This window comes from Hibiscus syriacus, unplaced genomic scaffold, assembly GCF_006381635.1.
Source record: "Hibiscus syriacus cultivar Baekdansim isolate YM2019G1 unplaced genomic scaffold, ASM638163v2 tig00001478_pilon, whole genome shotgun sequence".
NCBI lineage: Eukaryota > Viridiplantae > Streptophyta > Magnoliopsida > Malvales > Malvaceae > Hibiscus > Hibiscus syriacus.
This window is the reverse complement of record NW_024061874.1, coordinates 4,747,933-4,820,021: the sequence shown is the minus strand read 5'-3', so window position 1 is coordinate 4,820,021 and position 72,089 is coordinate 4,747,933. Positions and strand designations below refer to the sequence as shown.

Genomic DNA, 72,089 nt, shown 5'->3' with positions numbered 1-72,089 from the left:
TTGTTCTACAAAAGGCAAAGTTTCTGATCTTGTTTCTATGTCATCTCTACTTCCATCCCCGATGTCTATCAAGTCTCTAGGGGTGTTACGAAGTACAATATCCCAGAAGGAAAGGACGACCAAGGCGGAAGTGGGATGACTGCTTGAGATCTGATTTGATGGATTTAGGCCTTACCGAAGACATGACCTATGATAGGAAATTATGGAGGCTTAAGACTAGGGTAGTCGAGTAGTGTGGGTCCAATCTATAGGGTGTATCATCTTTGTCTTCTTTTAAAGGCATTTGTAGTAATTTCCATGACTTTTACTTTTTATACTTTTCTGTTATTGGTATTTATGAATGATTAGAACTGGGCTTGATATCGTTGTCTTTTGTGCATCATTCTCGTCATGTTTCCTCTGTATAAATTTAGTCGGGTCTTATGTTTCTGTCTATATACAGAGATTCTTTCACAGGGATTATTTTGCAGGGATTACTCCCCATTATAGAAGCACATATGGTATTAATGACTGCATATGAATACTGTTTAGCTATGTATTTATGTAATTATTTATACATGCATTGCATTTTATCTATATTTTTAATTTTTTGACTGCCGGAGGTCTTTCACGGAAGCTATTCTCAACCTGGCGTTGGGGGAAGCCTACTACCCTACCTCCCCCTTACCCCATACATATGGGAATTGGGTTTTGTTGTTGTTGTTGTTGTATCAATTGTTGTCCAATGTGAATTAATCGAGAAAAGTTCACCATTGTAAAACCTAATTGATCTCTTTTAATTCCTTGAGTACTATTTACATCATCCCAATCACACCGAAATAACACAACCTTTTGTTTTCCATAATAATCCAACTCAATGATATCCGTAAGGATTCCATAATTTTCTACATCTCCCTCTGCAGGATGGTTGTCTCTAGCACTAGCATAACTTGTAGTTGAAGAAGTAACAACTACTCCACAATTTTTTGTCCTTCTTAATCTTTCACGACATTTTTGTGTGGAACCTAAAGCCATTAGTGATTATGCCATTATATTTTTTAACAATTCTATTCAGACCTTGAGAAAACCATTTAACCTCTTCAATAACTTCTCTCCCACTCCAAACCTATTACACATGGCAATTAAATCAGTTAGCATTTATATCAATATATTAAAACAATAAGAGTTGTACATAATTTTTTGTGTCGTAGAAGGAGTTATATGCTTACCGTATGCCCTAACCATTCATGAAAAGTTTCTGTGAATAACTTTTGAATGTGTCACTGATGTATTCTTCTAGAGCGTGATTGAGATCTTAAGACTTCTTTAAACTCACTGAGGTTGAAGATGTGATTAAAGAAAGAGAAATATGAAAGGTCATGAGAAAGTACATTACGATTTTTATTGTAAAACTTACGTGCGTAAAGGATCTAATGAATCGTGATGGAAAAGAACATATCGGTGTGCTTGTACCCAAGACTTCTCATCTAACTGTGCAATTTCAACTTTACCGAGTGGTTCACCATAACTTCCAAAAAAAGAAGTCTCAGCTAAGTTATTCATATTGGACACTTCATTTCTATTTGGTCTATTCAATCTTGTTTCAGTATCTTCCAAATATCTAGAGCAAAAAGTCATACATTCCTCTGCCAAATACCCTTCAACAATTGATCCTTCTGGATAATGCTTATTACAGCAATAAGACTTCAATTTGCACAAAAACCTAGACACCAAACACAACTATATATTAATAGTTTTCATTAAAAGATATGTGCAATATATATTGAATACATATAACCTAACCAGTGCCTCTCTATAGGATACATCCCACCAATAGAAAACTGGTCCACCAATAGAAAACTGGTCTACCAAGTTTAGCTTCATGAGGGAGATGAAATAACAAATGCACCATAATTGTGAAGAACGAAGGTGGAAATATCTTCTCCAGATTGTATAAAGTCAAGGCGACTCGATCTTGCAGTTTATCAACTTCTTCAACCATGAGAACTTTCCCACAAATAGATTTCATTATATTGGAAAGTTCAATTATACAATACGTCACCTTATTCGACATGCAACCATGTAAAGCAACTGGCAATAAATCTTGCATCAATATATTATAATCATGTGACTTTAGAGAATAAAGTCTTCGATCTTTAACACTGACACATCGAGATATATTTGATGCATACCCATCTTGGACTTTATATCCTTTAACACAGTGTAGAAGATTTCTTTTTCTTTCTTCAACATTGCAAAAATAGAAGGTGGTATTCCATTAGGAAATAATTGAGGATGAAGATCACGCCGAATTCTCATGTCAACTAAGTCAAGTCGACTCTTTAGATTATCTTCAGATTTACTATCAACATTGAGAATGGTCCCGATAATATTCTCACAAACATTCTTCTCAATATGCATGACATCAAGATTGTCTTAAAATGAGATCCTTCCAATATGGCAACTCGAAGAAAATACTTCTCTTTTTCCACAAATCCACCTCATTTGGATCATCTTCTTCATCAAAATCATCATCACTTTGTTGTTCAACATCATAATGATAAACATGTTTTATCTTTTCCTTTGGTCGTGTATTTGGTGGTTGATTCATCTTTCTATAAGTGAACTTCATATATTTTAAGATGGACAAGATATCCGACCAGATTGTTTGTTCAATAGCTTTTCTAAACTCCTCAATACCATCAAATAAATTTTTTGATATCTGAATCTGTGATTTTCACCTAACCACTGACGATGTCCCATGTAAGAGAATTTTTTCCATTATACAACCACTTTGAACATGTTTGCGCACCACAAAAAGGACAAGCATAACGACATTTGGTACTCCAACCAGATAAATTTGCATAAGCAGGGAAATCATTAATAGTCCACAATAAAACTGCATGTAAATTAAAGTTCTCTTTCTTCAAGGTATCATATGTTTCGACACCCACCCATAATTGTTTCAACTCTTCAATAAGAGGCTACAAATAGATGTCAATATCATTGTCGAGACCTTTCTCACCAGGGATTATCATTGATAAGATAAATGATGATTGTTTCATGCAAATCCACGGAGGCAAATTGTAGGGAACAAACAGAACATGCCAAGTACTATAAGATGTACTCGTTATTTTAAAAGGATTAAACCCATCGGATGCAAGACCAAGCCTGACATTTCGGGGATCTCTTACAAAACTTGGAAAATTTTGGTCAAATGACTTCCAAGCTAAACAATATGCAGGATGCCTTAATAATCCATCATCGATTCGCCCATCATGATGCCACCTCATAGACTCTGCAGTCTTTGAAGACATAAAAAGTCTTTGAAGCCTATGTATTAGAGGAAAATATCGCAGAATCTTTAGCGGCTTTTTTCTTGATTGTGCTTCAACTTCTTCCGCACTCACATTTTCTACGTCCACATTCATCCACCGAGATTTTCCGCATACATGACACTACTCCTGATTTTGTTGATCACCCCAATACAACATACAATCATTCGGGCAACTATGAATTTTCTCATACCCAAGACCCAAATCCTTTATCATTCTCTTCATATCATTACATGATTGGGGGATTTTTGCAAAAGGAAACATGTCTCTTAATAACTCTAGTAACAGTGTAAAAGAGTTATCGGTCCACCCTCCCAAGCATTTTAAGTGGAAAATACGAATGCAAAAGGAGAGTTTTGAATATTTTGATCCCTCATAAAGTTGCTCATTCATTTCATTAAGGAACTTATAAAAATTTGTCGATTCTCCATTTGGCTCTTCATCACAACCATTTCTTTCAATCTCTGTGAAATTATTACAACCAAGATCACAATCATCTTCTCTAACAGTTTGGTGATGACTGTGCATACTAAATGCATCTCGCAACATACCCTCATATCATCTTCTCTAGCAGATCGATGATAAGAATTAGAAGGATAAGCAAAATAACTCACGGAATAAGATCTATGAGGTGTACACTCTCCATGGAATATCCATTTCTTATAGCCCCTAACAAAGCCAAAAACAATGAGATACTCATAGACAACTTCACGAATATGCCAATTAATGTTATCACACTTCTTACAAGGGCAAAGAATCATATTCTCTTGGCTTGAATTTTCAAAAGCTAAATTTAGAAAAGTTTCTACTCCATTTCGATAACCTTCAGTGGCCCTTGACAAACCATCCAACTCTTATCCATTTCGTATTTCTGAAAGATCCATTTCAAATGGTTAAAAATTTAGAAATTGTTAGTTTTTCTGTTAACACAACTACTGTTAGATTAACTTGAGTTTATTTTATTTTCAAACAAACAGAGTAATTTTAATAGTTAAAATTATTAATGTTATTCCCCACTAAATTATATATGTTGATGAAAAGTGAATTCCCTAATAAAACCCAATCTACTTACACACCAAGTCAAGCATATATAAGACAAGTATAGATCATACAAGATAAAAATTCTTGAAATTAAAACACAAGGATTCAACCGACTTCTGGTACATATTGCAATCACTCATGAATTTTCCAAATGTTTACTTCCTTTTCTGCTATACGTCCTTATGATTTTCTATATTCTAGTGTTAACTATTCTTTTCTTATTATCTTTTAAATTAATCAAGAGGGGTGATACCCTCATGGAAGCAACCAGCTCATTAAAAAAGAGCATTCACCTGCACTTCGCAAGCTATTGAATCAAAGTTTGTTCGTTCTTTGTGATTAACATGTTTAGTAGAAATTCTCAAGTATCCGTATGATTGCCAAATTAATAATGAAGGTTTGAGAGAGAGCAGAAATTCTCAAGTATCCGTATGATATGTAGCTAGAATGAGAGATCTTTTGTTGGTGAGTTAATGATTGAACCTTCAAGATGACCTTATAGTATGAATCAGAATCTATATATGAAGCTAAAGTTCAAGCATGTTCCTTACAAAAACGTCTAACTTCTTTGCCTCGCAATCTTAAAGTCTAAAAGCCCTTAAACAAATGGATGATAAACATGTCCTGGAAAGCTCATGAACTCAAAAATTCTGATCTAAAACTGGTCATAAACAATATAAAGACACTGGGTATCTGTTATCAGTCGATACAAGAACCATAAACCAAGAAAAAGATGGGAAAAAAAGGGTTAAAACTAGGTTCATTACCATATCATGCTGACAGCTTCAACCTCACAAGCCAACATATACCAGAGAAACAATAAAAAGCCGAAATGTAATGAATTTAACCAACTGTATGTACATATGACTTCAACAACTTTTACTTTGAAAAGCTTCGTAAATATCAAAAGAAGAAGAAGGATTATTGACTTAAAAAACCAACTGTTTGTTGTATTCATGATATTTATTGAAGGTGACATTTGAATCGGACAGTTTTAGATGATTCAACTTTTTTTTATTTAAGCGGAGAGTTGTGTTACAAAGAGTCAACTACGTTTGATTCTGAAAATATCAAGTGAAAAATAAGGTAAAAGATGAAATTGTTCTTCTTAAGTATTGGTTGAGAGAGATTTATAATAACTTTTATTATCTATGTCGAGCTTAGGATCATAATTTTCACTTGTATGCTAACAGATTAATATGATAACCCAAACAAATCACTTGAATCTGTCAAGAACACATTATCGAACTTCTGATGTGTAATGTTATAGAGTTGGAAAATATGCTAAAAATCATCTTTTACAAATAATTCAATGAGAATACGGAAAATATGGTGTAAAAATGAAGAAATCTAAATATGTTCCAACATTTTGTTTATATTTTTAAAAGAGTCGATGTACTTTTGGTATATATTTAAAATTATCCCATCATTATCAACAAAACAATTAAATTGTAAATATAAGTCAGTAAGTATACACAAAATTTAGATCTAAAAAGTCAGTGCATTGGTGAACTTTTGCATGAAACTCGATTGAATTTTTAAAATACTCTAAACAAGTACGCAAGTCGAGCTCGAAACATCAAGAGCAAGGCATTTATATGCTAGCTCATAAACTAAAACCGGATTCTTCTTTCTTTTTACAGTGCATCAGATGTAAAACTCTGTTTTTTTTTACTAAACAAATGAGCAATTCGTATGCTAAACCAAATGCAAAACAATGCTTTATAGCGCATCAAACACTGTAAAAATCCTAGTTTTCTTTTCTTACAGCAGCAATGTGCAAACTACCAAAAACCAACAGTAATTTTGATGATTATTCAGACGGTCTCAAAAGAGTAGCAATCTAAGAACGAACAACACAAAGCAGTGGCATCCCTTTACTCGTCGTCCTCGTCGGCCGGAGAAACAATAAAAGCCGAAATGTAATGAATAAAGAGGGGTGTTCCATTTTAATTACTTGTATATTAAATATTACTAATCATCCCTTAATCTATCGAGTTGATATTTTAGCTTTGTTCCTGCTTTATAGAAGCAAAGGCCACAGTGTTTATACTTATAGAAGCAAAGGAAATCTTATGGAGAGGACCAAACTCATGATACAAAGCTGATAAACAAATTAACGATGAAAAACAAAGCTAAGACTCATTAGCATAATTATACAACAACAAATTTTTATTTGGCGACGTCTTAGGGTTTTTATTAACATGGATTCCATGAGAAGAGATTAAAAGTGTACCTGGATTTTGAGTCTTGAGGAGTGAATGATAGTGTGACGGTGGTGACTGGCGGCGCGACAGTAGTGACTAGCGTGCCGATTTGATGAAGATGCTCGCTGAGGATGGAGGAAGAAAGGTTTAGGAAGAAACACATTACGAATTGGGGGGAGGAGATTTATGCATCCCAAGGCGGTGTTGTAATAACAAACGCCACTAACGTGCATCTCTACTGTGGCGTTTCAACAACAAACGCCACTAAGGTACAGATCTATTGCGGCGTTTTAATACCAAATGCCACTAAGGTATGGCTCTATAGCGGCGTTTTAGTCACAAACGCCACTAAGGTTTGCCTCTATTGCGGCGTTTTAGTAACAAACGCCACTAAGTTGCCTCTATTGTGGCATTTTAGTCACAAACGCCACTTAGGTTCTCCTCTATTGCGACGTTTTTATAGCAAACACCACTAAGGTATGGCTCTATAGCAGCGTTTTAGTCACAAACGCCACTAAGGTTCGCCTCTATTGCAGCATTTTAGTAACAAATGCCACTAAATTGCCTCTATTGCGGCGTTTTTATAACAAATGTCACTAAGATACTGATCTATAACGGCGTTTTATTGACAAATGTCGCGAATATTGACATTCAGTGGTGTTTTTTTTATAAAAACGCCGGTGTACGTGAAATCTTATTGGCGTTTGCACTATAAACGCCGCGAAAAATGCCGTTATAGAACCATTATGCTGTAGTGAAACAATCTTGAACTTTAATCCAACAACAGAATGACACAATGCTTAGTTTTAAGCAACTTTCTAAACAATCTCTCTCAAAATTTGAAGCAATCATAATCACCAATCACACCATATTGCTCATTGGATTTCTTTTTGTGGAGGTCCCCATGATTGTATATATATATTTCCATTATCTTATCGGTTTCTTGCCCTGGAAGTTACTACAAAATGAAAACTAAACTATTCCATATATGCTTAACTTAGAACTTGGACAGCTTAAGATTCTTCTAGTCATGTTCGTGCATGGCAGGATCTTTGACAATAATTGCAAACCATATTATAGTAATGCATTTGAGATGGTTGGGAATGCCTTTGTCACCATGATTTCTGGGCTTAAAATTACCTAGGGGAATGGCCTTGGATCATCTTGGTTAAATAGAATACTATCAATTTCAGTCCCCCCTCCATAATAAAAATTCAATTTATGTCTTGTAAAGTTCTATTTGCTTATTTGTTTTTCTTCAATGTTCTGATCTTTTTACATAATCACTTATATTTAATTAAACGAGAACAAAAAAGAAAAATCTAAGCAAAAGATAGAATCCAGTTAAAGGAAAGAAGTTATGGAAACATGATTTGAACATAACTGATTGTTAGAGGAAAGATTGACATAAAAAGCCACATACAAAGTCCTCAAACAATTCATATTTATAGTCATAGTTCATACATGAGAGTGTATGTGTATGTATATACATGCAAGAACTTTCTACAATAGTTTGATCTCAGTTAGGACCCCAGCAGCTCAAGAACATGACGATCCTGAGAGACTCCTCTGCCGCTCGTTCTTGGCGGCCGCCGCCTTGAAACCAACCGTATTAGAATTCGACAAACGCATCGCTTGCTTTGAAGAAGAAGAAGACGAGGATGAAGAAGATGATGATGAAGAAGCAGCAGAATCTTTGAGAGACCTTAGATTAGCTTCACACTTGGATGCATGATCTTTCATCAACTGCACCACCCTCATCCCTGACTCGCGTATCTCAAGCTCATAAACCAAGCAAAAATCTCTCTTCTTCTTCTTCTTCTTCTTCTTCTTCTTCTTCTTTGCTGAAGTATTTGGAGAATTAATGGTGGAACTTGGGGCTTGTTTATATAGAGGTTGAAGGACTGGGACGATTGTTTTGAAGAAAACAAGCGGCAAAAGGCAGGAAAACGAGGGGCTAAAGAGCATGTGTATGGCTTTTATTACAAGACTTGAAGATTCTGGATAAGGGGATAGGAACAAGACGATGGAAAATGTCATGGCCCATGCTGTACCCACGTTTGATTTGGATGTTAATAAGAGTTTGTCTGGTTTCGGATGGTTTAAGATTCTGGTTTTGGGGGTGGGTCAAGATATTTTCTGTGTTATTAATATTAGGGTGTTGGTTCACTAAATGTAAGTGGGAATAAAAGATTATCGGAGAATACGATTAATAAGAATATTGTATTTTGTGTTTGGTTGGTTTAGCAGGAATGTAAGATTATTGTGTTTAGTTAAAGGAATAAAAGATTATTGGAATGTATATTTGAATAAATTGTCCTTATTATATATTTGTATAATATTACAATTTGAAAAATATTTATATATTTTATTTAAAAAATTTAAATTCATAAAATTTATATAATTTTTTTATAAAATTAAAAATATAAAAAAAAAAGTTTAATGAAAGGGTAAATTTTTATTTTAACTCCTGAACTTCATATAAAATTTTAATTATAGATTTTTTTGTAAATCTAAAATAGTTTAAGGATAAATTTGTAATTTAACCTTCGTAGAATTTTTATTATTCAATGCCAGAAAAATGATATTTTTGAAAGAAAAAAAATTAAAGGCATTTTAGTCCAAAATGCCGGTAATGTTACAATACCTAAGGGAATAAAGATAATGACATTCCCGGTAATATACCCAAAAAATCCACTATTAATAATAAAACATTACTGAAAATGAAATTCCCGATCAAATTAAACGGGGAAATATGAATTCTATTTCCGGAAGAATCCAACATTCCCCGTCTAAATGCGCCCTTAATGACAATCGAGCTAATTTGGTTTATTGAAGGATAATTAAAGTAAAATAAAAATAAAAAAAAGGTATATGCGATCTTCGTGCTTTTAAAAAATTAATATAACCTTTGTAATTTTCCTATTTTGATGTGACATTTAAATTTAAAAACATATTTAATGTGATATTTTGACAACAATTTTTTGTAGTTAATCGTTTAGGTGCTGACGTGAGATTTTATGGTGTTGATATAATAATCCTCAGTAGCGGGTGATGTGATTAATGATGTAACATATAAACTAAATTGATATTTTTGATTAAGTTTAATGATCAAATTGATTTTTTTTAAAGTTTATAGGCTTATTTGATTTTTTAAAAAATGAAAATATTTCTAATTTATAAAAAAAATGTTCAAAAAAATAAATATAAAAATATAAGTTAAATTACTAAAAATTAAAAGTATATCGTTACTTTTACCTTGAATTTAACTTAAATTTTGTTTACATAAACTCGAACTCGTCTATTCTATATAGATTTTATTAAATATATTTATTTTTAATTATCTTAAAATCTAAATGTCTTTCTAATTTGATTTCATTAAATTTTTATAAAATAAAATTAAATAAATATTATAAAATCTTATAAAATTAAAATTTAAAAATTATAGAATTAAAATTGATGTGTAAATTATCATAAAATATATATAATAAAAAATAATTATACAATTAAGAGCATTTTAGTGAATATAATATAATGAGTACCTCACATGCCATTTTGTTATTTTTTTTATTTTTTCAATGAATAAAAAATTTGTCTCTATAAAATGGGGAAATAAAACTCACATTAAAATTCACATATACAAACATAACAATATTATTATACTGTTAAATAAAATTCACATTAAATTTTGTCTCTAAATTGAATGAATCGTTTAAGAATAACATTTCCAATCACTCTATTTAATATATATGTTTTAAAAGAAATTAGTAACTCAATTTGTATTTTTAATATTTATATATTTATTTTTTATATTTGTATAGTTTAAATTTAAATTTTAATATAATTTTTTCTAAAAAAATTATATGAGCCCATAAACTTTTGGAAAAAATCAATTTAACCTTCAAGCTCGACCAAAAAAAATAATTTAGCTCATCTACCACATCATCAACCACGTCACTCGCCACCATGGATTGTTACGTCAGGATCGTAAAGTGTCACATCAACACCTTAACAGTTAACAATGAAGTCTATTGGTCAAAGGATCACATTGAGTCTGATTTCTAAGTTTGGGTCATTGAGTGCAAAAAAATACAAAGAGCCAATTTAGTTTTTTTAGTTTGAGGGCCTCAAATATCATTTTGTCAAAAAAAAATAGTTTAATGAGACGAAATATTACATCTTTTAGATAAAAGTCGAGGATATAATAATGTTGTGAATGAAGTCGACTAAATTGAGAGGATCATTTCATAACAGATTATTATAATATTTGGTCCAAATTAATCAAATTTAAAAAAGGGTAAATTATGCAAATTGTCACTAATGTTTGGACAAGTGTTTGTTTTCACCATTGATGTTTGAAAAGTCACAAATCAGTCACTAACGTTATTGTTTGTTACAAAATGATCACTTAACTTTAACAGCTATTACTGTGGGTGACGAAAAACTGATATGACATTTTAACTGTTGATTTGACATTGTTTGGCCATTATTTTGACCTACCATTCTCTTCTCTCATCTTCATACTTTTTTTTAACTCAAAACTCATCAATTTTGGATGAATTAAGCTTTCATTCCAACCTCAAAAAAACTCGATACAAAGGTCGTCCTACCCAAATCAAAACAGCACAAACCAGCCCTGCACACCCAAACCAGGGGAAAGCAAAAAAAAGTCCCCTGCAACGAAATAAACAAAACTTAAACCACCCTATACAATCAAACTATCAATGGCTCAAACAACACAAAACATTTTGTTAACAGACCGCCATCACTTTTGTTGCTTTTGCGCTTCAACAATTCCTAAACATTTGTGATTTTTACTTGTGAGAATTCCGCATTGCTCGTATAGACCGGCAGAACATGATGAACCGGTCAGAGACAAATATATCGAAAGCACAAATCTATCAGGTGATGGAAAGTTTTTAACTGCATTTCATAAGCAACTAACAAGAAGACCATATTGGCTTGATGGAAAGATGAGTAAGGATCATGCTGAAGTCTCAGATGTAAAAGGGAAACAAAATACTCGAAATTTTCAATAACTAGAAGCAATTACGGAGAGATGGTTAAGCGGAAAATAAAGGGTCGACGAATTTACTACAATTTCTATGGCATATATCATTGTCTGTTTGACTCACCGGCTCTTGGCGAAGCTTGTTATTTTGTTGAATTGCTTTCTTTTTCTCTTCAGTCAGCTTTGTTATAAGAGCTTTTGCCTGCAATTATAGAAAGCATTATTGAGGATTATTATACCTTCAATATATCACCATCACATACTATAAAAGAGGTTCAGGCCCCAACCCGAAAGCGTTGGAAGCGATGCAAATATCCCACCAGAAAAATATGGACCTTACTAAATCCAGGAACTATGTTACTTTGACTCGGATGTGAGTTCCAGATACAGGTATTTTTACAACATAGATATCAGTTTTTTGAAGTCCTTTCATCCAAAACGAAAGGAACAATTTGTTGAAGATGTCAAAGAAGATGCAAAGCCAGCCAAAGATGGTTTAGTTAAAGAAGAAGAAGAATGGCCAGTCAAAATGGTCTAATATGTTCAAATGATGTCAAAAATTATATTAAAGTGTCACATCAACTTTCCGTCACCCACAGTAACAATTGTTAACGTCGAGTCACTATTTTATAACAAACGGTAATATTAGTGACCGATTTGTGACTTTTAAAACATCAGTGATAAAAACGAATACTTACCCAAATATTAATGACCATTTGCTTAGTTTACCCTTAGAAAGACGATAACAAATTATTTTTTTCTGCTACTCGTTATTATAAACTTAAACAAGAGGAATTTAGTTCCAGATTATATCGTTTGTTGGGACTTCTATTTCATTAATTGTTTGATTATGGGATTAATAATAGAGAGAAGCAAAAGCTTACCACAAATAATTAAAGCATAAAGTATGATAGAGATCGCTTAACTAAAGATATGTTTGTTGCTAATGAATTTATAAATGTTGTAAAACATTCATTAAACTTCTTCTACGATTACAATATGATCATTAAAACCTACCAAATAGTTAAAAAAAATTAAACTTATCAAATCATTATAAATGGTCTTTGAACTTATCAAAATTTATTGTTATTTAAAGTTATAGTGGACTGTTCTGAAAGTTTAATGATCATTTTATATTATTTAAAAGATCGTTGATCAATAAACTCATTTTTATATAATTGAATAACCTTTAGTATATTTTGTTTAAAAATAAAACTGGACTAAACTGGATTGAACCAATTAATTGAACTATCAAGGTAAAATGATAATTTAATGAATCATTATAAACTACTAAAAATTATAAAATCAAAATTAAAGGTTTGATCATTGAATCCGTTGAATCTAATTTTATAGATTTCATTTAGTTTTTTTAGTCTATTGATAATGTATATATACTATATAATTATCTAGACTTAAATATTTTAAAGATAATTTATTTTTATTATAACTCATTCAATATGTTCTTACCCGAAATTAGTCGGATTTCACGTTAAGTGAATTTCTTCTAAACTTAGGTCGGATCAAATAATGAACGAAGAAATATAATATTTAATTCAAATTTAAATGAGTAAAAAATATTTAATATTATAAAAGTTAAAATTTTTAGAGAATGCGATGGTTTCAAACACCTTTTTGATCTATCATTATTCATATAGTGACCTTTTCTTATTTTTATTTTTATTATTTATCTTGAGGATCACGTTCTCATTAAGAGAAATTCAATGAAAAAGACTTATTTCCATAGCTTTACAACCATGGTTTTCAGAACCGGATCGGTTAGCGAACCGGTCATGCTATCGGTTTATTGGTTCAATCGATCGAACCGGTCTGATTGGTCGGAAGAACCGGACGACATCATAATTATTTAAAAAATTAAATAAAATATCAAAAATATTTAATAAAAAATAATTTTTTATATCACAAGTCATGTTCAAAGCAAATCATAACATATATAAGTTAAAAACCATAAAATCAAGTGAAATAAAATGATTCAAATTAACTACAACATAATATTTAAGGTAAAACATATTAAATAATAAATATAATTATATAACTATAATTAAAAAATAAATTTGGGGCTAAAAAAATCAAAACAAAATGATATTGTTTGGTTTAATTTTTTTAAAAACCAATCTCATATGGCTAAGAAATATAAAAGAGCATCCCAAAAGTCTAAAGAGTACAAATATGAGAACAAAACAATCCCACATGGCTAAGAAACATAGAAGAGCGTCCCAACTAGCTTCTATAAATAATATAGGTAATTTGGCATTCAAAATCATGGAGCCTTTTGGTGAGTATTGAGTGAACTATTCTTTCACTTTAATCAAGCTCGAATTTTAGGCTTCAATCAAGCTTCTAAATTTTTTTTAGTTTAAGCCTTTTCGAGTTCAATTTTTAATATTATATTTTGAGTTCGAGTTGAACTTGATAATTTTTAGCTCGTGAGTTTGAGTCGAGTTGAGCTTACTTTTAAAGTTTTCAAGTTCGAGTCGAGCTTAGTAATACTCGAGTTCGACTTAGCTCGTTTAACAAACGACGTCGTTTGGTTTAATTTTTTTTAAAAAAAAATTGGTAGTTTTTTCCAGTTTTTAGCCGGTCCGGTGTGAACGATTCAGCGGTTCCGACCGGTTCACTAGTAGCGGTTCAACCGGTGTAAATTGAACCGGACTAGACAACGATTCCCGGTTGAACCGGTTGAACCGGCCGATCCGATCCGATTTTCAAAACTAAGAATTTATGGCCCACTCAAGGGCAGTAGGGGAGAAAATTAGACAAAAGGAAAAAATCATAATTAAGCTGACCCTAATATGATTGGAGCAAAAACTTTATTGTTATCCATACATATTGTATTTTTAATGTGCCCAAAACTCAACTTTTAATAGGACCAAGACCCTATGGTTTTGAAAATTTACAATTTAAAAGGGCTAAAATATAATTTCATTAACGCAGTAGATTATAATTTTATATTTTTGAAGGGCTTAAACCACTTCTACCATATTGGAGGTAGGGGGCAAAGGCCCTTCCCCTTTAGTATACCTTCAAAAATTCCAATTCATAACACTTAATTAACTATACTTTATAAAATATATTATACACATAATAAAAATATCATAAGAATCAAAAAAAATCTTTAAATTAATTCGTCGAATTTACATAATATTGATAATCAAACTAAAATTAAAATAAAATGTGAAAGAGGATCGGTTTGATAGTAAACATCTACAATACTGGATCTAGAACAACCAATTAATAAATTAATACTAATAATTAAATAAAAATTATATTAAAATTCAACCAAGAAAATCTAAAATCTTATCTTGAAATTCATTGGAGGAGAACTCTTTTGGAGGGTCTCTCTATGCATATAATAAATGTGCACACACATATATTTCGGCAAACAACCAAACTCCATTATTGTCGTCCTCAAATTCAATGCTTCCACAAGCATTTACTATTTAAATAATAAAAAAACAATTAATTAAGTAATAAAAAATACTTTAAAAGGAAAACGACTTGATTACCCTCATGTAGTGAGGAGAGAATTGGTCCAGCAAATCAGCTTTCATGGGCAAAACAGTCATTGTAATCAGATGATTCTTAGCTTTAACTTAAATCTAAGTCTTGTGAAGCCAAAATCTTTGTGAAAATTGCAAAAACAAAATAAAGAGGGTGGACACGTGGCTGTGTAGGTTGGTGACAACTAATGTGGTTCCAGAAAGTTAGGAGTGGGACACTCTCCCTACGCCAGGTAAAACAATGGAGCAAAAGATTAATTACAATGGATTATCTTCCCTAATTGAGATTTATTAAGGGAATGGTAATTAAAAATGGAAGATTTTTAGATTTTGTTTGACGAAATCTAATCCCAAAAGAAAGAGACAGACTTCACAGTTTCCTTGGTCAAATTCTGGCTTTGGTCCCTTCTCAAACTAAGTTTTGTTTATCCATACCAATGGTCAATGCATTTTTATAGGGCGCTTTCACTTTGATCACCAAATTTAAATTTACATCACAATCAATTCTAAGGTTCCGATGAATGGAACAATCAGTCTCAGTAGTGAGAAGGTTTTCGTTTGGACAAAAGATTAATATAGTTCAATTTCAAGTTGATCCTTCAGTTGATTGTGAATCGAAAAGTTTTAATTTTTTGTTTCAATTGTTATTTGAGGAGATTGAAAATTATTTTTTACTAGTTTGAACGGAAAGAAAAAAAGAGAAGAAGAATAATAGTTTGATGATCTTTTCAAACGAAGAGACCACTTAACGATAAAAGAAACAATAGTGAAAGAAGCTATGATTGTCAAGCTTTTTTAAACATTTTTTACCATGTCTTGTCAATGACCAAAATGGGAATTTTCTCAACAATAATGGCTTCATTAAAAGTTTTTTGATTTCGATGTGAAAGCTTCCTAAATATTCAATGACTATTTTTGTGGTTTACCCTTATGTTTACACCAAATTAAAATATAGGGACTAAATCCCAACTTTGAGTATAGAAAAAGGCCCAGTACCGAGATATCCCTTTTATGAGAAAGGAGGACACGTAGCCACAGTGATAAACAAAGGACGGTACCCAATATTTTTGACTTGGATTCCGGCTTCTTTCACCTCGCTTATTTATACAAGCAAGTCCCAATACGGACCCTACAACCCTTTGCTGCGCATCATTTCTCCTTCAATCATCTTTCCATCCAAATCTAATTTTGTTAAACTGTGTTAACACCATGGGAAGATCACCTTGCTGTGAGAAAACTGGGCTCAAAAAAGGGCCATGGACACCCGAAGAAGATCAGAAATTGATCGATTATATCCAAAAACACGGCTATGGCAATTGGAGAACATTGCCGAAGAATGCAGGTAGGCTTTTGTAATGTGTTATACTTGTGGTTAAAGGGACCTTTCTGATCAATTGCTAAAACTATAGGGCTTCAACGGTGTGGAAAGAGTTGCCGTCTTCGATGGACTAATTACTTGAGACCTGATATCAAGAGAGGGAGGTTTTCTTTGGAGGAGGAAGAAACGATTATTCAGCTCCACAGTGTACTGGGCAACAAGTGAGTTTTCTTACCATTTGACAGACATAACTGGTGTTTGGTATTTGTTTACTTTCTCTTTTTTTTCTGATGCTCTGTTGTCTGTATGTAGGTGGTCTGCCATAGCTGCTCGGTTGCCTGGAAGAACAGACAACGAAATAAAGAACTACTGGAACACACACATTCGGAAGAGGCTTCTCCGAATGGGGATCGATCCGGTGACACATAGTCCTCGGCTCGATCTTCTTGACCTTTCCTGGATCTTAAGTTCTTCTCTTTACAGCCAGTCTCAGATGAACATGTCGAGGTTACTCGGAGCTCAATCCTTAGTTAACCCTGAGATTCTAAGGCTAGCCAGTTCTCTCATGCCATCTCAACGTGAAAACCAAAACCAAAGCCCAGATTTTGTTTTTCAAGATATTGAAGAAAACCAAGTCCAAAACAAATATGATCCGCCATTGACGCAAGTCCAAGGAATCCCACCAGCTTGCACCTCGTTGAATACTCCTCCTTGTACTAGTATTCCATTTTCAAATAACGAAGCGCAGTTGATGATGAACCTTAACGTAGATCAGTTCCAATCAAAAGTTGCAGACTTCAGCGGCTGGCAGCAAGATTTGACTGACGATTACGTGCCGTTACCGGCAAACTACAACAACTATTACGTCTCCGATCCGAGCTTCAGCTTTGTGTCGGTTCTATCGACGCCTTCTTCGAGTCCGACGCCATTGAATTCGAACTCAATGTACTTCAACAGTAGCAGCACCGAAGACGAAAGAGAAAGCTATAGCAGTAATATTTACAAGTTTGATCAGATCCCGGATATTTTTGATCAGGTTCAATGTGGGGTTGTTGATATTATTTAATTTGTTGCAATTTTCTTTAAGATTTCTGTATTGGGAAGTAAAGATCCTTTCTCTCCCACATTTTCTTGTAAAATCCTTTTATTATATTGAAAAGTTTCTATTATTGATATGTCCATTATTTTATGTAATCATTATCTTATTTATATTAGTCGTCTTATTATTTATATTTATTCTAATTATGTATACATATTTATTTATTTATTAGAATGATTATAATATAATAATTACTACTAATCATCAAACAATTAACAATCAAATATCTTTATAAAAATTATTTTTAAAGTCAAACTTTTAAAAAACAACAATTATCCTTACAACTATTAAAGACACTCAATTCGTTTACCTTATATATTTATATAAATAATGACATAATAAACCATAATAATTGAACATTAGTAATATATCTGATAAAAATGAGAAAGCTTTTGGTTTCAAAGATAACGACAGGGGGATTCAAAGATCGGCGGGCTTTCAGGCCATGATGACGTCGGAGATCGTGAATATGACACGTGTACGTGCCACCTGTGAGGGGCTACTGTCTTTTCAGGTAGTGTGATTAGAGAAGTAAGTGATTTTGCATGGGGATTATGATAATGGCGGCGTTTGACCTAAAAAAATATATGAAAATAGAAGGGCACGTGTCGACCATTGGCGTGGGGGGCCACCAATTAAAAGGCATGGTGGGGCTCTTGTTGTGTCTTTTTATTATCTGTCGTAGGAGAGACCCTAATGTTTGATCACGTCAGCATTTGAGGGACACGTGGACTCAATCATGCATGGGGTTTTGACATTTTTGTGCCCTTTACAGTCTTAAGTCTTAACCGGGTAACTACAGTACCAGTCCTCTTTATCCAGATTTTGAGAACAAACCTAGCTTTGACTTTTCATATCATTAATATATAGTTACTTACTCTTTTGTCTTCGTGCAAAAAAAAAAAATCACTCATTCTTAATCAATAATTGTTTTTCCCGTTCGATAATATGATTTTTTTTAAAAGATTTAAATCACACATTTAAACCTACTTGTATGTCTCATTAAAAATCTTTCTAATCTTGTATGGAAAAAAAAATACACATAATTACACACAATCAAAAACATTACCAATAAAATCACTACATTATTAATCACTCGCTTAAGATTAAAGACATAGGATCTAATCAACAATAAAGAATCTCCTAAACACAGCTATCACTAAGCCATAGTCCTTGTACGATCAAGTTAATGGCAACCCTACATAATATTTTTAACATTGAACCCTTGCATGAGGAATAGAACACGACAACATGGGTATTTCTTTGGTGAGAATCAAATAGTGAAGCTACGACTTAAACAAAAGTCTTTTCATTAACCACAATGGGAAGTAACCAATTGTCAAATAGAGTATTAATCGAGCCAACAGAAGCCTCTTACGGACTCTCTGATATGATTTTGAAACATCATTAGATTTTCTAACGTATTCTCTAATCTGACAATAACTTTATTGAGGACAATGGCAGCTGAACCGAGTTCGCATATTCCCAAATTCATTGTTCACGAAACTAGTAAGATTAACATAACGCTTTGAACGTCTCATATAGAGAAACAACACCAGTGATTAAAAGAGAAACCATAACATGAAAAAGAAAACGCTGCTCCAAAATTGTTTCAACAATAACAAGTTTTAATTGACATTACATTGGGGGTTAAAACCCTAATATACGTGGTGAACAAGTTTACCTAGTACATGCTGTTCTTCGTCTTATGTACGACTATTGGGTAAGAGAGAAAACTAACACTTCTATTTGAGCATTTGTTTTTGCCACGTTGAACTCGTGCATGGATGGTCATCTTGAGTATTACAGGTTTATAATTACAAAAGGGTTTAATTATTATAGAGAACTATAATCAAATCACGATAAATATTATTTATTTATATTATATTTGAATATTATTATTACATTTACAATTTTTTTAAATAATTTAAAGTAATTAAGAGATAGTGACTATTTTAAAGACTTTCAACCATTTGATAATGAATATTTAGATACCATACAGTTACCGGTGTTCGAACTTAAGACTTTTAAATATAACAATCATCTATTTAACTTCTAAGATAACTTGATTCGTGTACATATGCAAAATCTATCGATCGGTTAAAAGATATGCTCATGATAGTTCGACGATTTGTAAAGGTATTCGTTATAGCATTTAATACTGAACAGATAGCCAAGTTTTGATATTTATAAAAAGAAAAGGTAAAAGTAAACAGATGCATGGGAAAACTGTGAACAGTTTTCAACCGTGCACGTAAACAAGAAATTAATCGAACCACCAAAGAAGAAAAAATGTTCATGAAAAAATATATAATATAATCGCCATTAATAAGTAGACCAACTTCCCTATATCCGAAGCTTCTTTTCCCCTGTTACCAGTTCTCTATGTCAAACCCCATGTAAGCTTTAGGTATTTCATACGTCAACATTTGGTATTGTTTTATGGGTCAAATTCAATCATTAGTCCCTTTTTATGTATAAGTTGTGAATTGAGCTCATGTATTTTAGCTTGATAAGTTTTAGCGTTTGTAATATTCAAATTTTAAAATTCAATTATGGCTCAAGCAATATAGGAAGTTACGACGATCAAATCGGGGAATGTAAACCAAACAAATCTACAACTTATGCAATGACTGATAGTAGAAGGAGATAAAAAAATGACAAAATTTTAATATAGAGACTAATCTGAATCTTTCACATATTCTGGCGATTAGTAGAAGAATTTAACTCTTTTTTATCTCTTGTCTTCCTCACGTTGCATTCGTATAATGAATGAGATTATTAGGGCTTATCTTAAACGTGTCAACTAATGTAGAAAAACTCTGATTTTGTAAAGCTAAGGTTCCCTCTTTGACTATGAACCGACCAGTGCCCGAGAAAACGACACCCCTCTCCCATTCATCGGCCGTCCAAAGAAATTTTGTAAGTTCAAACATTTTGAAAAAGAAAAAAAAAAGAAAAAAAAGACATAACATTACACTCGAAAAGTGTGCTCCTGTCTTAATATACCTTTGGACTTTCCTTCATGTGTTGGTTTTCTAATAATCTTGTAAGTAAAATGTGGAGAAATTTGGGGTTAGAGAACGAAATACGAAATGAAAAAGTCCATATAAGAGAAAAGGTTTCGTAGGCTTCTATTACCGACGAGATAAAGTTATATATTTTATATATCGATAATCTTATAAATTTATATAAAATTAATAAAATTTAGGATCAAATCAGAATAAAAATGAGATTATAAACTTTGAATAACGATTTCTAGAATGTTTGTGGAGGTTAAAAGGTAACAACCTCAAGCTTTAGTAATTTGTTGACGTATGGTAATGAAGCTTTAGATTCTATTCTGTGCCATTCTCTATTTTTTTTCCTTCTCAATTACGTAAATATTTGTGTGTGAACGACCTATCCCTCTTTGGTATGTTATTAATAGTTGAAGACTATAGTATATATCTTATTCGATTGTTATTAATACATTAGGTTATAAATTGGACTAAGATTTTGATTTCACACACATATATTATAATGTACGCAGGATGGATTGAGGTGGGGACGAGGGGTAATAGACCTCCTAAAAATTTAAATTTATAGATATTTTTATATTTTTGATTGAAAATATATTTTTTTCACTCTAAAATTTTATACGTTTGTCTTCCCTTAAAATTTATAAATTCACTTATTAACAAAAAAAATCTTGTATTCGTTCTTATATGTACGTGTTTGTACTCGATTAATATTATACGTTGGGATATAGACGTGAGGATAAGAAGACGTTTGTCATGTGAATTGTGAGCAAAGACAGTAGACTTTTGTGTTGTATTTATGTGTGTAAATAATTAGTTTTGGGTGGTAGACTTTTGACTTGGAAAATGACCTCCAAATGATAAAGCATCATTTTTCTTCTTTGGTTTGATGAACCGTAAGAAGTTAAAATATTTTAATTATTTTAATTGAAAATAATTTTGATCCCAAAATGCACAAATCATAATACTAAATGAAGTCATATAAAATCAGTGTAAAATTGGGTTAGTTTAAAAAAGTTTAGAAGAATAATTGAAGTCAATAAAATAAAGTCCATCAAAGCCTTTTCCATCGTCAACGTGGTTTAGTCTGTTATTATGTTCTATGATTGAAGATAGGATGAAATAGAAAGAATATACATGTTTAAGGGTCATTATTTAAATTTAAAGATTCATTTGATATTTTATATAATTTGTATAAAGACTTCCGCTTTATATTATGCGTTCTGATAAAAGAAAATCGATCATAAAAATCTTTAACTTCAAGGCAATTACATGAATGAAGCCCATTAGAGTTAATCAAATTTGCCCATTATACCGTGTCGGTGTTTTCACCAATGTTAGGCCCATTAAGGCAGGCCGGTGATCTCTTTGCTCTTCTTTCTTCTTCTTCTTGTTCTTCCTCCCCCGCCACTAGGTGAGAATGAAGTTGGGCTCAAAAAACACATCGGAATTTTGATTTTAATCAGCAGAGAATCATCCATGAGAAAATGCATCCAACAACGTCGTCTCCAGCTGCTGCTTGTTTCAACTGCTTGCACTCGTTAGCCTCTTCAAAGCTCCTCTCTTTTGCACTCCCTCTCTCGGTATCGCCATGTCCAGGTTCCTCTTCTATGTCCTTTATTTAAATCTTTTTTTTCTGGGTTTAAGTTTATTGGGGTACTTGCTTCTCTTGGAGATTGTGTTTTAATGAATTGTTACATTTTGGATTAAACATTTTTAAGTGAATTGATATGTTGAGTTGAATGGAGCAAGTTAAGAAAGTAACCTTCTTGCTGTAATGTTGAGTGAAATTGAGAATTGGGTTCTTAATACTTTACCTTTTTGTGCAACATCAGAACTGATTCTAAGGTTTTGATAATTTGCATGTTAAGTGATGAATGAATTTTTGGAAATTGGAATGCAGACTTTTGACATTTGCAAATATTAGGAAATCTACAGAATCTGCTATTTCGAACCAGAGGTCGAACCAATCAGTATTTAGAAAGTATGCAACAGTGGTTACTGTTGTATCGCCTTTGCCGAAATATAGACTGTGCATACATTATAGGTTCAACGGTCGAGGAAATGTTCCACTCTCATTGCAGAATAGGAAGGAAGGGTTTGGTAGAGGCTATTTTGCCAGGAACCATTCCTTCCTTTCTGTAAGTAGTGCAGTAACTCATCTTACACAAGTTGCTTGGAAAAGGCTTGCACGGAAATGTTCTGCGAGTGGTCGAACTTTCCCACACATAAACAGGGCTGCTCAAGCCGTCAGCTTAGCTTTGTCCCGCTCACACCTGATAGTACCTGGTATTTTTGGATTGACATGTGGACGGTAAGCATTGGCGCAGAGGACTTTAATAGAGACAGATTGTTGATTTAATTCAATGTCACATTGTTGCCTTTTTAGATTGTTGATTTAATTCAATGTCACATTGTTGGTATTTGTTTAAATTTGTAGGGTTGACAAAGGAAACTTGATCCAGGATATAATGTAATGCACACACTACAGACATTGCTACTCAAAGCCGACTGGGCGAAATCTCTTTCCTACACTATCGATGGGCTGATGGCTCCATAGAACATTATCTGAAGTACGGTTAGCCGACCACATCCTCTAAGGGGTCTTTAGGATCATGTATTTCTGTTTCTAGAAAAACAATTTTGACAGAGCCAAGACCCTGGAATATACAGACCATGAAAAGCATCACGAGTGCCATTTTGAGCTAATGTGAAATTGCATCCTTATCTAATTATTTGTTACTTTCTCTGTTCATTGCTATCTTCAGCCCTCAAGTCTCATCGGCGACACAGGTGAAAACGGTGAAAGAGAAGGACAACACGAGAGAAATACAATGTCGAACTATTCTTTAAATTCCTTGCATAAAAATGTAAGGAGAAATAAAGTGATGAAAAGGGCTTCATGGCTGATCACTTAATTGTTTAAAGTGAATTGCATGGCTTTCATTGATATTTACATCACCTTTCATTAAAAAGAAATGGTTGCCAAAATGGAGCATCAGATATTGACAAATCGGCATGCTTCAATGGAGAAATCAACTGTGATTATATTCATTAACAAAGGTAAATAGTATGAATGATTTTCCATCCTAAATTTGGTATAGTTGCATGGTGGATCAATATTACACATTTACAAAGTCAATTGCAGTAAACTGGCCTGGATTAATATGATAATTCAACTTCCATGGACAATAGGGGTCAAAGGTAGAATAGACAATTGCATCAAAATCTCTGCATGCAACATGCTATTTGCCGGTAGCAATGCTTCAACAATGGAAAATCCATAGAGCAGAAGTTGCTAGCAACAACAGCCATAAACAGAGAATCACTCTGTATAAACATGTCATTGGTTCTTAAATCCTCAATTACTCACTGAGCTCACCACTGGACCTAACCTCAAGAATAAAACATTATGTTTATGAGCTGTAAATTTTAGTGAGAGTTGATGAAATATCATCATGCTTCGGCAGACAGAAGACTTAAAAATTCCAAAAGCAACTTACTCTGGACATGTAAGCTCGCGGATTTCTTTTATTGCTGCACCAATTCTATATAGGGCCATCTTCTCAACCTGATTACAGCAAAAAGAGAATTTTGTTCAATTTAATACAGAAAATGGACACTGTTAACTGGACTTGTATTTTAAATTTTACCTCGAACTTTTTTGCTTTGGCTTTTTGGTCGTCTGGAAGTGGACGGAGTTCATTGATCAACTGGATGCACTCGGTCACATTTTCCGGTGAAATGAAGTCCAAAACCACATTAACGCAAGACTACAGATTATCAGGGTAAAGAAAATTACCATTATAGCCTTATGAAATGGAGAGTAAAAGTCCCAACTGAAGAAGCATATGAAAATTTGCACATAACATCATTCAGTAAGTTCTGTAACAATTATGACTAACGTAGCAGTGATATACAATACCTTAATGTTCCTAATCTGGCATGGACGACCAGCTGGAATTATAATGGCTTCTCCAACATGTTGTTCAAAAGTCCAGGGTTCTATTTCTAGAAGCAGGTATCAGGTGGAAAAAAATTTCAGAATGCTTATCCTTAACTATTACGAGAGATGATAAAACTGAGTAAACTAACCATACTCCTCCTTCAGCCTTCTTTTATGACTTGTGTCAAGAAAGAAATTCTGATCCAGGATTGGATTAACCACCTGCAGTAGGAGTGTTAAACAATCGGCGTTGTGTCTGTTCTGCTAGAACATTTACAAGTCTCGTGACTGGTCTTACATGCTTGTGAACACCACATGTGTAACCTAACTCATTTGAGTGCCTTTTAAGGTACCCCATAAGCTTCGGAACATCCTGCCTGCGGAAGACATCCCATTCTGCACCGCAAGACTTGGCCAAATCTGTTCTTTTCCCAAAGATTGTATGATCTTCTAATGCTTCTGAGCTGTGAATGTTCTTGCATGGTAGTACAGCTTCATAATTTGAATTACAGTCCGAATCAGAATCAGAATCAGAATCAGAATCAGAGCCATCTTCCTTATCATGTGCTTCATGCACAGCAAAAGTTGATCCAGAAACTTTTGGTACCGTATTATGAGAACACATTTCTTTACAAACAGTACCATTCAATCCTACTCCTTCCATGTTTTCACCATGTGATGGAGATTTTTCCTTCACTTCATTAGCCATCTTTTGATCAAGATTTTTCTTAGCAAGCTCCTTCTCCTTTTGGTCTTGAAAGTTTTTCTTTTTCAATAACTTTCTTATTTTATTAAGTTGCTTCATGGACACCGGAGCATCTGTAGCATGTGCTAAAACATTTACCTGTGATCGAAAGAGGGAGAAAAGGAGACAAATAAATGGAAAAGTTTACTTAACATTTCCATGATGTTCATAATAAGGATAATGAAAGTACGAATTAAAGGGTTTTCACAACAATATTACATTACATCTTCAAGTTTACACACGAGTGGATGTAACTTGAATAAATGTGCATCATGCCCAGTTATCAATGAGATAAATTGACCGAGATAAAAGTGAAGGATAGAGATAGGCATACCATATCACATAAACTGTAACATAATTTTTTTCATTGAATTGGCCTGTACAAGTTCCTCACCACTGCAATATGAGATAGAGACACATGGCCCAGATCAGGCTTTGTGATTTCTTGCGGCAACCTAACAGCAATGTTCAAAACACCACTTCCAGGATCCATGTATTCCGGTAGTGGTAAAGATTGAATGAGTTTTGAATAATGATCTGGGAATTGTTCTTGAAACATATGAGAAGAAAGCCAGCCCTTCAGTTTCAGCTTCTCATCACAAATGCTAGATTGTGCCAGCCCCCTTAATGATCCCAAAAATAACTGCTTAATACCAATTTCAACCTGCCAGCATACATAAGGCAACATTGTTTATCACCTCCAAAAATTGCAATTTTATATAACAATGTAATTTAGAAAGCTAACCTCGAACCAGTCCAAGCAACCTGTATCTTTACTTGATTCTTCATTCTCCGCTCTGACAAGACTATTCTTAAGATACGAGCAAAACAAAAATACTGGATCCCAACTTAAAGCAGTAGTCCGAAGAACATTCCGAACTATTACAGGATGGCCTTTAACCCAATGCTTCTGGAAGTGTTCCAGGTTATCACCATGAATGTTCAAGCTAGTGGGGTAAAATAGGAAGTTAACATTTGAATTCTCTCTCCCGTAAGCCTCTTGCAATTGCTTCATGCCTTTGGCTTCATAATCCGTCGAAGAACATAGGGAGCAACATGAAAAAGTATCAAATGCTTCCGGCAATTCATAGCTGCCAACTATTTCTTCAGCACTTACTTCCAGCTCTTTGAACCAACATAGCGGCAAAATACATCTCAGATCAAGAAGGCCATCACCACAACCACCAAACTCTCTGGGTGGGCAATGATGTAGGAACACTGCCATCAGGAGCACCGCCATTGTCTCCAGTCGGATCGATTGCACCGGAGATGGTCCGGTATACCACCTTCTTCCTCCATTCCCTCTCTTTGTCTGATTTTCCGGAAAAAATAAATCCTTTCCCGGAAAATAATTGGATTCTCGAGAGAGAAAAAAATCAGGGAAAAGGATTTGGGTGTAGAATGTAAAGGGGAGAAAGCTGGTTTTTTTGGAAAGGGTTAGACGAGTCGGGGGAGTTAAGGGTTTATTGGGATTTGTAGAGTGAAAGGGAAAGTGACAGATACAGTAATTTTAAGGAAATATAAAGTCCTGTTTGGTCCCGGAAACTTTCCAAATGGTGCAATGAGAGCAAGCCGTAGACAATTAAGGAGTCACTCTCTTGGGTTTTTTCTCAAAAAACGCATTTTTTTTTTTAGGTTTCTTCACTAATCAGCATTTGACTATGCAACAGTTAATTATAGCAATGGCCAATTGCAGTAGCAGCTTTGAGTAAATGCTCACAGCATTAATGTCTGATATGAATCATTCACAGAAAAATGTTGCTGCGTATCTCTTGGTGTATTCGAGAGTGTCACATTGAGTCTCGATCGAAAATGGATAATCAAAGATCTTACTTATGAGACATCCAATTTCTTATCACTTGACCCTACATATATTAGTAAGGCTTATAATAAATATTGTATAGCACCATGCAATCAAACTCATTCTCTATCAAAATATGAAGCAGAAACCAGCCAGTCATTTGCAGTAGGACAGGAAATCCGATCGGCTTTGTGCTCTTTTGACAGTACCTTCTTTTGCTTAGCAAAATCTCATTAAAATCTGCATCACTATGATTCCAAATTTCCAATCCTATAGACTTGCTACTGTATCATGGTTTTATACCATGATGACATAAATCAATGGTGCTATGTGTATGCAAATTTCTGTGGAAAATTGGAAAAACTTATCCGTTTCTCGATATACTCGATAGACCAAATAGAAACGAGTCTTGGTAGGCATTGCAGGGCCCAGTTTTTTCTCTGGTTCCAATGTAACCCTGCTGCTTTGCTTTTTAACACGAATTATTGGTATTGGGTAGTAGTCATCATTGGAGACTAGTTGGCATCTGTTTTGATGATTTGGTTTGGATCAACTAGTTGACTGCAGCGTATTCATTATCGCTGCATACGACTATGTTTCGGATCAACTAGTACAATTGAAATATAGTTTGTTTATATGCTCAAGGATGCTGTTGAGATTTTTATTTTTAATGAATGCATCAATTAATACTCAGAACACAAAAAGATTCAGACTTGAAGTTGAAGAAGACTCCCTCAGCCATTGCAACTGAGTCCGAAAAGAAAGACATCGAGCGCAGTCGAAAATTGATTGGTTTGTGCAGTGAAAGTAGAAGGGTGAAGATAATCCATTTTGTTTAATGGGTTTTCTTTCTTTCTAAATGTAACCAAGGGAGCAGCTGCTGACATGAACGATAGAGCATGGCTTAAAATGCTTAAAATAGTGTTACTTGTTAGTTTTTACGTCAAGATTTAAACTCGAAACATTACATAAAGAATATAAAAGTTCTTTGTCACTTGATAATACATTAATACCAAGTATACACCAATTTACAATATCTTCAATATTCAACCAAATGAGTGTAGCAGCTAAAAATTTGAGATCGAAAAAGAGATTTAGTCGTGTCAAACATCATTGTAGGAATTACCCTGGTATATACATGAACAAACACCATCTGAGAGCTGGTTGCTGCTGAAAACAATGAACCAATGGCCTATTATTCTTTGAAGTTGTCCAATGAACCAAAGGATCCCTTGATGTTTGGCTTTTCTTCGATTTCGAACTGAGGATTTGAGCTAGATGAAGGAAAATTGTCGGTAGAAATTGAACCTAAGCTTTCCAAAATTGATGGTCTAGGAACATTGTGTGCTGGGAGATCAATTCTGAATGACCTATTTAGGTCTGTTTCAGCTTTGGATAGCTGGCAAGGTTCAACCTCCGGCAATAAATTCAGGTCGTACTTAAAACGTTTTCTTAAGTGAGCATGCCAATGGTTTTTAATCTCATTATCAGTTCTTCCGGTCAATTCTGATGCAATTGCTGACCATCTGCAAAATTTACCATATCCTTCATGATACAAAAGAAAATCCAACAATATTTTACAATCATACAATTTCACAGAGTTAAAATTTCCAGATCCCTATAACTCTAAACTACTAAGTATGAACAAGAAATTTGATTTCTTGGTTCATGTATTAATCCTATCTCTCAATTTCCTAAAATCCCAAACCTTTCTTTTAATTCTCAAAGGTATTAATACAAATTTCAGCTCAAAAAGACCATTCATCCAGTTGCAGAAACTTACCTGTTTCCAATCTTTTCATGTAAATCAATTATTGTTTGCTCTTCTTCCTTACTGAAATTCCCATGTTTAATTCCTGGCCTTAAGTAATTCACCCAACGAAGTCTGCAACTCTTCCCTGACCTTTGTAATCCTACAAAGTAAACAAAACACATAAAAAAACCAACAAAATTGTATCACTAAAACAAAAGGGTATTGCTCTTTGCTTAATCCACCTGCTGGTTTAGCCATCTCTGCCCAGTTCCAAATCCCATATCTCTTAATATAAGCAGTCAATTTCCGATCTTCTTCAGGACTCCATGCACCTTTTCTTAAAGCTACAGTCTTTTCAACTGACTTAGCCATCTCCGTGAACAAAAGTAAAACCTCAGATTTTGGCTGCTGGAGTTGTCTACATGACAGAGAAAAACAAGAGGGAAATCAGGCATACAGTACAAAATTATGGTCAGTAGCATAAAGTTTTGAGCTTTATCATTGCCTTTTTAAGAGCTTGGTAAATGAAATTGGTAATGGTGTGCTTATTGAGGAAAACTTTATTGAAAGCATGATTTGGTTTAAAAAGCAATATTATGTTAGGATAAATTACACGGAAAATGATCTAATTATTAGTAATATTACAAATGTCACCTAATGTTTTTAAAAAATATAAACGCACCATTAAATTGATTGTTACAAAATCGTCACTCTTATGTTAAACTTATAATGGATGTTAATCTTTAGTTATAACTGAGTCACTCTATTTATTGAATATAATAATTGTGCCATTTAATTTTTTATTTTTTATAATCAGATTACTCAATTATTATTAAAAATTAACGTTTACTACACACTTAAAATGATATTTTTGTAACAATCAATTAACTGAGTGATTTGTTTGTAATTTTTTAAATCTGGTGACTGATTTGTAATCTTACTAGAAATTAAGTAGTATGAGATATATTTTACCCTTTATTTTAAAGGGTTATGCCAAAAACACAGCCTGGTCCACCATTTTGCATGTCAAAGGGGGCTGACATAAGGGTTAGGTACGTGATGTTGATTGCATCACCAAATCACACTTGAAATGTAGCAAATTCAATGACTTTTTATTTGATTATATTATTTATGAATAGAGTTTATTGACTGTTATGTTGTCAGTTTCTGTGAACTGGAAACTATGCCATGGTGAAAAAGACAATGTATGAAACACGTGTGTTTTCCCAAATGAACAGGTCCCTCCAACTTGTTCTCTCATTACAAAGAACACATATTCCTTAAAATCAACACCAGACATGGTGTATAAGAATTTCCCAAATCATAGAGTTAACCTGGGGAAGATAACGACGAAATGTAAAGTTTTCCACAATTCACATGGAACCATTCCCTTCAAGCAATTTGGACTGAGAAAACGTAATCGTAGTTCGGCCATGAAGGCTTATTCTCCCTCTGGCTTTTGTTTCGAACATCGAAAGGAAAGTTAAAACTTTAGAGTAGGAAGTTCGAAATGGGTACACCTGATTGAGTGTATGACTATTTGACAAGAACTCAATGGGAACAATTTGATTTGAGCCTGCAAATATTTAAATTTGACTGAGAAAGTTTCGAACAATTTGATTGAGTTTATGTCTTAGCTGCAGGTCTCACGAGCCCTAAGCCACTACCACTTCCCAAATGCTTGAAATCAGTGGCTTCAAGATGACCCCCATGGCCAGCAAAGCCTGACCCTCCTTTTTCCAAGGTAACCAAATTCCTCTCTTTGCATGGCTTGTCACAGACCAAACAAGGTTTTTCGACAGCCACGAACCTGTCAGCACATTTCTTGCAAAAGACGTGCCCACAGGAGCTAAGGGCTACCAGTGATAATGTGTTAGTCAGGGTGACCTTGCAGCTCGGACAAATATAACTTTTATCAAGATCAGATTTCTTCTTTTCACTTTCATCTTCAGTTTGAGTTTTTCTTTGCCCTCCGGACAGATTGTACTGGTGTAAGGAGCATCGACTTTAGCAGGTGCTTCTGGAGTGGCGGAGGGAAGCCAAAAAGCTTTCATTGTACGGAGTGCTTCCTCTTCAAAAGAAGTGACCTTCACACTGTTTGCCCCATGGAACCCGTTCTTGTCTCTGCTGTGATTTTTGTCATTGTATTGTGGTAAGGCACCATGGTTTTGCTGATCAAATGCATCAAGCTCTCGTGCTTTCTCCAACAGTAACCTCTCCTCCTCCCCTTCCTTCTCTTGTTTTTACTGAGCAGCATAGGCAGCTAGTTTCCTGTCAGATGAAAGAAAACAGGCTTTCTGTTATTGACCCCATAAATGGCATCTTTTAGCTGATTTCGAGCACAGCAGTTTATACTTCAATTTTCCAAAGAAAATAAAGTACAAGAAATCCACTTAACTAGCACCAAATCTTATTACTTCAATATTTTTCTAATCATGTGAAAGGTTGTTTTCACATTCAACACTACCAACCAGGGTTTTAAAAAACGGTCCGCGACTGCGATTTCGGCCACGATATATTGGTTTCGCCGTCGTCCGAGTTACCCGCGACGGACGCAATCACGGTAAATCCGAAATAACCAAAAACGCGACCGCGATTTGAAACCCTGCTACCAACTTTTGTTGCCAAGCAGAAGAATCCACCCCGAACCCCCTGCCCCACCCCCCCCAAAAAAAAATTACTTAACATTAAAATTCAAAAAGAAGGCATATATAAACCGTACTCCGCTCCGATGAAAAGGGAGGAAAGAGTAGCAAAGATTCTCCACTAGCCCCTCGCAGCCTTTTCAACTCCTAACCTCCGGCCATTGGGTAATTACTAACAGAGAAGCTACTGATGTGATCAAATCGTTGAATCATGAAATGAAACAGATACAAGGGTGATCTACAACCCCGAAAGGCATTAATCTCAAGTACATGATTGCTGTCATTCTCAAAATCATCACCAGTAAGTTGGAAAATGGCTAGAGTAAATTAACGGCAACATACACAAGCACGCACTAACAGAAAGCATCCTTCAAATTTCTAAATATAAAACAAAAAAGTCAGTTAGAAGCTAAGAGTCTATAATCTCTACCATAACCAGCTTCTCTGCTTCCACATTCAGTTTTGTTTCTTCCAATTTCAATTCTATCAAAAGACAATTTCAGGCCACGGACCATCAACCACCACTATAAATGCAAGTCCAGCTTTATGATCCACTGAATACCCCCAAAAAATCACCTTCTAAAGATCTTAGACCTAAAGCATATTTTTTTTTTGGAGAAATAACCCTTCAACAAAGGAATATCAAAATTCTCCTACGTATCTCTTTTTACTAATTGAATTTGCAAACTATAAAATAGTTTTGAGCTGAATAAAGCCATTAACATGCATCCTAGACAATAAATTGAGCAGAATAACAAATCAATGATTCATTGAGACAAACACCTGATGGTTCTGGGATAAAAGCGGTACCTTTGGATGTCCATTTTCTGGGCTAAAAGGCATTCAAGAATGCATTCTTTGCAAAAGACATGACCTTTTTGGCAAGACATAGGATCGATGAAAGGCTTCAAGCAAAGGCAGCAAGCATCGAATGGCTTGATCGAGTCTTTTCCCAATCTCTCCTTTTGAGTCCCGTACCCTAGCTTCCTCTTCTCATCGTACGTGAAGAATGCTAAATCGTTGTTGTTCTTCGAGTGTCTGTGGCATTTTGGGTTAATCTGAATTGGATGGGGAAAACCCTAATCCTGATTCAATTCAATTGTTATTTGGAATAGAACAGACCTAGAAATTTACGAGAGTCGATAAATTCAGAAACCGGGTCGGATTTAAAGATGGGACTAAACCGAGACTTCGTTATATTAGTTTCTTGGGATAAACTACACGCTTATACTCACCAACCTATTATTTCTTTCCTATTTTGGTAGCTAAACGAATTTATTTCAGTAAAATCGTCATTAATTTATTTTTTTCTTATTTTGATAAAAAAAATTAATAATAATGCTTATCTAATATTTTCATTAATTTTATATGAACTCATGATTAAATGGGATTTCTTCATCTAATTATTGAATTACTTATTCCACTAAAATTAATATTATTATGAGACCTAGAGTTCAAATTTTAGAGAGAATATTATGAGGAAAAATAATTGAAATTTTTGGATGGTCGGGTGATTAGCACATATTCGGAAGGTTTTTAACCTATTGATAATTTATATATATATTTTGTAGACAGTATCTGTTTGAACTTAAAATCTTTATATTTTAAAATTTAAAGATGAATATAAAGGAGAAATTAAAGATAAAAAATAATAATAAAGAGGTTTTTTATTCCATCATTTCATCGATGACAAATAAGGTGGCAAATAATGCCCTAAAACAAGAACACGTACAATCTTTAATGCAAATGATGAAAAAACTCTACATTTCGCAAACTAAAGCTTCTTCCAACAATGTTCTGGAGCTATTCATCAAAGCAGGACTCAATCTAAACATCAAAGTACAAAATTCCATCTCATCCAACCCGCCATCTCCATTCAAATCCCCTTCCCTCACCATGCAAACCAGTTCATCATCGCTCATACCTTGCAACCCAAGCAACCCCAAGTTCCTCTTCAAGCTCTCGACGGTGATCACCCCTTTCTCCCCATCCATCAGCAACCGAAACCCATTGCACAGCTCCTTCATGAACCCTTCTGCGCCTAGCTTCTCCACCATTGCAGGGAAGAAATCCTCGAACACAATCGCATCTCGTGCTGCCATTTTTACAAAAAAACAAATGAAAGAAAAACCCTAGAAGATCCTTCAAATGGCATGCGCAGTGTGAGAATAGATATGGGGTATTTATAACTTTACAATAACTAAGGATGGATTGTGGAGGCAAAATCTCGTTGATAGTGCGTTGAATTTTTTTTTTCACGAAATAGTGGGATCGTCAGATTAATTGCTCAAGTGGTGTCCTCTACAGTACCGGGGGTAGGTCGCCATGCACGCCCGGCGACCTACCAGGTCGCCATGCACGCCCAGCGACCTGGTAGGTCGCCATGCATGCCCTGCGACCTACCAGCCAACGACCTCCATGCCCATGCACGCCCATCTCGCCAAAGGAGCACGCCCATGCACGCCCATCCATGCCCTGCTGCATGCTCGCCTGCTCGCGACCTTGCCGGGACTCCATGGCCCCGAGTGTCCCATGCATGAACCGTTCCCTGGTCGCCTCGAGTGCCCCATGCATGAACCGAGCCCCGAGTGCATGGCACGATCTCCCCATGCATGAATCCTTGGTCGCCCCGAGTGCATGGCGACCTCCTTGGTCGCCGGGCGTGCATGGCGACCTAGGAGGTCGCTGGGAGTGCATTAGTTGGCAAGGAACTCCATAACTTTGGTTTTAGTTTAAATTTATAATGGTGTATTATTTTTCAGATGCAAAAATATATATATAAATGGATTAAATTAGGTTATAGACGGAATGGGTAATATTTATTCGTAAACTAGATAAGAAATTAATAATGATAAAATTAGTCATATATTCGCAAATAGTTAAATTTTACATTACCGTTGTGAAATAATATTGTTAAATTAAATAAGATAATCTCATTATGAAACCTTAAATTTTTAAGACTAATCTTATATTAATCGAATCAAATATATTTTTACATTTGAATGAAGTTGCTCGGGAAACAAATGTTAAAAATTGGGCTAATGGGTTCGCCTCGGCTTGTTGTAACATATCGAATGAAGTTTGGGCCAAAATGACGCAACGTTTTGGCCAAAAATGGCCCATTAATGATCCCGGGTAAATTATTTAGTCCATTAGGCCACCCAAACTTTTAATTTGGGATTTACGACAATTGCAACAATCCTCATGGAACTCGTCACGCTGGCATGACGAGTTCCATGGGATATAATTTTTTTAATGGTCTGTGTCAGGTGGGCCCTACAACCTGGTTAAAAAAAATTCAAGAGGGACTCGTTACAAAATTATTATTTTTTTGTAATTTTTTTAAAAGAAAATTAAAAAAAATAATATTTTATGGATATGGAACTCGTCACGCCGGTGTGACGAGTTCCAACGGCTATTTTCAATTTCAAAAAAGTAGTCGTTGGGTAGAGTAGTATAAATAGAGGTTGGATAGATTTTTCACTTGTAATCAAACATTCTACTGAGAGCAAAACTTTTGTGTTGAAGATTTTTTGTTGAAATGACATCAAAAGATGAAATGTTAAGTCTTGATGAAGTTCATATTTCGTTGATGGAGTTGACAACTGTATTCGTCGATGGAGTTGACAACTGTAAGTTTAATTTGTTTTATTTCATTTTAGTTTTGATAAAATTATAATATTAATAATAATTATTTTATGTAATTGTATTAAATAATTTATTTTTAAATTGTAGCTTGAAAAACGAACCATTCGTCATCGAGGAATGACGAATGAAGAGCCAAATCAACGGATGGTGATATATCTTTCACAATCCGGATTATATGGATCAATGTTTCTTCACGGATTTATGGTGATGCCGACACTGATATCGGCGTTGATTGAGCGTTGGAGGCCCGAAATGCATACGTTTCATTTACCTTGTGGTGAAGTGACGATAACTTTGGAAGATGTCGCATATCAACTTGGTGTTCCGATTAATGGTATGCCATTGGTGCTTCGCAACACTTATAAGGTAAATGTTCTTATTTCAAATTTATTGGGAAAATAGGCTCCAATCGATGTCATTGATGGGTTGCGGGTACGAATGACGTGGTTGGAAAGAGAGTTTATAGTAGATGAACAATCAACGGAGTAAGAGGTGATATATGCAACTCGAACATATCTTTTGACGTTAATTGGAGGGATCTTGCTACCAGATAAATCAGGCAATTTGGTGCACACCCAATATCATCTGGTAATGGAGGATTTCACTGTATGTCACCAATATAGTTGGAGTTATGTAATTTTGACGTTTTTGTATCATGAACTATGTAAGGCGAGTGTAGTCGTGAGAGGAAAAAAGCGGATGTAGTGGGAGTTTAGTTTTGCTCCAATCATGGACGTGGTATCGTCTCCCGTTTATGACGCCTATTACATCAGCTCCTATGGAGTTTTCTCTTGCCGCAAGGTAAATTCATATATTTAAAGTTTTTCGACTTTTTATAATATTTATTTAAATATTTTGAAAATGACAATAAATAGCGTAATTTTTTTAGATGGTGACATCGAATAATCGATACAAAGTTGTCGGGTGCAACCAAATTAGATATTTGGATGAGAATTGATATCACCGGTAGACATGCGGTAAAATTTCCTATTTTTTGAATTAACTTTTAAATTGTAATATTAATTGTTTAATTATACTAACATAATACTTTTGATAGTTTAATTGGATATCTTATTATGATTCGGATATCCAACGGTGTCTACCGCCAATGTTCTTTGAAGGAGCGGGCATATGGTGTTCCATAACACCATTGCTTAATTTTGCAATTGTTGAGATCCATTTCGCCGATAGAGTTTTTCGACAATTTGGGTTTCACCAATCGATAGAAATGTCAATATATGACATTGACGATTTGCATAAAGTATATGCGTGTGGGAAGTATACCGAAGATTGGCCAAGGAAGCATGCTACATTTATATATCAATGGCAAAATAGACATTTACTATTGCCTAACCGTTCCAAGGTACAACCCGAAGATTTTGATTTCTGATACATGCATCACAAGACTCACATCAAAGGAATAAGTAATAACTCTTTTAATGGGATCCTGATCTTATTTGGTCAATATGTCTTCTAGAGATATGACTTTCTATCTCTTATCTTTCCAACAGTTCTTGAATCGCATCAATCCGATATCGAGAACTCAATATATGACCATTTTACTGAAGACGGTGCATGCAGGAAATCATATACGAGATTAATACGTGATTTTGTAAATATTACGAATTTTCAATAATTATATTGATTATTTGTAATATAATTTAATATAGGATGAAGAATTATCTTTTAGGATCAGATTTATTATTTTATTAGGAATTACGGTTGGGTTAAAACAATATTTTTAGTTATTATAATTTTATTAGGAATTAGAGTTAAGACATGTTTAGTTTATTATTATTTTATTCTTTAGTTATTTAGGACCTTTAGAACTCAGTCCCTATATAAAGGAGGGTTCATTCAACTTTGTAAATCAAGATTTCTTTGATTAATAATACAACGAGAGTTCGTTTTTGCAAGTGCCGATTGCCTTGTGCCTTCGAAGCTTCTTCTCCAAGAGTTCTTTCAAGTTCTTGTGAGGGAGATTAATATTCACACTCCAATTTGCCTTTTCATCACGACTAGGAGGGTTGGTTAGAGCCATGTTATCGTGTTTGCCTTTTCATTGCGACTAGGAGGGCTCGATAGGAAATTATCCATCGATTTTCCACATATCCATCCAGGCCATCAATCATCTTTACCATTCACTTTCATAAGGGATATCTTTTGATTTCTTAGTTATTTTACTTTATTTTCAAATTCCTTTATATTTTGTTTATCTTGTTTTAATCTTGTTTCTTGCCTTGTTTCCAGCACCTAAACGAAACCCTAAAGAACCCTAGCTATTACCGCCACCTTCCCTATTCTTTCTTTATTGTTCTTCATCGGGTCTAGAGCTTTCTAGGTTCGATTCTTCAACAAGAGCAACGTTCATTAACCCGCCACCGCTTCCCTATCAATTTCAATGTTTCTCCCTACCTCCAAACTTTTGAAGCAAATGGGAAACCATACTTGACAACGACGGAGGAGCGGTCCGAGTGGGAAATAATGAAGGGAAAATATGGGAAAAAATCATCATCTTCGTCAACATCTTAATCTTATGCTTCCGCCAATTATTATCCATCGCAAGAAAGTTATGGTGGATATGGTGCATATCAACCATCGATGGAGAGTCAAGCGGCGTGGGAAGGAAATGGGTGGGATCAGATGCATATCAACCCGTTGTCTTTCACCAACTTGTCCACATTTTCTATTCTAATGCGGTTTGCATTCAAAATGAATCTCGTACTCAAACTAAAAGTATTCATTCCTATCTTTTGGGCGAATACATTACAATTAATTCTGACTCTATTGCTTATGCCTTTGGTCTTGAAAGCATCGAGATAGATAATGAGCGAGATTTTGTCCCTTCTTCCTTAGAAATAGGAAAGAGAACTAGTATACTTGACTTTCACGAGTGTTTTCTTCACTTAATTATCTATTCGTGGTTTCGACCATCCGGAGGAAAATACTTCTCTTTCCGAAGTATCAACATTTGGTGGATACACTGTTTTCAAAACAATAAAAGAATTATTCTTGCTCAAATCATTTTCGCTGAGCTAGTGGACACCGTAAACCATATTCCCTCTAAGAGAGTCGAGTCTTTAGTGTATGGTTGTCTTCTTAGTAATTTATTTATCAAAGCCGGTTTTAGAGTCAACCTAGATGTTGCCATCCTTTAGGTACCCAAATTGATTTTACGTCTCTTCGCAAGTCCGGATGGACTCAAGTTAGTACAAATTGGGAACGATCAACTAAAAAGACACCCGGTGCTAGTTCTTCACAGGAAGCTCCGACTCCGGCTTCTCCTCATATCGATTATGTTTTACAAGATGTAGATAATCCTGTAAATCGCATCCCTGACGAGCCACCTAGCGATAGTAGTGCGATGCCTCCCTATTTTCAATCGCTGATGGAGACATTGGATCTGAGGTTTGCATCCATGGAGTCCCATTTTACTGCCTTGGGGACTCAACTGACCGAGCTACAACGCGACACCCATGCTCGATTCGACGCCGACAATGATAGGCTCGATACTCTTTCTCAAGAAGTTGCATCTTTCTGTGCACCTCGTTCGGATCCCGATCCACCATCAGATGCTTGATAATGCAATTGCTATGCTAGTTGTTCTTTTGTTGACGTTTCAAATATCATACGTTAAACCTTAAATTACTTAACATTCTGATATTTTGGATTTGGTTACAAAATTGGATTTTGGATGATTGAATTTATATTTATCATATTTCACATTTCTTAATTACCATGTTACCTTTTATTATGTTTATGACCATGCCCACTATATTTTGGATATTATTTATGTTGAAAATTTGAGTCCTATACTTGAAAAGTTTTTTAACTACTTTGAGTAGTAGTACCGATACTTTGAGTTATGATACCGATACTGTCAAAACAGAATGTTAAATTGGTATCGATACCATATATGATATCGGTACTACTTAGAGTTGTAGTACCGATACTTCTCAGGTAGTTCCGATACTGTCAAAACAGAATGCTAAAATGGTACCGATACCATATATAATATCGATGCTACATAGAGTAGTAGTATCGATACTGTCAAAACAGAATTGATAGAATGATACAGATACCATATATGATATCGATACTACTTAGATTAGTAGTACAGATACTGTGAGTAATGATACCGATACTACTCATTTAGTTTTTAGTCAATTAAATTTCCATTCAAATTTTTAAAAAACAAATTTGAAAATTTAAGCCGTTGAAACTCGTCACGTCGACGTGACGAGTTTCATATCTATAAAATATTATATTTTTTAATTTTTTTTAAAAAATTATAAAAAATATTTTTTTATTAGGACTCGTCATGCTGGTGTGACAAGTATCTCTTAATTTTTTTTAATAAGGCTGTGGGGCCCACTTGACACAGACCATTAAAAAATTATATCTCATGGACGGTTGCAATTGCCGTATATCATCGAGTTCTATGAGGACTGTTGCAATTGCTGGACTGTTGTAATTGCCGTATTTCCCAAATTAAAAATTTGGGTGCCCTAATAGGCTAAATAATTTATCTGGGATCGGTAATGGGCCAATTTGGCCCAACGTTTTTGTATTATCAATAGGACTGTGTAAATTGCAGAAGAAGGCAAATGATGAAACTAAAAAGCCCGTGTTCAACTGAAAATGGAGAAAAGTCTGATCAATGGCGAAGCCGATGGTATTATTTAATGCAGTATAATTTTATACATTGTGATGAATCATATGTGGGTGGCCTCATCTGCGGCGGCAGAAAGAAACAACAGGAGCAACTCTTTGTACCAACCAGATATTTAATCCTTATCTTATGTTGTTTTAAGTCTATCTTAAGTCCAACTTCCATCGCTTTTTTTGTTTCTTAATGATCATAATTAATGGACTTAAACAGAGTCTACTAATTTAGTTAATTTGTTATGACTAGAAACAGTTGATAAACTTAAATAAACAAATAAATAAATAAATAAATCCCATTACCTGTATCCTACTCAAACCCTGAACCTTACCATGCTTATTTTATTACAAAGTCTGTCGGACAATCATTCTATGCACGACCCTTGGGACCACAACTCCACTACCAAACAACGACTGACCGGTCCACATTATACGGCTCCATGCTACTCAATTGATTAATTGGTTAATATCTAACTAAACCTAACCCGAAATTTCCAAGAAGCTCAAGCTCTGAGCCATGTGTCCTCAGATTCCCTTCCAAGAAGCTCAAGCGCGAGGTCTGACCTGAGATGTTTACTGTTAGGTTAAAATCGAATTAACCGATCGAATCGAAATTTCGATCGATTAATCGATCGATTAATTTTGGGTCCGGTCGATTAACGGTAAATGGTTCTTTTTCAAATTTTGGTTTCGGTTAATTCAGTTTGAAATTGATTAATTAACCGAAATTATTAAATATTTGATATTATATATATATTATTTAGTTTTAGGGGTGTTTGAACTCGTTTTTTACATAATTAACTTACCGAATTAACCTAATAAACAAAAAAATATTAAATATATAATATATATTATTTATTTAAAATTTCGGTTAATTCAGTTAACCGATCAACTAATTGAACTTAGTTCAGTTCGGTTAGGTTAAATTTTTTTAGAAAAAATTTAGTTCGATTAACGGTTAATGGAAAAAAATTCGGTTAATGGAATTTAAGTAATTCGGTTGGTTAACCGAATTACCCATTTGAACACCCCTAAGTTTCACATGAAATATTTTTATAAAGTAAATTATACGTTTAGTACATAAATTATCAATTTTAATATGTTTTAATATTAAACTTCATTTTTTCAAAACATATCTAAAGTTTTATTTCATTTTAGTATATCTATTCAAAATTTAATGTTAAGTTTTGAAAAAAATTTAAAAGTTTAGGTACTAAAATATTCTAAAATTAATAGTTTAGGTATTAAATGTGTTAAATTTTTAACAATAAGTATTAAAATGAAATAAAGATTAAATATTAGGTATGATTTTAAAAAAAATTAAAAGTTTAGATATTAAAAGAAACAAAAATTAATAGTTTAAATATTAAATACATAATTTATCCTTTGTTATATTTATAATTTATGTACTAAATACCTAATTGATATTATGTGTACGATATATATATATATATATATACATGCTCATAATTTAATTTTTTGTGTTATACATATTTTAAATTATGTTCAAATTGATATTCAATAATAATAACTAAACAGATAAAAGAAATTTAATTAATACAATATTAATATTATAAACTTCAGTACATCATTTCAAACCTTACGGACAAGCACTAGATTTCGTGCTAGACAAAAGTCACGTGGTAGGATTTGAGCGTGTTTCATTGGATAAATTATAAATTTCATCACTTAATTTTGACAATATTTTTGTGATCTTTTAAATTTTTTTAACAGATTATTTTGATCATTAAAATTTTAAATTATTCTTCTTTTATTTTACTGTTAAATAATTAACAATGTTATAATTAAATATTTTATTTTAAAAAAAATAATTACGAAAATACCTAAAAAATTACTTATTTTTGTGTGTGAAAAACTATTGATTTTGGATTTGTTTTGATTTATCAATGAAGTATATATATATATATATATTCAAATTTCAACACTGAGGAGGCAGAGAAGAAAAAGAGATGTTATATATCATGATTCCGCATTGATTGAACGATAAAGATTTTAGACTAGAGTAATATTTCTCTAGATTTTGTATTAAATTTTGTGAATTTTAAAGAGAAATAAAAAATTAATATGATAGAGCGATAAAGTATGATCAGATAAATTTATTAATATTTTATGTGGTAGAAAAAGATGTTGAATAATGTTAGTTTCAAAATGGAAGGAAACAAAGATAAAAGCTTCATCTTTGTGGGAAAGTGAAAAGAAAAAATGATTGGCTCAATATGTGACTTTAACATTAGTAAAATACAGTTCATATCGGTATAAAACTGTCTATGTCATCTTGTTGTTCTGATTAATGTCTGATTGATAAAAATACAAAACAATTTGAAAGTTTAGTGATTAAACTACACATATATAAAAGTTAGTGATCTAATAGGAAATTAAATTAAAGTTGAGTGTTGATATTTGTAGTTTACCCGTGTTCGATTTTATTGACCGCTTACCTTATCGGACATATCTGATTCTTCGTTTACTGCTCTCTTTGGTCAAAGCTCAAAACTCTTAAAACCGAATAAATTCACGTGCGATCCAGAGTGAGCAGAATTTAATTTGTTATTTCGACGTTTCCTAGTTTCTGTATGTCTTAAAATCCAACTTGTCTTCCAAAACCCGTAAAAACAATGGCCACCCTTTGAATCTTCTCCTCTCAAACCCTTTACATATATCTATCATCTCAAAAACCTCTGCTTTTCTCAGGATATGGAAACTAATAGCAAAAGCCCAGTTTCTGTTTTTATTGTTTCATTCATCTTTCTTTCGTGTTCTTTTGTTCACTTTTGCTATGGGGTTGACACACTCAGACAGGGACAAACGGTACCCGATGGCGACACCTTGGTGTCCGACAACGAGACTTTTGAACTGGGTTTCTTCAGTCTTGAAAACTCAACACTCAGATTTGTCGGGATCTGGTACAAGGTTGATGCTAAAACAGTTTTCTGGGTTGCTAATAGAGACAGTCCAATATCTAACAAAAATGGTTTTTTGAGGATTGATGTTGATGGAAACCTTGTTGTTCTAAATGGAAACGATAGTTTGGTCTGGTCGTCTAATGTTTCAGGTTTATCAAACAACACCGCCGCAATTCTTCAGAACACAGGGAACCTTGTTCTATCAAACAATGAAAGCATCGGAGATGCCGGTAGAGCTCATTGGCAGAGCTTCGATGAGCCAACCGATACATTTCTGCCCGGTATGCGAGTTCCGGTGAATTCCGCGATCGGCGAGTTCCGTGTTTTCAGATCATGGAAATCGGCAAGTGATCCTTCACTAGGGAATTTCACCATGGGCGTTGATCCTAATGGAGGACCACAGATTATAATATGGGATCGTATGACGAGGCGGTGGCGAAGCGGGCAGTGGAATTCAGTGATTTTTACAGGCATTCCCAATATGAGTAACATCGCTAGTTTCTTATATGGGTTCAAGCTCTCTCAGCCTGATGAAAATAGGACTCAGTATTTCACATATGATCCTTCGGATCCTTCGGATTTGTTGCGGTTCCGGCTCGGCTGGGACGGGAGGGAACAGCAGTTGAGGTGGGATGATGATCGGAAAACATGGACCTTGCTGGAAACACAGCCTAACGCTGATAACATATGTGATCTTTATAATCATTGTGGGAATCATGCTGTATGTGACCACTTGAAAGCTCCGAAATGCAGTTGTTTAGAAGGGTTTAGGCCAAGGATTCTGGATCAGTGGAGTGGAGGGAATTGGTCCGGCGGTTGCGAACGGAGGGTCGAACTGCAGTGCCGGAGGACTAATGGTTCTAATACGACCGCAAGGCAAAATGGTGAACCGGATGGATTTAAGGGAACAAGGCGAGTGAAGTTACCCGATTCGTCAAAGTTGTTGTTGTCTGCAATGAACATAGATGCTTGCAAATCAAGTTGCTCGGGGAATTGTTCGTGTAGTGCCTATGCATTTGTTTCTGGAATCGGATGCATGATATGGGAAGGAGACTTGGTTGATCTTCAGCATCTGGACCAAGCTGGAAATTTACAGTTCTTCTACCGGATCCATAATTCCGAATTAGGTATGCTGGCATCGATAATTTCGATTTCTTGCTCCTTAGGCTTCTTGTGAACTGCATCATGTTAGTGTGCAAAATAGCTGAGATAACTCATTTGAGCATCAGCTCTGCTGCATCTCACTGCATAATTCTGAACCCAAGTTGAATCTTATATACAAGAATTCGATGTGTACTATTGACTGTTTAAGCAATAATTCGACATAAGACATCTTGTATGAACTTTTCCAATAGATTAACACTGTTTATTTTCACTTCAATCGTAGATGGCGGTGCGAAGATATCCAACACAGTGATAATTATAATCTCTGTGTTGGGGGCATGCCTCTTGATGGTATCTATATGGCTACTATGGAAATACAGGAAAAAAGTTATACGTTTGCCGGTAGTTTCATCGATGCATTGTTGCAAGGACGATGATGTAGCGGTATTTAACGACTCCAAGACCAAAGATTTTTCCGCAGATGTATCAGGACCAACCGACATACTTATCGATGGGAGTCAAGTTAATGGATCAGAGTTAACAATTGTTAACTTCAGCAGTGTAGCAGCTGCAACAAAAAACTTTTGTGAAGCAAACAGGCTGGGGCAGGGTGGTTTTGGTCCCGTATACAAGGTGAATTTCTTTAGCTAATTACAGAGTATTAGTGTGTAATGTTATAATTAGTGATTGGAGAGACGGTAACAATGCTGATCGTTTACATTTATTGCCAGGGAGAGCTGCCTGGAGGTCAAGAAATAGCTGTAAAGAGGCTTTCGGGGACGTCAGGCCAAGGGCTAGAAGAGTTTAAAAATGAGATTATCTTGATTGCTAAATTGCAACATAGGAATCTTGTTAGACTATTAGGCTGCTCCATTGAAGGGGAAGAAAAGATGCTGATATACGAGTACTTGCCTAATAAAAGCTTGGACTACTTTCTTTTCGGTATGTTCCTCCATTATGCTCGGATTTTCATAAGTTTTTGTACTGAAACACATTGTTTACTGATAAGCTTCAATGGCAGATGAATCCAAGCGAGCGCTGCTAGATTGGAGAACCCGATTCAGCATTATCGAAGGCATTGCAAGAGGACTACTTTACCTCCATCGAGATTCGAGACTTAGAATCATTCATAGAGATCTGAAAGCCAGTAATATTTTGTTGGATGCAGAGATGAATCCAAAGATTTCGGATTTTGGTATGGCAAGGATCTTTGGGGGTAACCAAAATGAAGCAAATACAGTTCGAGTAGTCGGCACATAGTAAGCAAAAACTACACTTGTTCATAGATGTCAAATTACAAACAATGTCGATAGCTTGAAAGAACTAATCATTTATGTTTCTGATCTTAAAAATGCAGTGGATATATGTCTCCTGAATATGCAATGGAAGGACTATTTTCGGTCAAGTCCGATGTTTACAGCTTTGGAGTATTGTTGTTAGAAATCATTAGTGGCCAGAGAAATACTAGCTTCCGATCAGCCAATTACACGAGTCTTATAGCATACGTAAGTACAAATGCATGCAACATTTATATCCAAGCAACTGGGTTTTGTTATTGAATTCTACAATGCTAAAATGGCCTTTTGATGGACTTGTTTTGTCAAGGCATGGAGTCTTTGGAACGAAGATAAAGCTATGGAGCTCGTCGATCCTTCGATTCAGGATTCATGCTCGACAAACGTAGTGTTGAAATGCATACACATAGGCATGCTGTGTGTGCAGGACTCGGCAATGAACAGACCAACAATGGCTGCTGTGGTGTTGATGCTGGAGAGCGAAGCCCCAACGCTGCCGATGCCGAAACAGCCAACTTATACGTCCATGAGAAGCTTGGTAGATGCAGACTATAGTATGGATATGCATGAAACTGCATCTGCATCTTCCAAAGATGTCACAATGACAATGGTAGATGGAAGATAGATTTTATATTTGTTTACTTCATCTGCATTGTTTTGATATGTTCATAAAATATACGTATTCTTTACAGTATTCAAAGGGTATACAGACTTCTATGAGATTGAATTGTAATTATGATTTTTTTTGTTTCAAAGATTTTGTAATAGGGAGTGGGTGACAAAATGAGTTTTAGTAGTGACTTGTACCTTTGTGTCATTTGTATTATTGAGTGATTAGGAGCATCTATCAATATAAGAGAACCAGTTTGAAATTTCATCATTTTTTATTTTCAATAAGGGTTACTCCCGTAGTCCAGAGTAGATGAAATAATGGGAACTTTAAGCCATCACCATTTTTGGAACCAGTTCTTGTTCTTCAGTTTCCTGGTTATCTTCTTCTTCCCCAATATTTCGATCTCGGTTGGCACCTTGAGTGTAACGCTGACCATCGAACATAACCAAATTATTGTTCCCAGGGTGATGTTTTCGAGCTTGGATTCTTCAGCCTGGAAAGTCCTGGTGCATGGTATGTTGGGATATGGCATAATAACATTCCGGACAGAACATACGTGTGGATTGCCAACAGAGACGATCCGATTTCGAGCTCTTCGGGTGTGTTCAAGGTCGAGGATCGAAACCTGGTTCTTCTCGACCAACGGAATAACCTTGTCTAGTCGTCCAATGTAACAACAGGTGATACTGACAGTGACGACCCTGTTTTAGCACAGTTGCTGGACACCGGGAATTTGGTTCTAAGAGAAGCAAACAATGGTGAGACCGAGTTGATGGAGCATAACTGGCGAAGCTTTGATTACCCTACAGATACTTTGTTACTGGTCATGAAGTTCGAATGGGATTTAAACACAGTTTTTGAACATGTGTGCTAATACATGCAGGGTAGTTTGGTTGAAGGTCAAGAAATAGCTGTAAAAAGGCTCTCAAAGAACAGTGTGCAAGGAACTGAAGAGTTCAAGAATGAGGTTAAATTGATTGCAATGCTTCAAAATAGGAACCTGGTTCGATTTCTCGGTTGCTGCATCGAAATGGACGAGAAGATGTTAGTCTATGAGTACATGGAAATTCGAAGCCTCGATTCAGTTTTATTCGGTAAGTCCTTCTTCACAACTCAAGAGATTCATTAAGGGTAACAATTGTACATTCATGGTTCTGATGGTAGTTGAAGTACTTGTTGAAGATAAAGCAAGAAGCTCCTTACTGAACTGGCAAAGCCGATTCGATATCATTTGCAGAATTGCTCAAGGACTATTGTATCTTCACCAGGATTCCAGGTTTAGAACCGTGAACCAAGTCACTGTCACAATGCTGGATGCTAGGTAGTGAAAGGTCCGAGCTGCACCATCATGCTTTGGCTGTTTGTATATCTCAAAGAAAGTTGCCATCGTATATTTGCAGTTTTAGGGTTTTTCCAATAATGTTTTTTTAAAGGAAGTATAATATTTATTAACCAGGTTACAATGCAAGATGAGAAACTATACATATAGAACAAATCGGGTTGAATAAGATGAGATTTGTCGATACTATAGAGGGATCCAATACAAACGAAAGGAAATCAACCGGAGCTGACGACCTTGATGATTACAATGCAAATGTTAACTAAGTTACATATACTACACTTTAAAAAAAAACACATAAAATTAGAGCAAATGAGAAATTATATAAACCATGAATCCTTAAACATTTCATCATAATTAGAGCAAATGAGAAATTATATATATATATATATATATATATATATATAACCATGAATCCTTAAACATTTCATCAATAACAAAAGAAAAACACAATGAAAGTGGTGGCATATGCATGGATGTTACTCTCTATGTACCTTTTGGGGCATCTTCTCATAATTTACGGAGAAGCCAATGAGGCTCAAGCCCATGGTAACTTTCTCAAATCCCACTTGTAAAAAAAAATCATCTCCGGTGCTGCATTTTCCGGCACGGCTCGATGTGAACACCGACTTGAACGACTACATCAAGCCTCAAGATGGATCCATGGAGATCGATAAAATCATTGCATTACCTGGACAACCAAGTGGTGTCGATTTCAACCATTATTCAGGATATGTCACTGTTGATTCCAAGGCTGGTAGAGCTCTTTCTACTATTTTGCCGAGTCCCCCGAGAACTCTTCTACAAATCCTTTGGTTTTATGGTTCAATGGAGGTATGATTCATTAATTATTCATCCCGTTTACACTAGATTAATCCGAGGGTTATCCAACCGGCTTGGTTGATCTGATTTCGGACAATTTCAGTACCGGCATGTTCTTCATTAATTGGCGCGATGAAGGAATTAGGCTCTTTCAGAGTAAACAAAGACAGCAAGACATTTTTCCGGAACAATTATGGACACATGCCTTGAATTCAGATGAAACCAATAAAGGAATACACACCCCTATTGTTATTATTTCAATGATAAAGATCCAGAACAATGTAAGAACTTCATCTACAAATCCAATGTTGAGCCTGGTAATATTGATGGGTACAACATTTATGCCCCACTTTGTCCACTCGATTCGTCTTCATTGATAAAAACCTCATCCAATTCGGTACGTCAATATATATATATATATATACACACACGTGTGTGTTATTAACCTCGAGAAATAGAAAAATTGAGATCAAAGAAATGAAAGGATTTAGAAGAGAAACAGAGAGATTACAAAAAGGAATTCTTCATTCATTCATTAGATAAGGTTTTTTCCTCCAGTACATGGTTTTATTTTCAATACAATGTATTATGACCACTATATTTTTGACAACTGGACAATGTAGTAACTAACTCTTAACATCTTCCTTTGCATATGATAGTTAAGGTGTTTTCTCCTGTGGGCTGATGGTTGGATTCACTTATGAGCACATGTCCTTTGTCCATGTAGGCTTCAATTCCTCCATATGTGTATCCATTTCCAGGTAATTGTCTTCTTCCTTAGCCTTAGGAATTGAAATCCCTAATTCCCAATTCCTCTTTTCACAATCCCTAATCCCTCTTTTATATCCCCTATTCTCTCGCCTCGATTCTGAACTCCTCGTCTTGATCTTCTCTTTTGTTCGTGACAATACCCCCTCCATGAGTAGATCATTGTCCCCAAGGATTGAAAGTAGGAAATTGAGCGCGCAGGACGATATAATCTTCCCAGGTATCGTGTTCAGAACTCAATTTCGTCCATCTTACGAGAAATTGAGTAACATCATAGTTATCTCTTTTAACAATTCTTTTGTTCAAAATATTCTCAGGAAACACTTTCATCTGCCCATCATCGATTACTTGAGGAGGATCGGAGAAAGCTACTGCCTTCTCGCCAATTTTTCACTTCAGAAGGCTTATATGGAAAACGGGGTGGATTCGAGCAGTATCTGGTAAGGCCAGTTTGTACGCAACCTCTCCATTTTTTTCCATAATTGTGTATGGACCATAAAAATGAGCTGCTAACTTCAAATTTTTTCTAAGAGCTAGGGAAGTCTGTCGATAAGGTTGCAATTTTAGGTACACCTCTTCTCTTACATTAAATTTCCACTCACTACGATTCTTGTCAACTTGCTATTTCATACGATTTTGCGCTTGCTGTAGTTGATCTCTAAAATTTTGTTTAAGTTGATACATGTCTTGTAATAATGTCTGAACAAGATGGTTTGTGTCTGTAGAGGGCCTCGAAAGGGGTGATATTTAGTGATGTGTGGTAATTTGTGTTATACCACCATTCAACATGGGGAAACCATCTTGCCCACTGTGTAGGTTTTAGAAAACACAAACCTCGCAAGTACTGTTCAAGACACTGGTTCACTCGCTCAATTTGACCATCTGTCTCAAGATGGTAGGCCGTGCTAAAGAGTGTGATGGTTCCTAATTGCTTCATCAGTTCTTTCCAAAAAAGACTAGTTGAAGTCTTGTCGCGATATGAAATGACAATCTTAGGCTGACCATGAAGTTTGTATACCTGATCTAAATATAATTTAGCTACCTCCATCACATTATAAGGATGAGAAAGTGCTAAAAAATGAGCATATTTAGTCAGTTTATCCACTATCACCAAAATGCAATTCTTACGCATAGAAACAAGTACACCTCCAATAAAATCCACATTTATTACCTTCCATGCTTGTTAAGGAATTGGAATATGTTGTAGCAAACCTGTTTAGCAATATGCTCCACTTTAGTACGTTGGCAGACTTCACATTGTTGGACATAAGTAGAGACCATAACTTTAAGTTTAAGCCAATAAAAATAAGCTTTCACATGCTGATAAGTAGTTTGAATGCCTGAATGCCCTTAATGTGGAGAGTAATGTAGTATTTGCAGAATCTTTGAACGTAGATCATCCATCTTTCCCACATAAACTCTATATTTGTAGCGCAAAATACCCTTTGAATACCTCTAATTTAAATCAATAGCAGTGTTAACAATTCATGCTCTAATATATTCTTTAGCTCTGGCATGTTGTTCATAGCTTTGCTCAATGTCTTTAACCCAAGCTGTAATGATAATCATAGCACTCATCTTCTTGTGTTCTCTCAAATTCACAAACTGTCTTGACAAAGTATCTACCACAACATTAGTACATCCTTTTCTGTATTGGATTATGTAATATAAACCCAATAGTTTGGTCAACCCTATCTTCTTAATTATTATTGTGAGCTTTTGTTCTAACAAATACTTCAAAGGTTCATGGTCTATTTTAATGATAAATGGACCACACTCTAGATAATGCCGCCATTTTGAGACTGCTAAGAGAATGACAAGATATTTCTTCTCGTAGATAGAAAGATCTATGTGTTTAAGACTTAGATCTTTGCTAAGGTAAGCCGAGGGACGACCTCCTTGAGACAAAACAACCCTTATACCTTCTAAGCTCATGTCTGTTTGCAAATAGAATTCTTTGGTGAAATCAGGAAGAGCCAAAACCGGAGCCTTACACATTACATCCTTCAATTGAGTAAAAGTTGCCAATGCTTCAAGAGTCCACTTAAAACCCTCTTTTCTCATCATCATTGTAAGTTAACAGCTAATCTCACAATAACCTTTGATGAACCGTCTATAATATCCCGTCAGCCCTAAGAAACCCCTGAGAGATTTTAAATTTTGAGGAAGTGGCCAATTTTTCATGGCAATAATTTTTGATGGATCAGTTGACACCTTGAGCATTAATAATGTGACCTAAATATTCCACTTGTGGCTGTCCAAAGTAACATTTACTTCTCTTGGCATAAAGCTGATTTTGTGTCAATATTTCCAAAACCAGCCTTAAGTGTGTCGTATGAGCAGTTAGTGTAGTGCTGTAAACTAATATATCATCAAAAAACACTAGAACAAACTTTCGCAAATAGAGAATGAACAAGTCATTTATAAGAGATTGGAATGTAGCAGGGGCATTTGTAAGGCCAAAGGGCATTACCTTAAACTCGAAATGTATGTGATGAATGCAAAATGCAGTTTTGTAGATGTCTTCAGGACGCATTAGAATTTGCCAATAGCCATACCTTAAGTTCAGTTTATAAAAGTAAGTTGCACCATGTAATTCATCTAATAAGTCTTTCACCATATGTATTGGGAATTTATTCTTCATTGTCTAACTATTTAACTGCCTATAATCCACGTAAAATTGCCAAGAACCATTTTTTTTCACAAGCAAGGTGAGGCAAAGGGGCTCTTGCTTGCTTGAATGATAGAAGCTATTAACATTTCAGAAATATGCCTTTCAACCTCTGCTTTTTGATGGTGTGGAAACCTATAAGGTCTCCAATTGACCAAGGTTGTACTAGGCTTAAGGCTAATTGTATGATCATGAATTCGTTTGGGAGGCATCCCTTTAGGTTCCTCGGAAACTCCTGAAAATTATGCTAATAGTGGTTGTAACTCTATAGGAACATATTGCTCACAATACTCCATACTCAACAAATAAATCTCTCCCAATAAATCTGGATCCTTAGCAGTGATCTTTTACATTTTGTCACTAGATACTATTTTTCAGAAGTAAGGGTGTTTGATGGCCCTGAATAGATAATTGTTGTCCATCATTCTCAAAGGTGATAGTCATGGCATTAAAATCCATAAGAATGAGGCTGTATTTATGCATCCAATCGTCCCCAAGGACCATATCACAACCTTCTAGATTTATTATACAAAAATCAAGAAAAAATCGGTGGCCTTGCATAATCCAGCACAACTGATTGCTTTTGGATAAACTATAAAGTTTCTCCCTGTTAGTTATTTTAATAGTTAGTGGTTGTGTTGTAACTACTCAATGTCTGCTTTAACCCATTTAGGAGTGATAAAGCTATGTGTGCTGTCACTGTCAATAAGGATATTAAGAGGTTTACCCCTGATCAATCATTATATTCTAATTGTTGTATAACGAATGCTACCAGGGAGAGCATTGACTGAAATTTCCAGATTCTCATCATTATCATTCGAATCCCCTAAATTTCTTCTGGTTTTATTGGTTCTTTAGGGCTATCAGATTCTAAAGTTCCGTCTCTGTCTTTTGCTTTCAAACTCAATTGAGATTCCATATAATTTAGCATGCCTGCAAGCTTCAGCTACTCCTTTAGGATTGAGAGCTTTTACCCTATCTTTCAACTCTTCCCTTAGCTCACTTATGAAAATGGACACGAAAAATTCCTCCCTAATGTTGGATTCTACATCAAAAATGAAAGGTTTCACCTCTTCGAACCTCACTTGATACTCTTCCATCGTTCTTTTTTGTGTTAACTTACTAAATTATTCTATGACATCTGAATATTGCATATCATTAAATCGATGACACAAATATGCTTTAAACTCATGCTAATGTACTCGATTGTTTTGCATAATATAACCATCAAACCAGGATTCATCATTTCCTTCTAAATTCATTATAGCTATCTCAACTCTTTGTTCCTCAGGAATCCCTGTTGAGTTAATCGATTGACGGAATTGGCCAAGAGGGGGTGATTTGGCAATTAAAAATTTGGTGGAAGCTTTTGCAGAAAATTGAAAGTAATTGCACAGCGATTTAGAGTGGTTTGACTTTCTCAATCAAAGTCTACGTCCATTACCTTAGCTATCCACACTAAGAATTTTCCAACAAATTCACTAATTTGTTCTTTCTTTTGATGCCAAAGAGATAACCTTACAACACTCTCAAGAATATACCCCAATTCTTGAGAACACTCTTTCCCAAAGAGAAGATTACAAATTTGCAAACTTACAAGGAAAACCTCACAAGGTAGGATGTTTGCACAATTCTAGAACAAGAAAAGAACACTCACAAATAATTACAAATGAGCACAAATGGTGTTCTTTGAAAGCAAGATGAATATTGAAAGGAAAATTGGCTTGATTTGCACAAACTTGGTGTTTGATGCTTTCTTTCTTGTTTCTCTATGATTTCTTGTTGATCAAGGGCTTCAGAACTTGTTTAAATACACCTTGAATCACTTATGAACGTTGGGGATGATTAGTGAAGATCATATAGCCGTTTTAGTGTGAAAACAATTAATAAAACAGCTTGGAGCGTGGGGGGAATCGGTTCCCCCCTCATAGGGAATCGGTTCCCTAAGTGTAAAATTCAAATATTTCGACCGTTGAACAAGGGGGAATCGGTACCCCCTATGGGGGAATCAGTTCCCTCCGAGCATTCTGGAAATCTCGGAGCCAAACAATTCAGGGGGAATCGGTACCCCCCTTGGGGGGGAATCGGTTCCCTCTGAGCAATCTGGAATTTTTGGCTTTGAAATGGTTCGAAATACTTTGAAAGATTATTTTGAAATTGTTTTAAGATTAAAACTTAATTTTACACTTAAGTAAGGATTAAAAATGATTTTTGAAATATTTGGAGTAATGTTTTGATATTCGAATAATTATATCGAATATACTTAGAAAATCATTTGGAAAATCTTAAAATTCATTTAACTTAATTTGTTATATCGAAATATCAAAATGTTTTCAACAATCTCCCCTTTTGATATACAAAACATTTTAGTAATTTTAAGATTTTGAAATCAAGTTTTGAAATTACTCCCCCTTACTTTATTTGTTAAATCAAAAAGATTCAAAGAAACGTGAAAATCATTTAGCCAATTGATTAGGTATATGTATGCATAAGCTGCTAAGATCACAATCAGAGAAACGTTAGCCATTAGTTCCATAATCAATATTCATAAACAATGTGATATGGCAAAATTGGTCATATGCTAATAATGATGTAAATGATGCAATAATGAATAAATCACACCAAACATATAAGTTCACACCATCCATAAATCCAAACAAATTCATAATCCACAAATTCAAACATTCCAAATATTCAAAATGTTAAAAATAATTTGGAGTTCAAAGCAAAATATAGAATCAAACATCGTAGGAGGATCGGGAGGAGGAAAATGAGCTCACATAGCGGCATATCGTGTGAGAGTGCATCAATACGTCATTCATTGAAGCGTTGTTTGTGCACATCTCTCGGAGAATCTCTAATTGTTGAGCTCCCATTGTGGATAATGGACTCTATAGAGTAAAGCGCGAATCCATGGTCGCATATCGAAAATCAAATGTCTCCATAAAGGATTGAAAATATGGAGGCATTTGAGTCGATTGTTGTGCGTTCTCCTCGGGTTGCTCAGGCTCATCTTCGGCTTCATCGATATCCCTCATCAATTGTTCAAACTCTGGATCTTCGTCAGCTTCGAGTGGAGCTTGTGAAGAACTAGCTCCCGGAGTAGTTGCAAGATCGAACCCATTCACCGGTTTCTTTATCTTTGACCATCCCGCTCTTGTTAAAGAAAGAAGATTGATTTGTTTCTTAAGAGGAAAGGAGGCATCTAGACCAACTCGAAGCTCGGCTTTAGAAAAGAGATTACTAAGGATACAACCGTAAACTAGTGAAGAACAGAGTTTCTTATTTGGCACTAGGTTAACGGTTTCAACAATCTCAGTAAAGATAATCTCAGAAAGGTTTATTTTTATATTGTGTTCAAAACAATGCAACCACCAAAGATCTAAAGCTCTAGAGTAGAATATCGACCCCGGATGGTCGAAACCACCAAGTGATCATGAGATGAAGAAAAACGCTCATGAAGATCTAGAACACTTGCACATTTCGTTTTATATCGAGAGCCTAAAACTTGTTTTCATTTGAAAACCTTCATTATCCAAGCCTAAGGCATTGGCTATATAAGCCGGATCAAGATGGAAATATTGACCTAGGAGGTAGGAACGTACTCCTATGGTTTTGGTTTTGTCACGATTTTTGATACAAACGGCATTACAATATAAGATACGAACAAGTTGATGATAGACAACGGGTTCAAGTTTGAAAAGTTTATCAAATTTCCATTCGTGCAAGATAGGGAGATATTTAAAGTTAATAGCAACCATAGCTTGAAGAGATGGGATACGTTCTTCCCTAATCTTATACGAGTCAAATATTGGTAAACCAAAAACGATAATCTTTAGGACCCGGTGGATTGAAACAAGAATTTTGGATAGTCAAGTTAGGATCAAGATTTGGAATAGGATTTTGAGGAATAGGAGGAGGATTTGGAGGTGAATTTGGTTGACGACTAGAACGACTAGATGAAGACCTAGCACGTTTAGGAATGGACATGGTAAAGGAAATCGGAATAGATTGGATAACCTGCAATTTTAAAAACAAATGTATGCAATTCAATTAATCCCAAAACTCAATTGAGTCCTCAATATTTCAAGGTTCGCTAAATCAATCCTATTGGGCAAAGTTTTTGAAAAACTTTTGACAAATATGGTTTTGAGAAACAATATATATATATAGTTTTCATAAAACATAATTTAATCAAAACACAATAATTTGAAAATTAACATTTTTTTAATTTCGAAAATTTAAAATTTTGTAAAATTCTTGTTTTTGATGAAATTAGTTGTAACATCTAGTTTCTAATCATTAAACATCAATGCCCGATCACTATTTCAACTAGAACTAATTAAAACTAATCCTATGTTCAAAATCAATGAAATAGAGAGTTTAGAAAAATTTACCTTGAAAGATGAAGATTGAGGGGATTTAGTTGTTGTTTGCACGATTTTAATGATTCCAATAGGTTTAGAAGATGATATTTGATTCGAATTTCTATTAATATCGTTGATTTGAGGCAAGAATGGAGATAGGGAAAGAGTTGAGAGGGAACGACAGCAAGAAGAAAAATAAGAGGGTTTTGGGGTTTTAGGGTGTTCTGCCCGATTTTAACAGAACCCCAGGGGGTATCGATTCCCCTGTGTGGGGAATCGGTTCCCCTTCAAAGGGGGAATCGGTTCCCTCATGGGGGGATCGATTCCCTCTGTACCAAAATGCTAAAATCCGATTTTTAAGCATACAAAATGCTAAATTAATCTTCTCTAGTGGTATAGGCAACTCATATATTGAAAAATAATTATGTTCAAACAATTAAATTAATCTTTAATCGATATTTGAATATAAAATTAATTTTTCATCAAGAATCATAAACTCCCTCTAACTAATAGCAATGAATGCAATCAAAAATGACTATTATGAGCATTTTTCAATATTTATTAAAAGTGCTGAATTATTTTAAACACTAAGTGAAGATAGGTCAGTTAAACCTAATTTTCTCCTAAGTGTCCAAAACCTTTCCTTATCTAAGGGTTTTGTAAAAATATCCGCTAATTGATGCAAAGTATCAACAAATTCTAGAACTACATCTTCCTTAGTGACATGGTCTCTAATGAAGTGATGTCTAATTTCAATGTGTTTAGTTCTAGAGTGTTGGATGGGATTTTTAGTGAGACCAAAACCTTTCCTATCTAAGGGTTTTGTAAAAATATCCGCTAATTGAGGCAAAGTATCAACAAATTCTAGAACTACATCTTCCTTAGTGACATGGTCTCTAATGAAGTGATGTCTAATTTCATGTGTTTAGTTCTAGAGTGTTGGATGGGATTTTTAGTGAGACAAATAGCACTAGTATGTCACACTTGATAGGAATAGTACCTACTTCAATTCCATAATCAAAAAGTTATTGTTTCATCTATAAAACTTGTGCACAACAACTACCGGCTGAAATATTCCGCTTCAGGTAGATAATACAACACAATTTTGTTTCTTTGAAAACCAAGAAATCATCATATTTCCAAGGAATTGGCAAGTACCGGAGGTGCTTTCCTATCTAATTTACATCCTCCATAATCCGCATCAGAGAAGGCATGCAAGCTAAAACTAGAGTCTCTAGGATACCAAGTCCTAACTAGGAGTGTCCTTAAGGTATCTAAAGATTCTCTTAACAGCTAGTAAATGTGATTCTTAGGACATGATTGAAATCTAGCACATAAGCAAACACTAAACATAATGTCAGGTCTACTTGCAGTTAGATAAAGCAAAGAGCCAATCATTGACCTATATAATTTAACATCTACACATTTACCTCATTCATCTAAGTCAAGCTTTGTTGAAGAGCTCATTGGAGTGTCATGAGGTTCCCATTTTCCAGTCCAAACTTTTTGAGCATATCTTTGACGTACTTAGCTTGATTAATGAGGATGCCATTTTCTTTGCTTGATTTGGAGTCCCAAGAAAAATGAGAGCTCCCCCATCATGCTCATCTCAAACTCACTTTGCTTAGCTTAGAAAATTCTTGGCAAAGAATATCATTAGTAGAACCAAATATTATATCATAACATAAATTTGAACTACTAAAATCTTTACCTTTATGCTTTAAAAACAATGTAGTGTCAACCTTTCCTTTTGAAAAACCTTTTTCAATTAAAAATTTGACAATCTTTCATACCAAGCTCTAGGAGCTTGTTTTAAACCATAAAGAGCTTTTGTCAATTTAAGAACATGATCTGGAAATTTGAATCTTCAAAACCTGGAGGTTGTTCCACATACACTTCTTCTTTTATAAAACCATTTAAAATGCACTTTTAACATCCATTTGATATAATTTAAATTCATGAAAACATGCAAATGCTAATACATTCTAATTGCTTCCATCTTAGCTACGGGAGCGTATGTTTCATCATAGTCTATGCCCTCTTCTTGAGTAACCCTTGAGCAACAAGTCTAGCCTTGTTTCTCACTATATTACCACTCTCATCAAGCTTATTCCTAAATACCCATCTAGTACCTACAGTAGATTTATTACTAGGCCTTTCAACTAATGTCCATACTTTACTTCTCTCAAATTGATTTAACTCTTCTTGCATAGCCATAATCCAATGTTCATCATTTAATGCTTCTTTAATATTCTTAGGCTCTATGCATGAGATAAATTCAACATAATTACAAATATTTCTAAGAGAAGATCGAGTTGTTACCCCTTTTGATGGATCACCTATAATTCACCATCCTTGACATAGTTGTACTCTCTTGGATAAGATACTTCCCTTTCTTCAATGGTTGGATTCTCAAGAGGATCTTGAGTTTCCTCATTTTTCGTTTCTTCCTTTGATGATGGCTCTCCAACTTCATGTCTAACATCATTTGTATTTATAACACCTACATCATCATTCACACAAGAATCCTTTCTTGGAAGGGGATTATCATCGAAAACAACATGTATAGATTCTTCTACAACTAAAGTTCTTTTATTAAATACTCGATAAGCTTTAGAATTTAAGGAGTAACCCAGAAAAATTCCTTCATCACTTTTAGCATCAAATTTGCCAAGGTTTTCTTTACCATTGTTTAAAACAAAACATTTACATCCAAAAGGATGAAAATAGCTAATGTTCGATTTGTGGCTTCCGCCCAAAAATATTTTGGCAAATTATTTTCACAAAGCATGGTTCTAGCCATTTCTTCTAAAGTTCGATTTTTCCTCTCAACAACTCCATTTTGTTGAGGGGTTCTAGGTGCTGAAAAATTATGACTAATACCATTAGAATTACAAATTCAATAAATCCAAGATTTCAAATTCAGTGCCATGATCACTCCTAACACTAGTTATAGAGTAACCCTTTTCATTTTGGATTATTTTTGAAAATGTGATGAACTATTCTAATGCTTCATCTTTAGTACTTAAAAATAGAACCCAAGTATATCTAGAATAGTCATCTACCAAGACAAATGCATATTGTTTTCCACCCAAGCTAGTAGTCCTAGTTGGCCCAAAAAGATCTACATGGATCAATTGTAATACTCTACTAGTTGATACGTCATTAATGGATTTAAAAGAAACACGCTTTTGTTTTCCTTTAGCACAAGCATCACAGATTTTATCATTATCAAATTTAAGCTTAGGCAACCCTCGAACTAAATCACCTTGAATTAGCCGTTGCAAAACACTCATACTAGCATGTCCTAGTCTCCTATGCCATAACCAACTATCATGTTCATCCTTAGCATCTAGGCACAAATTAGTCATATCAATAGAATCTAAATGAACCATGTATATGTTTCCTATTCTATGACCAACAAGCATAATCAAAGTAGATGCAATGTCAATCAATTTTGCAAACACTTAATTTAAAAATAAGACATTGTATCTTTTGTCAAATTCATCTAATCAGATTATGCTTTAATCCATTCACATACAAAACATTATGCAATGTTGATAATCGAGATTAAGAGCACATGCATAAAGTTTTTGAAAATGTTATGCATTAAAACTTTATAATATTTTAAAAAAAATATGCATAATCATTAAGAAAAATTTAAGGTCAAAATTTTGCAAAACCGAAGTTCTTGAAAAATCGATATCATTTGTTAAAGAGATACCAATTACATTTTAAAAACAATTTTGACCAAAAATTAATATGATGAACTAGAGTTTACAAAACATTACCAAAAATTATTATGTTCATCATACAATATTTTTCAACATACATGAGACAAAACATAATCATTTAGAATTATTTAACATTTAAAACCTCATGCATGCATAGAATAAACGAGCAACCAAATAAAATAAAAAAAATTAAGTTTAGAGGTTACCCATTACTTTTTTTTTATGTGTGGCTAGAGCATCTTGAATATCATCAACTTCATCACCATTTCTCCCACACACCTACAAGAGACATTTAAGTAGATTTTGGTATCCAAATTGCTTTGGATCCTTGAACATTAGTTTCAATGCCTCTTGTTCCTTTTGGAATTCATACTTGTCTAATTTTAAATCGTTTTCCTTTCTTTAAAGGACAATTATGTTCCTTATGACCATGATAATGACAATGTGAACATATTGTCATTATTGAACTAGATGAATTATTTAGAATGATCTCTTTTTCTTTTGTTAAACATTCAAGCTTATCTTTTAAATTGAAATTTTCTTTTTCAATACTTTCAAATTTCATTTTTGAGAGTTCTAAATCCTTCTTCAAGATTTCATTTTGATTTTCAAAATCCATTTTCATTTCTAGAAGAAGTTTGTTTAATTTGAAAATTTCTTTTTCAAAGTTTTCATATTTTATTTTTGAAAGCTCTAACTCATTTCTCAACATTTTATTTTGATTTTCCAAGTCTGTTTTAGCTTTCAAAAGAAGATCATTTTTAGCAATAAATTTAGAAATCAATTTATTGTATTTGGAGTTCATGGTCTCAAACTCCGAAAATAATTTATCATAAGCATCTTGTAACTCATTAAAAGATTTTGAATTTGATATATTTGAGTTAAAAGATACCTTTGGCTCTGTGAGAGCTAATAGAGACATCACTTTTATTGGTTCTTCTTCTTCCTTGTCTTTATAGATCTCCTCAAGCTTATCCCACATTTTCTTGGCACTTGAACAAGAAGAAACTCCTTTATATACATTAGGATCAATTGCACAACACAACATGTGCATAGCCTTTGAGTTTTGTTGAGCTTCATTCCGTTCTTGAATACTCCACTTCTTTGCATTCTTAGTAGGAGAGGAATATCCTTTCTTGATTATCATCCAATCTTCCATATCAAATGCTTTGATGAATATCATCATACACCTCTTTCAATGACGATAATTTGTTCCTTTGAAGTGTGGAGGCACGTCAATTAGTCTGGATTCTTCCATGGAGAATGAACCGGAAGTGGACGCCATCTTTATCGATTTAACTCTTCCCGGATCGACTCAAGAGGTGATTAAACCTTCAAATGAGTTAGGCTTTGATGCCAATTGTTGAGTTAATCGATTGACGGAATTGGCCAAGAGGGGGGTGAATTGGCAATTAAAAATTTGGTGGAAGCTTTTGCAGAAAATTGAAAGTAATTGCACAACGATTTAGAGTGGTTCGACTTTCTCAATCAAAGTCTACGTCCACTACCTTAGCTATCCACACTAAGGATTTTCCAACAAATTCACTAATTTGTTCTTTCTTTTGAGGCCAAAGAGATAACCTTTCAACACTCTCAAGAATATACCCCAATTCTTGAGAACACTCTTTCCCAAAGAGAAGATTACAAATTTGCAAACTTACAAGGAAAACCTCACAAGGTAAGATGTTTGCACAATTCTAGAACAAGAAAAGAACACTCACAAATAATTACAAATGAGCACAAATGGTGTTCTTTGAAAGCAAGATGAATATTGAAAGGAAAATTGCCTTGATTTGCACAAACTTGGTGTTTGATGCTTTCTCTCTTGTTTCTCTATGATTTCTTGTTGATCAAGGGCTTCAGAACTTGTTTAAATACACCTTGAATCACTTATGAACGTTGGGGATGATTAGTGAAAATCATATATCCGTTTTAGTGTGAAAACAATTAATAAAACAGCTTGAAGCGTGGGGGGAATCGGTTCCCCCTCATAGGGAATCGGTTCCCTAAGTGTAAAATTTAAATATTTCGACCGTTGAACAAGGGGGAATCGGTACCCCCTATGGGGGAATCGGTTCCCTCCGAGCATTCTGGAAATCTCGGAGCCAAACCATTCAGGGGGAATCGGTTCCCTCTGAGCAATCTGGAATGTTTGGCTTTGAAATGGTTCGAAATACTTTGAAAGATTATTTTGAAATTGTTTTAAGATTAAAACTTAATTTTACACTTAAGTAAGGATTAAAAATGATTTTTGAAATATTTGGAGTAATGTTTTGATATTCGAATAATTATATCGAATATACTTAGAAAATCATTTGGAAAATCTTAAAATTCATTTAACTTAATTTGTTATATCGAAATATCAAAATGTTTTCAACAATCCCGAAGAGATGAAAAAATTTACGACATTTTTGTACCCATCCCTTTGGATTCATTCCATCAAAAATTTTAAATTCTACTTTAGGCCTAGGAAGCATAAATCCAACATTTCCCACTGCCCCTCCTTGAACTATTTTGGCCCAACTGTTATCCCCTATTTGATTTTCCACCCTAACATTCGATTGATCCATCTAAGATTATAAGGTTTAGATTTGAGGATACATGGTTCATATATATTGTAAGAGAATCTGAACTTATCATTTATCACTATCACCAACAAAAGTTGATGGATCACCAGTTTCTCTCCATCAACTTTTGTTGGAGTGTGTGTAGTAACATTCTCCTTTTCTGAGCTTGCCATATCTTGCTCATCATTCCTCCCCATTAAGATTCGTAGGACTTGTTCTATATAAACTTGATTGGTTGTCATTTTTGATTCCAAGTTGTTTAGATGCTTGTTTTTCTCCTCACACCATTTTGGAGGCTCTGTTTCATCATTGGCTTGTTCCACTTTCTTTGACATATCTTTAATCTGTTGCTGAATGGAAGTAAGTTCAGTTGACTCTGCCATGGATTAAGTCTTTTTTTTTGTTTTCCTAGTTTGATGCAATGCTAGGAAATTAGGCTCTAATACCAATGTTTTGAACCTTGAGAAATAAAGAAGTTGAGATTGTAGAAATGAAAGGATTTAGAAGAGAAACAGAGAGATTACAGAAAATGAATTCTTCATTCATTCATCAGATAAGTTTTTTTGTAACACCCCAACCTGTACCCGACCCGAATACGAGTTCGAGATGTCACATTGACTTTTAAAACAATTTCCTTACAAAATAACTGAACATTTGAACTTATATTAAGAAAATACAATAAATACTATTAATTTATTCTTCATTATAAAAATTTGAAAAAATACATATTTGTGAACAGTACTATACGGTATGAACAATACTGTGAACAATACCATGAACAGTACCATAAACGGTGAAAAAGTTCGAATATAAATTGTGTATAGATGCACTACTACAGTACTTTCGTAAAAAATACGTATAATCTCATAAAAATCTAAGCTTTCATCCGCATAAAATTTATCAATTTCATATACGCATTTAAAACATTAAAAAACTCAATCGTATGACTTTTCAAAACCGATTAGAACATAATCCTTTATTTACATGCCAACCACTTTCCTTATTACAAAATACATACTATACATTTCTTTTCTGATCTGATCTTTGGAAAGGAGGAACTGACATGTTTTGCATAACTTTTATCAATCTTCCTCTTCTAGGAACCTATATGTGAAATAATCACAAGCTAAGTCGTTGACTTAGTGAGGCATGAAAACATATGATGTTACTCTACTCATATCAATGCATAAACAATTAATACTATCGTATCATATAAAAGCATATCTCCTATTGTATAACCAATGCACACATATACCTATATCATTAACATACTTATCAGTACTCATATTACTATCACTAATTCCTTTTTATTATGTAATCATATATTGTACCTTTTTATACTCACCATCGGACATCCATGTCATTTCACAACAGAGCACACATAGTATCATATCAAATTATTTATTATCTTTAAAGATTATGTATTAGCCCATGTACACTTCTGAGAACTTAAGGTATATGAGTACATTGAGGTTGTGCACTATTATGCTATCACCACAGCTCGTATACTTGTCCCGAAGGACCTATCCAGAGGTCATAAAGAACCTCGACAACTGTCTATAGGTCCCAAAGAACCTAGGTAAACTGTCCATATGTTCCTTAGAACATAGGTATACTGTCCATATATCTCAAAAGACATAGGTAATTCTGTCCATATGTCCCGAAAGACATAGGTAATTCTGTCCATATGTTCCATAGAACATAGGTAAATCCTCGACTCTTGGCATGCCAACTATACCTATAACTCTCGTATCATATACCATGGGCATTATTCTTGTGTTTCATATGTTCATGTACTCATGTCATTTCTCTTGTGATCACATATACCTTTTCTTCTGTCACATACCACATGTATGTGTAAACATCTATGTCATTTCATATAACATGTAATACATATTGCATATTCATGTAAGCATGTATATCATGTAACATTTTCATATAGTCACATAGCTTATCTCATTTCACATTGGCCATGTCTCATAGCATATATCATATATGCATATAATCATGTATATCATATCATATATACTCATAAGAATTACATCAATCATATAACATTTTAGGAGTTACTCCTTACCATAGTAACTCTGTCACTGGCTCATCGCAAGCCAATGTTTGATTAATAACATAAGTACAATTAAATTGCACTCACCTTGGCCTTGCTTTAATTCAAGCCTAATTCTTTAATTGTTCCGGAACTTGTTTATGCTCAATATCTTTGCCTTGAGCTTTCACGCAGAGAGAAGAAGGAAGAAGTATATAACTAAGCTTATTATTCTTCTTCACTTCCACGTGGGTTTCCTTATCTTATAAGGAAATAAAAATCTTTCTTGTCAAATGACCATTTTTCCCTTTAATTCATTTGATAATTACTAACAACTTTCAGGAAATATCTCCACATAAATCATTGAATTATTCAACTATTCTACTTTTATCCCCAAATTCTGAAATTTTACAATTTGATCACTAACCCGATATTGAGGATGTTACATTTTTCCTCTAGTACATGGTTTTATTTTCAATACAATGTACTATGGCCACTATATTTTTGACAGCTAGACAATGTAGTAACTAACTCTTAACAACTTTCTTTGCAGATGACAACTAAGGTGTTTTCTCCTGTGGGTTGTTGGCTGGATCAACTTCTGAGCCCATGTCCTTTGTCCATATATGCTTTAATTCCTCCATACATGTATCCATTTCTAGGTGATTATCTTCTGCCTTAGTCTTAGGAATTGAAATCCCTAGTTCCCCAATTTCTTTTTTCACAATCCCTAATCCCTCTTTCATTTCCCCCAATTCTCTCACCTCGATTATAAACTCCTCGTCTTGTTCTTCTATTTCGTTCGTGACAATATATATCTCTTAGACATGAGAACATGACCGATCAACTAAATTGCATCACGGATCATATGATTCTTATTTCAGGTAAACAGTTTCGAACCATGCTCAAACCATTATATGTTATCTTATTTGAATAGAGCAGATGCTCAGATGGCTCTCCATGCAAAGGTTTCAACGTGGGATTTATGCAAGTAATTATACTCATGATCTTGCTACTGTGTTGTGGATTCTAATTTAAATCTAAACATAACCATATTATATTATTTCACTCAACGACTCGATTTATTTTGGCTGGACCGATGTGCTGTAACTATTTTACACGTTATCAAGAATCTCATGGCAAATAACATCAGAGTGTTGGAAAAATTGAATGAATTGATTCTATTTATAACTAATTAATTATAAGTGATGTCACTTGGTGAATGAACTTAATTTTTTTTGGTTTAAAGTTGTATCCATTTAATCATACCTATTCAACAATTCTCTTCATGAAAAGATTAAATCCTTTTATAAAAAGGTTAAGTCCTTTCATCAAAAAGAGAAGTCTTTTAATCAAAATGTTAAGTATTTTCATCGAAAGGTCTTAACCTTTCAATCAATTTCCTCTCTCTATATATAGGCTAGTTTAGACACAACACAAAGACAACTTTGAGACACAATTCACAAAGTTGAATTATGATAACGCTTAGAAAGTTCATTCCAAATTCGTTCTTTTCGGTGATAGAGAAAGGTTGATCACTACGGTTGTGCTTATTGTTGTGATAGTTTATTGTTGTATCGTGGGAGACTGGCGTCCAACATTACTCAAAGCACCGAAGAGAGGACGAATCTGTCTTAAGGAAACTGTTCATACATGCCTCAACAAAAACCCTTCTTCGATTTATCTTACTCTACTCATCCTATTCAATGTCTACATACGAGTAAACAAATCATGTTCCTCTATTTTAATTCTTTATTTATTTTGTTTCGTTCGATTATATAATAATGTTTATTTATTATTATTATTTGTCTCAGATTTCTATTTTGTCTAACAATCTTAAGATAGAGCTCATATTTTATTTTACGATTTTAATCCGTATGAAATATTTTGAGTTTAATCTAAGCCATGCAGTAATCGACCAGTGGGAAAAGGAATTGATTTTGCTTGAATCCATATAGATATATACACATATATATAGTTATAATCCCTTTATGTTTGGGGTTATTGAGCACAAAGTTTGGAGTTATTGCGTACAGAGCCAAGCGTCTTTCTGGTCAAGTTCCATGCCTATTGAACGCATAACAACTTACGAAATCAATCAAATGTGGTACTAATATGCGAAGTCCAGGTATGAAAGCATAATATAACTCGCGGGAAAAGAAGCACATTGAGGAGAACAATATCTTGGTTGGAAGCAATAATCATGGAAATCATCATCACTTTCTTTCTATCAGAAGGATTTTAATTCTCGACTCTCGCTAATAAATCAGAGGTTCTTTTGTGGTGTGTTTTTTTTCTATTTGATAGTGAAGATGAATTACAAATACAAACGAAAGAAAGAAACGTGAATTACCCACCTTTGAGGGAGGCCTGACAGAGACTATTATGAATGGGGTCTCGGGTTCCATATTGATCCAAACAATGGAGATCAATGCAATCTGGTTTCTTTGCCGCATACAGAAATTGCAGAACATGGGAATTGGAGGCAGTTGAATGAAGAATAAAATCTAGTCAAGCAAAGGTACATTCAACTAGTATAATTCAGGAAATTGATTAGTGGCCTTTAAATTGGTACGCATGTACTGCTTCTTTTTTTATTGATTAATATTTATCATCACTGCCTTGAAACTTTGAACACAATAAACTAAGATTGAGATTTTTTGGAGATACATTCACACTAACTTTTATGCAGTAAGGAACTTTTATTTTGATTTGTCTATAAGCCATGCACTGCACGTTTATTTTCATTTGTCTATATCTAGTGGAGAAATTGAAAATGAAAAGAGGCAGTAGAACAAAGGACAAAATGTCCAATCTACAATTCTGGATAAGGATTACGTTGTTTCGAGGATGAAAAGTTGGCAATATTGAAATTTCGATCAAGAAATCGAAAAGGTATGTGTAACCATCTAGTATTTCTTTTTATAATATTTACACATTGAGATTATACTATTGTTTTGGATTTTATTAAATTCCCACCATTCAGCAGAAGTTATTTCTATTTTGAGAATCAATTTATTAAATTCTCATCGTTCAACATAAATTGGTTCTGTTTTGGTTTTAATCTCATTGTCCTACAGAAGTTCGCTGTTTTAAATCATGACATTTAACGAATTCAAAAAAATAGTTTCGATTGTGAATTATGTTTTGGGTTTTAGTTTTACTAAATTCCCCCCCGTTTAACATAAATTAGTCAATTGTTGGCTTTTAGTTTTGAGTAAATTTGTTTTAGAATTTTAATTTCTAATTAAATTTTGTTGTTCAACAAAAACACATGACAAAACAAATTGAATTAACTTTCAATTTATTGTTGGAATATTTACAAATTCTGGTTACGTGTTTTTAAACGAAACAATGTTAACCCCACTGATTCTCCTAACTCGTGATTTGAAATGTTGATTCATATTCAGACTTTTGAATAAAATTCAATGATGTCAGTGGTTGTGAGCCACAACGAGAAGCATGTGAAATTCATGGATATAATTTCAAGACATAGCGACATAAGTTATTATATTTAATCATGTTTAATATGGTCAAATATAAAATGATCCACCTATTCATATTAAAGCTTGAAAGCATTATAAGTTTCTATGTCGGAATTACATCTCGAATGAATTGTCAGATACACCATATGAAGTGTATAATATCCATAAGATTGCTAAAGAATTATGAATAGCATTTGACCATGTTCTGAGTTGTCAGCAAATTACCTTTAAATAAGGTAACTTACAAGAAAATAGGTGAGACACCATATGAGTTATGGAAATGTAGAAAACTTTCCTATAACTACATCAAAGTGTGGGGGTGCCTTGTATAATTATAATGGTAAGCCGAGACACATACGTCATCGACATAATATCATTAAACAATTGATCTCAACTAGAGTTATCTATATTGATTTTGTAAGATTAAAAGATAACATTGTGGATATTCTAAACAATGAGTTGAATCGAGATCAAGTTGATAAACATCTAAAAGAATGTGACTAAAGCCCATTAATATTTAAGGCGCTATGTGAAGGAAAACCCAACTTAGTTAACTGGAGATCCCAAGATCTAAATTCAATGGGATAACCTACTTGCATAGACCTTGTGAGGTCATTGTGGGGGTCCCCAAGTCCATTCCTATGATGAAAATAGTGACTAAAATGTGGAAAAGGTTAAGCAATGCTTTTAATGATCACTATGTGTTTCAGTGAGCCGAACAACATAAATTACCTATGTGAGAGTGAAGTGGAGCTGCCTCAAAGAGACTATTGGGACATAGTTCTCTAAACTCTTGCAGAACCAGGAGATGTCCACGGCTATATTGACATAACCATGAGAACCAAATTCTTGTCAGTGAGATATTTGTGTGAGTTATGTCGTCGCTTACACCAACGACAGGACAATTAAAGGACATCACATCTACTGGACAATCAGTAAAGTAGACACATTTTCACAATGGAAGGTTCAAAGGGGGACACCTACCTATCCTATGCAAATATCGAACGTAGAATTTATCACCATATCGAGTCAGTGTTTGAATCATCAAGTTCATTCATGTGGGGGATTGTTGGAAAAAATTGAATGAATTGATGCTATTTATAACTAATTAATTATAAGTCATGTCACTTGGTGAATGAACTTAATTTTTTTGGTTTAAAGTTGCATTTATTTAATCATACCTATTCAAGAATTCTCTTCATGAAAAGATTAAATCCTTCTATGAAAAAGTCTTAACCCTTTCATCAAAGGGAGAAGTTTTTTTAATCAAAAGGTTAAGTCCTTTCATCGAAATGTCTTAACCTTTCAATCAATTTCCTCTCCCTATATATAGGCTAGTTTAGGCACAAGACAACACAAGTTACAAAGACAACTTTGTGACACAATTCACAAAGTTGAATTATGATAACACTTAGAAAGTTCCTTCCAAATTTGTTCTTTCCGGTGATAGAGAAATGCAAGATTGTGTTCGACTGATTACTACGATTGTACTTACTGTTGTGATCGTTTGTTGTTGTATCCTGGGAGACCGACGTCCAACCTTACTCAGAGCACCGAGGAGAGGACGAATCTGTCTTAAGGAAACAGGCCTCAACAAAAATCATTCTTTGATTTATCTTACTCTACTCATCCTATTCAGTGTCTACATATGAGTAAACAAATTAAATTCCTCTATTTTCATTCTTTATTTATTTTATTTCGTTCGATTATATAATAATATTTATTTATTATAATTTTTATCTCGGATTAACATTTTTTCTAACACAGAGTTTGGTTATACAGGAAAAGCCTCAATTGTTTGTTCCTATATAATCGGTTTATATAAATATATTCTCATCTTTAAAAAGCGACATTCAATAGATACTGAATTTGATTATTTTGCAGCGGTGACGTAGATTCGGTTGTTCCGGTTACCTCAACCAGATACGCTATAAACAAACTCAAGCTTCCCATCAAGACTGCTTGGCGTCCATGGTCCACCGATGGGGAGGTAAGAGCAGAACCGAAACACCATCATTTCGAGTTAAATACAATGTGCAAACCTTGTATTATAACATTTTTCTCGAAATGATTGAATCACAACAATCAGGTAGGAGGATATGTGGTGGAATACGATGGTCTGACATTTGTGACGGTGAGAGGAGCCCGTCTTTTATTCCTGAGCTACCAACCGACTCGTGCTATTACCATGATTTCCTTATTCCTCGGAGGAGCTTTGCCTCCACCATTTTCAATTCAGAACAATAGCCGAGGATGATTATGTTGATGCTCATTTACAGTTTTGAAACTAATATTTACATGTATGAGACAAATGTATTATTCGAATAACCAATAATGCAATGTCCATTCATCAATCATTCTTCTTAAAAGCATCAAACAATACAGATAAACTTTTAAATACCGAAAATAAGATCAGACAAAGAAAGAGTTAAAAAACAAATCAACCAAATAACTTGAAAAAAAAAATACTACTGCTGCTATGGGAAGTTAAAGATGTGCATCATCAACACTAATATAAAAATGAACATAACAATAACAATGACATCATATTGACAATTGTCTTTAACATAGTTCAAGTAAAACCTATCTATATCAATATTAAAGTACTACCTATCTATGAAGATTACGAGCACCTATCAATATAAAAGTACTATTTTGAAGGTCTAAATGTAGATAAATAAGATAACCAAATAAATCTCAATTGGAGAGATTAGATCCAATCCAACCTTGAAAAAAAAACCATACTACAAGAAAAGATAAAACTAGAGAAAACTAAAGAAATTGTTTGATCAAAGATTATCATTTTAACAAACAATGAGAAAAGAAATTAAAAAAAATAACTTGATTTAAGTTTTAATTTTTTTTATTATCAATAGAAATTAAAGGCAAAATTGCCTACATAAAAGAAAAGCGATAGGATCGTACGGCTTGAATACATCTATTTTTTGGGGGAAAGTTTTACTTATATTAAATCAAACCGGTCTATGAAGGGTGAAAGGAAAGTGATTTTGGAATCTGACAGCAAAGAAGCCATAAACCTCATCAGAAACAAGTCGACTGAACACAGAAAATTAACTATTCTGCAGCACATAGAGATTTTGCTCAAGAGAAATTGGATGGTTGAACTGAAGCACATACCTAGAGAGGCAAATCGAGTAGCGGATGTTATCACCAGGCAATTACGGAGTTACCAAGGGGATTCAGTTTTGCTGCAGAACCCTCCCAAGGAAGCCGAGAAGTTTCTGATTTCTGATAGAACGGGCATCTAAACAGCCCTTTGTACCCGTTTCAACCAAAAAAAAAAAAAAAATCAAACCGGTCTAAATTGTATGCCTCGTTAAAAACCCTCTAAACCTAAATAGAGGAAAATAGTACATATAATTTAACCACACAAAACTTACAACATAATACAAACAATCCGATCTAATGAACCAATTATACGATCCAATAAGCATCATTAGCAGCCACCAAACCAAAACATAAAAAGATCGGCCGAAGAAACAGAACACCTCTATACCAAGAAACAAACCTCAACCAGCACTATAGAAGTAACCATCACAGCGAGCGTTTCAAGGATGAATATTCCACAATTAACTGCCATAAACTTACAAACAAGTAATCTAACCACGCCACATCCTCCCAACTATCAATCCTCGCAACAAACCTTAAACAATAAATCTCTTGACACCTCTTCGAACTTAAAAATGTTACCAACCCAAAATCTAAACTCTCAGCAAAACATAGCCCTCTTCAAAAGACGAACAACTATCTTCCATATCAATCGACAAAGCAAAACATAAACGAATGCCTGCAACAAACAATTAGAAACACCAAACTGCAACAATTACAAACAATTAGAAACACTTCTAAGATTATTTTCCTGAATTCCTTCTTTTTGAGCCACCTGTTTATAAACTTGAAAGGTAAAGGACCCCAATCCAGCACTCCATACTTTGTAGCACTGGGACGTGATCCGAAGAAACACTTTTTAGCCCAAACTGTAGTCTATAATCCGATCCAGCAAACCATTGTTCATCGAGTAGGAACCTATCTAATCTACTTCTCCTGTTACATGGCCCAAACCACGTGAACTTATTACTCTTCATTGGTATGTCAACCAAATTGCAATTTGAGATGAATTCATTAAACTCTTCTCAACCCTATAACAGACTAGTGCATCCGTTTCATTCGTCACTATTTTTTACTGTGTTAAAATCACCGCCAACAATCCATATATTTGAGACCGAGGACCTCAAGCTCACTAATTCATGCAAAAAGTTCTTTGTTCTGACAAAATATTGAAACCTTACACACATATAATTGAAGACAACATACCTGAATGAGTCCAGCACTCTTCCACCCAGATAAACCTCTGATTCACAATCGATTGGTTTTCCTTGAACATAGATTTACTCCAAATTATTGCAAACCCCTGATCTTCCCAAAGCATTCGACACCCTGAAGTCGAAATTAACATCCAGCCAAAACTTGTGTATATGGGTTACACTAAGGTTTTCCTTCTTCATTTCCTGTAAAAGCAGCATATCTACCTTGTGCTTTTTCAATAGCATTTGTACTTCCAGGGACTTCTCTCCATCGCCAAGGTCTCTCACGTTCCAAGTTAT

General features: G+C 34.3%; 6 protein-coding genes and 3 pseudogenes across 6 annotated transcripts; 5 read left to right on the top strand and 4 right to left on the bottom strand.

Annotated features, from left to right (window-relative positions):
• The first annotated feature begins 16,261 nt into the window (after positions 1–16,261).
• On the top strand, positions 16,262–17,475 carry LOC120126755 (transcription factor MYB102-like). The gene is made up of 3 exons (XM_039144855.1): positions 16,262–16,433; positions 16,501–16,630; positions 16,722–17,475. Exons 1-3 carry the CDS (start codon positions 16,301–16,303, stop codon positions 17,473–17,475), a joined length of 1,017 nt encoding a protein of 338 aa, XP_039000786.1. The 5' UTR covers positions 16,262–16,300.
• A 4,451-nt stretch (positions 17,476–21,926) lies between these two features.
• LOC120127042 lies at positions 21,927–22,874 on the top strand. The gene is made up of 2 exons (XM_039145059.1): positions 21,927–22,127; positions 22,432–22,874. Exons 1-2 carry the CDS (start codon positions 22,120–22,122, stop codon positions 22,844–22,846), a joined length of 423 nt encoding a protein of 140 aa, XP_039000990.1. The 5' UTR covers positions 21,927–22,119; the 3' UTR covers positions 22,847–22,874.
• A 681-nt stretch (positions 22,875–23,555) lies between these two features.
• LOC120126746 lies at positions 23,556–27,789 on the bottom strand (annotated as a pseudogene).
• Positions 27,790–28,070: 281 nt separating this feature from the next.
• LOC120127032 (transcription factor MYB4-like) lies at positions 28,071–29,311 on the bottom strand. The gene is made up of 3 exons (XM_039145049.1): positions 29,016–29,311; positions 28,804–28,933; positions 28,071–28,546 (listed from the first exon to the last, which is right to left on the bottom strand). Exons 1-3 carry the CDS (start codon positions 29,143–29,145, stop codon positions 28,216–28,218), a joined length of 591 nt encoding a protein of 196 aa, XP_039000980.1. The 5' UTR covers positions 29,146–29,311; the 3' UTR covers positions 28,071–28,215.
• Positions 29,312–30,384: 1,073 nt separating this feature from the next.
• Positions 30,385–32,796, bottom strand: LOC120126734 (annotated as a pseudogene).
• Positions 32,797–33,159: 363 nt separating this feature from the next.
• On the bottom strand, positions 33,160–33,583 carry LOC120127025 (calcium-binding protein KRP1-like). The gene has a single exon (XM_039145038.1). The coding sequence runs from the start codon at positions 33,518–33,520 to the stop codon at positions 33,179–33,181; it is 342 nt and encodes a 113-aa protein (XP_039000969.1). The 5' UTR covers positions 33,521–33,583; the 3' UTR covers positions 33,160–33,178.
• Positions 33,584–42,431: 8,848 nt separating this feature from the next.
• Positions 42,432–45,838, top strand: LOC120127657 (G-type lectin S-receptor-like serine/threonine-protein kinase B120). Its single transcript, XM_039145523.1, has 6 exons — positions 42,432–43,782; positions 44,043–44,392; positions 44,491–44,701; positions 44,781–45,018; positions 45,117–45,264; positions 45,365–45,838. Exons 1-6 carry the CDS (start codon positions 42,447–42,449, stop codon positions 45,677–45,679), a joined length of 2,598 nt encoding a protein of 865 aa, XP_039001454.1. The 5' UTR covers positions 42,432–42,446; the 3' UTR covers positions 45,680–45,838.
• A 693-nt stretch (positions 45,839–46,531) lies between these two features.
• On the top strand, positions 46,532–47,103 carry LOC120127666 (receptor-like serine/threonine-protein kinase SD1-8). Its single transcript, XM_039145532.1, has 2 exons — positions 46,532–46,761; positions 46,850–47,103. Exons 1-2 carry the CDS (start codon positions 46,545–46,547, stop codon positions 46,990–46,992), a joined length of 360 nt encoding a protein of 119 aa, XP_039001463.1. The 5' UTR covers positions 46,532–46,544; the 3' UTR covers positions 46,993–47,103.
• Positions 47,104–47,537: 434 nt separating this feature from the next.
• Positions 47,538–69,721, top strand: LOC120126724 (annotated as a pseudogene).
• Positions 69,722–72,089: the final 2,368 nt, after the last annotated feature.

Coding starts and splice junctions, on each gene's coding strand:
- LOC120127666 (XM_039145532.1), top strand. CDS start 46,545: ATGCAGGGTAGTTTGGTTGAAGGTCAAGAAATAGCTGTAAAAAGGCTC. Junction 46,762..46,849: donor CCTCGATTCAGTTTTATTCG/GTAAGTCCTTCT, acceptor TACTTGTTGAAG/ATAAAGCAAGAAGCTCCTTA.
- LOC120127025 (XM_039145038.1), bottom strand. CDS start 33,520: ATGGCAGCACGAGATGCGATTGTGTTCGAGGATTTCTTCCCTGCAATG.
- LOC120126755 (XM_039144855.1), top strand. CDS start 16,301: ATGGGAAGATCACCTTGCTGTGAGAAAACTGGGCTCAAAAAAGGGCCA. Junction 16,434..16,500: donor AACATTGCCGAAGAATGCAG/GTAGGCTTTTGT, acceptor CTAAAACTATAG/GGCTTCAACGGTGTGGAAAG. Junction 16,631..16,721: donor CACAGTGTACTGGGCAACAA/GTGAGTTTTCTT, acceptor GTCTGTATGTAG/GTGGTCTGCCATAGCTGCTC.
- LOC120127032 (XM_039145049.1), bottom strand. CDS start 29,145: ATGGCTAAGTCAGTTGAAAAGACTGTAGCTTTAAGAAAAGGTGCATGG. Junction 28,934..29,015: donor AGAGATGGCTAAACCAGCAG/GTGGATTAAGCA, acceptor TTTACTTTGTAG/GATTACAAAGGTCAGGGAAG. Junction 28,547..28,803: donor CATGAAAAGATTGGAAACAG/GTAAGTTTCTGC, acceptor TAAATTTTGCAG/ATGGTCAGCAATTGCATCAG.
- LOC120127657 (XM_039145523.1), top strand. CDS start 42,447: ATGGAAACTAATAGCAAAAGCCCAGTTTCTGTTTTTATTGTTTCATTC. Junction 44,393..44,490: donor GTTTTGGTCCCGTATACAAG/GTGAATTTCTTT, acceptor ATTTATTGCCAG/GGAGAGCTGCCTGGAGGTCA. Junction 44,702..44,780: donor CTTGGACTACTTTCTTTTCG/GTATGTTCCTCC, acceptor CTTCAATGGCAG/ATGAATCCAAGCGAGCGCTG.